Raw genomic sequence first — 70,612 nt, forward strand, 5'->3', positions numbered from 1 at the left:
CCATAGATGGAAAGTGAGGGAATCGCTGAACTGTGTCTGTGGTGTGGTGCAAACTATCGGACACATCACGCAGGGTTGCCCAATTTATGCTCATCCTGGAGGTGCATTCATATGGCTGCACCCTCTGCTCTGGACTGGATGAGAGACCTTAAGATCCAACTGTTGCCATATGAAAGAGAAGTGTCAGCATCCAGCCCACCTCAGTTTGTGAGCCAGATCTTTCAACTGCTATGACCCGGCCCTCTGTGAGCACTAGCACAACAAACAGAAGCGTTCGCCCTGGGCTCTGTGATGCTCACATGGTGCTCCCGCTGAAGTCAACAGGCATGCTACCCATGCTCCTGAGAGCAGTATTGAGCCACTGGCTGTTTATGGGCTGCCCAAAGGCCACCTGACCTGACAGCTGTTTGTCTTCAAAAACCTTGATGAGTGACCCTCAGAAACATTTTACAATAATAGCCTTCCTATGCCATTGGAAGAAGAGCAATAAAAGATTCATAGATTCTAGGACTGGAAGGGACCTCGAGAGGTCATCGAGTCCAGTCCCCTGCCCTCATGGCAGGACCAAATACTGTCTAGACCATCCCTGATAGACATTTATTGCTATATGGAGCAAACCCAGATGGTGGACAGCACTTTCTGCAACCTGGTGAGTTTTTAATAGGCTTTGATTATTTGTATTTTATTATGTAATTTTATAGAGGGAGGTCGGTTCAGTGGTTAGGGCGCTAGCTTAGGATCTAGGAGACCTGGGTTCAAATCCTTGCTCCACTGCTGACTTCCTGCGTGGCTTTGGGAAAGTCTTTGGGTGCCTCAGATCCCTGTCTGCACAATGTGGGTAATAGCAGTGCTATGCCTTCCTGTAGCATTGTGAGGGTAAATACATTAAAGATTTAGGAGATGTTATCCTTTATCACTTGGGCATGCTCAATCTACCAATATCATACTCCACTTGTCAATAACCCCACTAAGGCACTAGAAGGTGACATGCTGCTGAATGACCTTATGTTAACTAACCTAGATATTAAGTCTACGTCTGCATGTTACAGCTACAGACATGGTCATCCTTTCATCCCCACAAGACATAACCCACAGTGAACTGTGGGAAGAATTGTCCTCAAAATCTGGGCAAACCTGATTTACCACAATCTCAATCTGGCATTAGGGGACACAGTGCCTGTTTGGATAAGGGTATGAACTACAGATGAGTGAAGCATGGAAAAAACATCTGTGACTGTTTTATTTCAGCCATGTCTGTGACCTATTCTGGTCCACTCGCCAGCAACAAGCAAGTGATTGAGCTTTGTTAGCATGAATAATTGCACAAAATTGAAAGACTGAACAGGCACTGAAAGCAAACTTCAAATTGCATATTTCAGTGCAAATCCTTATTTTGTGCTGTTAGAGTGATCCAATCAGAGACCAGAAACAATACCACCAGATTGCTGTAACTAACCAGCACACAGCAAGTTTCTAAGTCGGAGCATTTGCAAGAACCGCTTTCAAACTGTTCATGGAGGAAAAAGGATTTTAAGGAAGAAATTGAAATACAATTTAGAATAATGAATACATTAAAAAATCTGACTGTGAACATTCTGTAAGGAGAAAAAGAGGGAACATTCAGGAAATAAATATGCTTTAAGACTTATCCACTCCACTCTGGGAAAAAAACAAGTTCCTGTATTTTGACAGATTCAGTGACCATATTCTATGGAAGTAGTGAAAATAGCCATCAAAGTTCAAGCACCCACTCTTTGCCACCCCACTCTCTGCTTATGTGGCTTTTACTTCAAATAAATTGATGGCAGGAAGCCTTTCAAATCAATGGGAAAGTTTCTGGACACCTAAAATATCCAGTTTTTCATTTCATTAGTCAAAACATTTGTTTTTTCAGCCTCCTCCTTCTCGGATGCCCGTATCGCCCCGCATGACTGTAGATATATGGGCGGCAGCCTGTTTATATTAAGAACCATCAGGACTGCAGGAGTGCAGTGGTTCCTTCATGCTGCCTGACAGCTCTTTGAAAATGGGGCTGCCTCATAAAAGCCAGATGAATTATGGGATGACAGGAGAGAAATCATGGGAATTAGTTTGACCCCGAGACTCAAAATTCCAGTGCCTTCCAGCAAGTATTGCACAGTGACAAAAATCCCACAACACAGAGCCTAGTGGTGGAGCATTGCACCATAGGATTTCTGCAAAGAATGCTGAATGCTTAATTCAAAACAACACAGTTCTGGGCACGATGATCCCAAAGGGAAGCATCAATGTTATCCACACCAGGATAACAAGGTGGTGCGGACACATTGTTGGTGCAACAGTTGCTCTGGATCATTTAACGTGGACGAAAATAATTCCAAACAACTTTCACATGTGGACAAGTTCTAACTACAAAGGGCCTGTCTACACTACAAAGTGAAGTCAACCTAACTTGTGGTGGCATACAGCCGCTGCAGTAATTACATAGCTTGTGCATGTCTACACTTTGCTCCTTGCGTCGGCGGTGCGCATCCTTGCCAGGAGTGCTTGTATTGGTTGTACTGTCAGTCTGGAAAGGCTCCTGAAAGCCGCTATCAGTTGGCATAAGCAACGCAGTGTCTACACTGAAAATGTTGACCTAACTACATTGACCCTGACTTTACGCCGCTCATGGGGGTGGACTTACTAAGTCAGCACAGCTGGACAGTTACATCAGCGAAAGCAAAATTTAAGTGCGGACACTTTCATAGTTAGGTCAACGTAAGCTGCCTTGTATTGACCTAACTTCGTAGTGTAGACCAGACCAAAGTGTTTGTTTGAGACAAGTGAATAGAAATTCCTCTATGTTGATCTGGAACAAACAGTTCAGTGGAAAGAGTGTTCAATGTGATGATCAGTGTCTGCAGTGAAAGGACAAATCAGAGGAGACATGATCAAAGCTTTGCTCAAAGTGAATGTTCATGCCACTTGTTCAATGTTTCAGGATAAATTCATTCAGGTCTTGTCTACACTATGAAGTTGTTACCTCTTTATCCATGCTACTGTGCAGTACAACAGCACCCAGTTATAGGGGTTTAAGGGTGCCTATACTGCTATATACCTTATTCCTGTATGAGAAGGGGAATAAGCTATGCTGATACAAGGCACCTTATAACTGCATCCACACTAGGTGCAGACCAGTTTCAGTTACCAGGAAAAAGCCTTTAGGCACAGAAATATGCCTGTGGTGCCCTGAGTCCAGACACCAGCACCAGAATGCCCTTTGATCTTCAGTGGGACCATTTCACAATCTTCAAACACTGTCACCACCAAAGTGACCATTCTTTTAAGTGTGAACAATACGGTCACTGGACCAGGATTCTCTTCCCATCCCTGCCCAGACGTCATTGTCTCGTGCCTCAGTTTCCTTAGCTGCAAAGTGGGGCTATACCTATCATATTTGCCTACTTCCTTCATCCAGGGACATCTGCCAGCGGGTGCCGGGCTGTCCTGGGTGGAAGGGGTCACGGCAATGCGGAGTGGCTCGATCCGATGTGGATCCGGATTCTCAGACACACAGCCGGGGGAAGTGGTGCTGGTCCTGTCCCCAAGCCCTGGCTGGAGGGAGCCCCTTCCCCCGCCCCCACCCCAAGGGAGCCGGGGTTGCGGAGGGGAGAGGCAGGGCAGGGATCCTGCTGCGCTGGGTTTGGCTTCCTTTGTCTGCGTCCCAAACCTCCCCGGGCCTGGGAGGAATGCGGGGCAGGGGCAGGCGCACGCGGGCTGCGGGTGGCTCAGGTCGGCTTGTGTCAACCAGGGCCCCGCGGAGCTGCGGGCGCCCAGCCACCAAACAGGTTGGAAAGTCATTAATTACCCAGCCATGCAGGGCTGCGCTCAGGCGACTGCGGCTGCCTCCGGGCTGCCGCCGCCGCTGCCTTGTTCCCATGGAGCAGGAGCGCAGGATGGCCGCCCTGCGCGGCTCTCCCGGCCGGCGGCTGGCCCCGCTGCTCCTGCTGCTGCTGCTCGCCTCCGCCCCGGGCGCTAAGGTAAGGGACGGGCGGGCTGGGTGCCAGGCACCAGGGCAGGGGGGGGGCTTTTACTCCGAGCCCTACCGGGATCCGATCTGCAGGCACTCTGCCCTGAGCCCCCGCGGAGCGCTGGAGCCCCAGCCGAGAAATAAAGGTATCCTGCCACTGGTGGGGCGTCTCGCCACCAGCCCTGCCCTAGGCGCTTGGAGCAGGCATCCCCTGCCTGGCTGCACACGGCTCGCCTAGATAGCCCTCCTTAACCTGCCCGGCTCCCAGGATTAACCGTCCCCCCCCCCCACCCCATAGTAACAGATCGGATCTTTTCCTGTCTTGTCTGTTTCCCCCACCTCCCTTCCCCCCTTTAAGCTCCACCAGCCAAGCTGCCCAGGAGGAGGCGATAAGATCCTGGTGGAGACATGTCCAGCGGCTCCAATGAAATCAGGAAGGGCAAGCTGCTTTCAGAGCCTCCTAGGAGGAGGTCTGCAAACTCACATGGGGTGCAAAAAGGCATCCTATGTCCCCCTTCTAACTCAGCAGTGTGTAACGTCCAGGTGTGGGGCAAGACTCAGCCCTGGTGGACATTGGGTGGCTCTTATTGCGTTGGGTGTGACAGCACTATCAGAACCAGTGCTAAATTCCTAGAAAAGCCTTTGGTGAAGTGAGGAGGGGTCAGGCAGAGGTACCCATGGGCTGCCCTAGGGTGACCAGACAGCAAGTGTGAAAAATCGAGACGGGGTGGGGGGTAATAGGAGCCTATATAAGAAAAAGACCCCAAAATCAGGACTGTCCCTAAAAAATCAGGACATCTGGTCACCCTAGGCTGCCTACATCAGTAAGGCGAGTGGAGTTTGACCATGGATCTGGAAGAAAGATTGCAGTTCCATGACTGTAAAACAGGCAGAACCCAGCCAACTCCATATGGTGCCTAGGTTTATAAAACCCATCAAGGCTTTCTTTGATTTTTGCTGATGCTCGGCTTCTGTTTTCACCCACATCCCAATGGAAAGGCTTGAAAATCCTCTGGGTGGTTCAACGGCACAAGTATGTTGTGCTTTTGATTTTCCCTAGCATTGTGCTTCAAGGCTGGTTGGGAAAGGGATTTTGTGCTGCTTGCCCTAGAGTTCCCTCCAAGGATTGGATCCCTCAGACTCTGCAGTGACTCTGGCACTCAGAAAGGAGTGGTGCAGGTGAAATGGCACCTTCTGGCAATGCAGGAACGCAGATCAGCACCATCAGAATTCTGTACGCACAGGGCTCTTCCCCTGACCCCTGAGAAGTGTGTAAAACTGGTCAAGAATTAGCCCACAATTGTCCAGGGGAATAACTACCCTCACCTACCAAATTATGGACCCCTTCCTTTAAAGCTGGGGTATTGTGAAAGAATATTGTTGTGTTATTCTTTTATAGGCAGCAGAGAAGCCATGCCCTTTATACCACAGCTAACCAGTGCTCACAAGCCTTGGATGGAGATGAAAACAGATCCATTCCCTCCTTCCCCCTCCCCCAGTATGTGTGAAGTAGGCTCCTGGCTTAGCCAGCCCCATTTCATCATTATCTGTAGCTGTGTGAGCACTGGAGCCCTCAAGCCATTCATTTTGTCCTTTATGGAAGGGCAAAGACACACCCTCTGACCCAGCAGCCAGGCTCTTATTAGAGCTCTGTCCCCTTTAATAACACTTGTCTCCTAGCAGCTGTAAAGCCCCTTCTGTAAAATCCCTTTATTATAGGGCACTCACTCAAAGGCCTGGCCTGTAAGAACCACCTCTGTTATTATGACTGGAGGAGGCAAAATCCTAACTTCAATCATTCCACTGAACAGTGCCACGACCTCCTCTCAGCTTTCATGGGTCGCTGAGCTCAATGTGGCTCTGTGCTTAATGTCTCTAAAGGAACCCCATATCGTTTCTTTATTGCAGATGGTTGATTCAGTGCTCCTTGCCCTGTTCAACTTCTATCTATGGCCTTATCTTCACTGCTAAAAAGAAGGTATATTTATTACCTCAGGGTAAATAATGTGCATGAGCTGTCCTGAGGTAAAAACACAGTGAAGACCAGCCCCTTTAGTTTTACTATGAGGTCAACAACCCGAGGTCAACCCCAGGTGGTGGTATAGTGCTGACCTCACCTTATTTCCCTTGTGATAGAATGAAAGTCCCCGCTGTATTTGTACCTTGGGATAACTCGTGTACCTTAGTTACCCTGAAATATACACCCTATATATGAGCCATCCCAAGGTAAAACACACGGAAGACAAGACACTTTAGTTTTATCATGTGGTAAATTGGGTGAGGTCACCACTAACCCGCCACCTGGGATTGACTTTGACTTGTTTACCTCACAGTAAAACTAAAGTGGTTGATCTTCACTGTTTTGAGCTCCCATTTGAACCTGTTGGGGGTTGCCTGGATGGTTTTATATACCAAGTTATACCTTGGACATCTCCTTGGTTGTCCATGGCCTCTCTCTCCATGCGCTCTTCCTTACAGAACAATTGTAGGCAGTTGATATGGAGTCATTCTGGCAACATGGCCAAGCCATGTTGGCACATTTTGAGGATTGTGGTCATACCGCACTTTTAATCTATGGATGTCATCCATTCTAGTCTATCTAACCTTGTCACACCTAGGATTTGGCAGAGACACCTTGTTTCAAATGTTTGCAGCTTTTGCTCTATATGTTTTGCCAGTACCCATAATTCGCAACCATAAAGCAATGTGGATACAATAAGCATTGTATATAAACTAGGGCTGTTGATTAATCGCAGTTAACTCATGAGATTAACAAAAAAAATTAATCGTGATTAATCACAGTTTTAATTGCACTATTAAACAATAGAATACCAACTGAAATTTATTAAATATTTTGGATGTTTTTCTACATTTTCATATATATTGTATTCTGCGTTATAATTGAAATCAAAGTGTATATTTTTTATTACAAATGTTTGCACTGTAAAAATGATAAAAGAAATAGTATATTTCAATTCACCTCCTACAAATACTGTAGTGCGACCTCGTTGTCGTGAAGGTGCAATTTTGTTACACAACTGCACTCAAAAAGAAAACAATGTAAAACTTCAGAGTCTACAAGTCCACTCAGTCCTATTTCTTGTTCAGCCAATCGCTAAGACAAACAAGTTTGTTTACATTTACAGGAGATAATGCTGCCCTCTTCTTATTTACATTATCACCAGAAAGTGAGAACAGGCATTTGCATGGCACTTTTGTAGCCAGCATTGCAAGGTATTTACGTGCCAGATATGCTAAACAGTCATATGCCCCTTCATGCTTCGGCCACCATTTCAGAGAACATGCTTCCAAGCTGATGACGCTCATTAAAAAATAATGCATTAATTAAATTTGTGATTGAATTCCTTGGGGGAGAATTGTATATCCCCTGCTCTGTTTTACCTGCATTCTGCCATATATTTCATGTTATAGCAGTCTCAGATGGTGACCCAGACATGTTGTTCATTTTAAGAACACTTTCACTGCAGATTTGACAAAACGCAAAGAAGGTACCAATGCGAGATTTCTAAAGATAGCTACAGCATTTGACTCAAGGTTTAAGAATCTGAAGTGCCTTCCAAAATCTGAGAGGTACGAGGTGTGGAGCATGCTTTCAGAAGTCTTAAAAGAGCAACACTCCAGTACGGAAACTACAGAACCCAAACCACCAAAAAAGAAAATCAACCTTCTGCTGGTGGTATCTGACTCAGATAATGAAAATGAACATGTGTCGCTCTGTGCTGCTTTGGATTGTTATCTTGCCGAACGCATCATCAGCATGGAAGCACGTTCCCTGGAAGGGTGGTTAAAGTATGAAGGGACATATGAATCTTTAGTGAATCTGGCAGGTAAATATCTTGCGACCCCGGCTACAATAGTGTCATGAGAATGCCTGTTCTCAATTTCAGGTGACACTGTAAACAAGAAGCAGGCAGCATTATCTCCTGCAAATGTAAATAAGCTTGTTTGACTGAGCGATTGGCTGAACAAGAAATAGGACTAATTGGACTTGTAGGCTCTAAAACAGGTGTGGGCAAACTTTTTGACCCAAGGGCCATATCTGGTAATAGAAATTGTATGACGGGCCAGGAATACTCAAAAAATTGGGGTTGGAGTGCAAGAGGGGGTGAGGGCTCTGGCTGGGGGTGCAGGCTCTGGAGTGGGGCCAAAAATGAGGAGCTCAGGGTGCAAGAGGGGGCTCTGGGCTGCAGCAGGGGTGTGGGTTGTGGGTGGGGTGAGGGCTCCGGCTGGGGGTGCGGGCTCTGGGGTGGGGCTGTGGATGAGGGGTTTGGGGTGCAGGAGGGTGCTCCAGTCTGGGATTGAGGAGTGCAGGAGGAAGATCAGGGATGGGGAAGAGGGTTGGGGTGTGCGGGGAGGCTCAGGGATGCAGGCTCCGGGCAGCGCTTACCTCAGGCAGCTCCCGGAAGCAGCGGCATGTCCCTTCTCTGGCTCCTACGTGGAGGTGTAGCCAGGTGGCTCTGCACGCTGCCCTGTCTGCAGAAACCGCCCCTGCAGCTCCCATGGGCAGCAATGCCAGGCCAATGGGAGCTGGGGGGCAGCTCTTGGGGTGGGGGCAGCGTGTAGAGTGTAAGTTCAACTTTCATGATAAAAAGATTGCACTACTGTACTTGTATTAGGTGAACTGAAAAATACTATTTCTTTTGGGGGGGGGTTTCAGTGCAAATACTTGTAATCAAAAATAAATATAAAGTGAGCACTGTGCACGTATTCTGTGTTGTAACTGAAATCATATTTGAAAATATAGAAAACATCCAACAATATTTAAATAAATGGTGTTCTATTATTTTTTAACTCTGCAATTAATCACAATTAATTTTTCATATAAACTGGATTTAGCTATCATGGACCCTGAGTGAAAGTTCCTCAAGGTAAAAAATATACCTTATTTGGCAGTGAAGGCAAAGCTGATGCTACAGCAGGGCAGCTAGAGTCTTTTATACATATACTTCATAGTGCATCCATCTTAATGCATTTGTGTGGAGCAAAGCTCTGTGGGGCAAGGACTGTCTTTTTGTTCTGTGTTTGTACAGTACCTAGCACAATGGGGTCCTGCTCCAGGGCTAGGGCTCTCAGGTGCTATGGGCAATACAAATAATAAATAATAACACCAGTGCTGCTCCTTCAGGGCCCCATTCTGCTACACTTAAGCCAAATAGTCCCTTACTCTGTAAGTAGCCCCAAAAGAACTAGTGTCTGAGTAGTGAATATTCAACGTGAATAAGGGTGGCAGAATCAGGCCCTTAAATAAACAACATCGTGGCATTAAATTGACCAGCAGTGCCTCTTTCTTACTGCGCACAAAATAGTCATTTAGGGGCTGATCCTGCATTTCTCATGTACCCCAAACTCCCAGTGACTTGGTTGCACAAGACATGCAGGTTAGGCCTGTTTTTAGAAGTGTTTTAACTTTCCCTGAGAAGTGCGTAAAACTGGTCAAGAATTAGCCCACAATTGTCCAGGGGAATAACTACCCTCACCCACCAAATTATGGACCCTTTCCTTTAAAGCTTGGGTATTGTGAAAGAATATTGTTGTGTTATTCTTTTAACTTTCCATGTCTGTATGATTAGAAATAAATGCAGCTTTGCAGTTCTCATTCTGGGCTGCTGCTAGCCTGCTTTCTAATGTACTTCTTATTTGTACCTTATTACAGATCAAAATTCCCTCTTTGTGCACACAAATCTGCTGAAATATTGCTCCTTAGAGAACCTGTCTGATAATTTTGTTCTTTACTACAGTTGCCCAAATAAGGTACTGAAGTTAGGCTTACTGGTCTATAATTGCCAGAATTGCCTCTGGAGCCCTTTTAAAAAATTGGTGTCACATTAGCTATACTCCAGTCATCTGGTACAGAAGCTGGTTTAAATGATAGGTTACAAACCACAGTTAGTAGTTCTGCAATTTCATATCTGAGTTCCTTCAGAACTCTTGGGTGAATACCTTCTAGTTCTGGTGACTTGTTACTGTTTAATTTACCAATTTGTTCCAAAACCTCCTCAACTGACCCATCAATCTGGGACAGTTCCCCAGATTTGTCATCTAAAAAGAATGACTCAGGTGTGGGAATCTCCCTCACATCCTCTGCAGTGAAGATCAATGCAAAGAATTAATTTAGCTTCTCTGCAACGGCCCTATCTTCCCTGAGTGCTCCTTGATCACCTCAATCAACCAGTGGCCCCACTGATTGTTTGGCAGGCTTCCTGCTATTAATGTATTTAAACTTTTTGCTGTTCACTTAAGTCTTTGGCTAGTTGATCTTCAAATTCTTTTTCGGCTTGTTGTCTCCTGTCTTAGGGCATGTCTACACTTACTCGGGATTGAAACTGTGGTGATCGATGCACCGGGGTCGATTTAGCGGGTCTAGTGAAGACCCACTAAATCAATTACAGATCACTCTCCCATCGACTCCGGTACTCCACCGGAACGAGAAGCTTAAGGTAAGTCGACAGGAGAGTGTCTCCTGTTGACCCAGTGCGATGTAGACACTGCAGTAAGTCGACCTAAGCTACGTCGACTCCTGCTATGTTATTCACATAGCTGGAGTTGCGTAATTTAGATTGACTTGTCCCCGTAGTGCAGACAAGGCCTTCAGTCTTTCTCTGGAACTCCTGACTTTAATGAGCCAGGAAGTCAGGATGTGGCAATAGAGCATGATATACACCATATAGAAGGCTATGCTCCTGCCACATTATCTTTTCCATAACTAGAAAAATTCATTCCAGTTACATCTGAGTTTCCAGAAGTTGGGGAAGAATGGCATAAATAGTGGCCTAAATTAATCCAGAGCGTGACAAAGAATCATTCTTGGGTATTTATATTGCTCGCAGTTCTCAGAAAGATTGCCCTGAACGTTTTATACCACATTGATTGGAAACTGTCTTGCTTTGCAAGGTTGGGAGAGTTTGTTTGGAGCTGTCTTTGCTGCTGGAGGAGCTACGGCTGCATTGTTAATTGGAATTAAGGACAGAGCAGGGAGGATGCTGGTGCTGTTGTAGGTGCTGGATTTTCCTTGGCTAATATTGACTAATCTGAAGACTGCCACCTGGCTTTTTATAACAGTCTGCAGAGCTTCTGGGACAAAGGCCCAGATACTTTTGCTGCATCAGCACAGCTGGGATGGAGCAGCTCCCTGCTCCTATGTTAGCCCTGATAAAGAGAGGAGCTAGAGCAAAGTTTCCACATGTGCCAGGTCCAGAATACACTCCTAGCAGGGCTACAAAAGGGTATTCGGAAGTGTTAAAGATTTAGCTGGCAAGTTTAGTTTATACTGATGCTGTAGGAAAATGAGGAAGAAGAACTCCTAGATTCTCTCACTGTCCTGGAAGCCTAGGACAGTGGTTCTCAACCTTTTCGGACTACTGTACCCCTTTCAGGAGGCTGATTTGTCTTGCATACCCCAAGTTTCACCTCACTTAACTACTTGCTCACAAAATCAAACATAAAAATACAGAAGGGTCACAGCACACTATTGGTGAAAAATTGCTTACTTTCTCATTTTTCTCATATAATTATAAAATAAATTGTGACCTCCAAAGGTTGAGAAACACTGATATAGTATCTCGAGCAGTATAAACAAGTAATCGTATGAAATTTTAGTTTGTGCTTTTCACATAGTCCGTTGTAAAACTAGGCAAATATCTAGATGAGTTGACGTACCCTCTGGAAGACCTCCATGTATCTCCAAGAGTATGTGTATCCCTGTTTGAGAACCACTGGCCCAGGATGACCCACCAGAAATCGTAGTAGAGAGCACCTGTGTGAGTTTGAGCATGGCCCATCTGTTTAATGATTTAATTCCTGCCCCTCTATTTCTTTTTCTAATAAGTCACTCAGAAATTGCGTCTGACCATCATATTTTCCCTTAGCCAGATCCATCAGCACAGATACATGCATCCTTAACAACAGCCCTGCACTACATCCCCATCTCCAGCATTCCCCCAGCATGTCCCTCTGCTTGTAGTCCCCAGCTGTGGAATGGCTCTTCAGGGGCCGTTGCAGCAGAGCATAATTTAGAGCAGCTTCAGCAGTTCCCCAGATTGGGGAAATGCAAAGGGTAGCTTAAAGCCCACCTGGACCCCTTTGTCAGGTCTCTGCTTAATGTGGTGTTCTTCTCCCACATCTTCTGGGCCTGGGCTGATGTCTGAGAATTCTGGAATGCCGAATTCACTCACCTGATAGGCAGATCTTGGAATCTGTCAGTTCAGCCAGGAAACATGGAGAAAACTAACCACAGAAGCAGATGTAATCGGGGATCTAGCCAACATCTCTCAATTTATTGCTTGGAAATTTGGAAGATGCCTAATGCTAGCACTGTAATTAAAATCAGGAAGTGCAATTATGTCACAATTATTTAATGAAGTCTTATTTCTGTCAAAGCAACAAATTCAACAGAAAATTGGAAGCAGCTGCCCAATCTCCCAGTACCTGTAGCGCCACCATCACACCAGAAAGTTGGACATAGTGGTGTAGTAAACCCATAGTGAGAGAGAAAAATGATACTTGAGGGTCATCGGCAGGTAGGTCTAATCACTCACAGGCACAAAATAACAATGTTTCTTTCTGATCTGACAATGAAAATATTTGGTTTCACTTGCAAAAAATATCTTTATAGTGTTCTTACTTACATGGGTAAATACTTATAGGCACAGAATCTCAGATCAGTATGGTTCTTAGATCTACCATGGGCCTAGAGGAAATTAACCATTTATCAGATAGCAAATCCCTATAGTACAGGAAAGGAAATTGTGGGGGAGGGCATGTGACCTCCTGAGTCTGCAGTGGGATAGTCCACATAGTCAAACTTTTTAACCCAATATTAGTATTGCTAATTATTTGTATTACAGTAGCACCTACAGGCTCCACAAAGAGGAAGTAAGAGGGAGTCTCTGCACCAGAGAACTTATCACCTAAATAGACAAAAGAGACAAAAGCTGGGAGGAGAAACTGAGGCACAGAGAGGGGCAGTAACTTGCCCTTGGTCACTCAGTAGGTTAGTGGCAGAGCCAGGAATGGGATTCAATTCTTCTGAGTCTTAGTCCAGTACCCTAAGCCCTAGATCACAAAATTACTCAACTGCTTCTCCTTTTTAAATCTGACTACTTCGGCCAGTATCTCTCAAATGAGGCTTCATTCTGACTTCTGTGGCCATCTGACATGTCTGAGTGTTGTAGCAGGGAGATGGAAGTGTGCTACTCTAAATGAGCAAGCAGGGGCACAAGGTAGCATGGAGATGGATGAGCGCCACTATTAGCTATTTAAGCCAAAGGACAATGTTGGCACAAGAACAAATGGGAATAAACTGGCCAGGAATAAATTGAGGCTGGAAATTTGAAGGTTTCTAATCCTCAGAGGAGAGAGCTCCTGGAAAAGCCTCCCAATAGGAACAGTGGGTGAAAACTATCTAACTAGTTTTAAGATGGAGACTGATACGTTTATAACAGGATTCTGATGACAGAGTTGTTTACGATGGCAGGGGACTGGAGATGGTGACCCAGGAGGTCCTGTGCCATTTCTTCAGAAATAAGAGAAGGAAAACTCAAGGAAAGCATTACAAGTTCTTACCTGCTGGATGGGAGTAAGGTGCAGCCAACAGCAGCCTGTTGCAAAATGACCACTCTAGGGCTGCAATTGCTTGGCTCTGCTCAATTTAAAGGGACAGCCCCAGAAACAACGATCCTGTAAGAGACCAACCCAGCACTGGGGAAAGTTACTAGAGGTCAAATTAATTCACAGAATAAAGGTAGAGTACAACAGTGACCTCCCCCTACAGAGCCCTCATTGTTAAGTTACAGCTGCAGGGAAATGTAAGTGGAATTCAATCTGACAGCAACATGCAGTTGAGCAGCAGTGAAGGATCTGATCCCACATTGAGCATCACGGGTGAACCCCTGCACCTGTGTGGGGCCCTATCAATGCCAGTGTGTGGGGATGGCCTGCACAGAGCTCACTGCAGGGGAAGGGCTTAAACCATTACAGATGATGGGCTTGATTCAGCCCTGCTGACGCAAGGGTGTGCTGCAGTGAGGGGGAATTTGCCCCCTAGAGGAAGACAGGGTGGGATGCAGCTGCTACGTACCCTCAGAAGATTTGGTGGTCCCGACAGGGTTCCATAAGAGCCCTGCTTGAGCAGGACCTAGCTCCCAATCCGGAGTCTGCCAACTAGAAAAGGAGGAAACTGAAGGAGATGAAACCTTTCCTCCAAGCTGCCGAGAGGAAAACTCTAAGGAAAATGTACTTGGCAGCTCGGAGTGTAAGAGGTTAGAAACACATGGCAGGGTCCAACATGCTGCCAGAGGGAGGCCCACAGAATCTCAGCACCTTCTCTGAAAGGCTTCTGGAGGCACCTGCTTTCTGGGTTGCTGGTCACTCAGCGTATCACAGGGATTTGGAGTTGGTCTCCAAGAGCCAGATTGTTCAGTGCTCACTGTCCCCAATTAGAGGCAGCTTTTCAAAAGTGCTCAGCACCCAGCAGATCCCATTGTGCCAATTAAGACCAGATTCTCATAAGAGCTCTGCACCCAACACGTCCCCACGGGGCTCTTTTGCAAATCTGGCCCCAAGGGACTCTCCTGGGACCCTGTCTGCCATTTACCACCATTTGAAGTAACAGTGACATGCAAGCCAAGGTGAGGGGGAGGGATAGCTCAGTGGTTTGAGCATTGGCCTGCTAAACCCAGGGTTGTGAGTTCAATCCTTAAGGGAGCTATTTGGGGATTGGTCCTGCTTTGGGCAGGGGGTTGGACTAGATGATCTCTTGAGGTCCCTAATAATCTATGATTCTGTGAAACACAACCCACTCCTTAAGGCCTCATTTTTGGAGGAGGCGGTAAGTACAAGAACTAAGTAATGGTAAGTCTTAGCAAATCACAGTTTGCTCTCCCTTCTCCCCATTAACAGACAAAAATATTAATGATTTCATATTGCTCAAAGGGTCCAAGGCTTTGGCTTCCATTGTATGTTTCCATCCTTATGAATTCTGCAGCTGGCATTGTAGAAAGACTCAATCCCAGTGGATGCAAAGAACTTGAGCAGGGAATGGTATTTTCAAGGAAGCTAGTGGTGGGAGAGTGAGGAATTCAGTTGAAGAAGTCAGGTGAAATAATGCAATAGCAACTTCAAGAGGGTCAGGTGAAACATCGCTTCTCAGTTAAAATGTTGGGGCTTTTGTGTGAAAGATCATGAATTTATCATTTGTGGAGAGACGTTAAAAATACATTTGTAACTCCAATGAGTTGATGTGTACCATCGGCTGTGCCTGCAGTGCAAACTCCATTGCGTTCCCTCTTCAGAGAGGATGCTGAACAGTACAGGAATGGGGTCCCTACTGGTGCCTTGCTGTGATGATAGGCACTCAGCTGGGGGACCACCCAGCCTCTGTTTTATGGGGAGTCCATTACTGGGTGCAGGGGCCCATTGAAAGCTGATTTGGAGCTCCGAAGCCAATGCCAAAATCCAAAGATCTGCATCCGATAAGGGGCTGCTAAGAAGTATTTGATCAGATAACTATGCCCCACTCTTGAAACTAGAGCTATGTGGATAAACCTCTGTGGGCTTGAGGTGTCTCTGTGCAGATCCAGCTGAAAGGCTGCAGCTGAGGTTATCAAGCAAGAATCACGCAAATCATCATACGCTGCAATATAAACACGACTGCGTAACCTTGAGCATACCGTTGTTGGCTGTGGCCCCTTCGTATTCAGCATCCTCCTGCAGCTCGCCTTCATTCCCTTGAAATATGGGAGGGAGGGGGCGTTGAAGCTCCGTCAGCCCTGTTCCTGTTGCAGGGGAACTTCTCCAGGGGCTGAAGTTGCAGGAGCTCAAGCATCTCCCTTGCGGTAACAGTGACTACTCAGTGGGCAGAGGACGGCCTTGCTGAAGACACTGGCTTGCTGATGGCCCAGTGTCAGCACACAGTCCATCCGATCTCGACATGGGGGGGAGAAGGGGATTTTGAAGATGCTGGGATGTTGGAGTTTAAACCTAAGAGTGAAAGTTGGATTCAGGGAATAGAAGCTGGGAGCCTGATTCACAGTCCCCTGTTTCTGTGCTTGGAGCCAGGATGCAGTAGGGTCCAAGGTAGCTTTAAGCCACCTCTGTGCACTCAGTGTCCTGGGACCATGCAGAGGCTGGCCTAGCACCCAGTGTAAGTTAGAGCCACCCTGTGCTCTGCTTTCCACGTCCCCCACTGGGCCACGGGAAGCAGAGAATAGCCGTGGTGTAGTGCACTCCTTATAAGCGATGGGATCAGCCTGAATGACGTGCTTGAGAAGGGGTAGATACTGGGGCTTGTACGATAGGAGCCATGTAGTTTAGACTCTACCATGGCTGGCCTACCCACCTTCTCCAAAGTAGAAGACTTAAGGTTTTCACTCTTGTGGCCCCCACTAAAGATCCATGTAGGAGAGGCCTGATCCCCTCCCAAGGGCAGCTGCAGAGCCGGGGTTCTCAAGCTAACTATCCTCTGTTTTTGTCAGGACAGTAGTGAAGCAGCAGAAGGAGCAGGCCCCTGGGATGAAGAGGTCACCAAGTGGTGGGGGGAATGGAGCTCCTGGGCCACATGCTCCCGTACCTGCGGGGGAGGAGTGATGTCCCGGGAGAGGCACTGCTTGCGGCAAAGGTAAGCAATAGAGCAGCACCAGCTAACGCCAGGCTCATGGACACTCATGAAACCTTTACCGATAAGGTGCCCAGATGCTGGATGCACCGGTGGGGGTGGGGGGAGGCAACACCCAGCTCAGAGTGTCTCTCCTTTCCTGTGGAGCCTTTCACGTGCCCTGAACGATTCCAAGCTCTAGAAAGCAGAATTGACATTTCTGTGTTTGCCAAAAGCCACCAGGTAGTCGACGTTGCAGGAAAAACTGGATATTTATGGATCTGGTACAGAGCTGCAGCCAGACGCTTAACAGGCTCCTCTGCCCCCTACAGCCTACCTGCAGCCAGACTCAGCCTTTCTTACTGGCTGCAGGGAGGGGTGACCCAAAGTGCATCCTTCTCCCTCCTCCTGCACCCCTCTCATGGTGATCCGCTGCCTTCCGAGTAGTGCAGCAGTATTAGCTCCGTATCTGAAACATTTCAAATTCTAGTGAGGTGGCCCCCATTTTGGTCGTGACTGGGGACTGAGCAGAGATTTCAGAGCTAAAAGCATGCGCTTCTACCGCTGGAGGTGAAAGATGCTTGGAACTGTAATAGACTCACATCCTCTATGACGCAGGCACAAAGGAGACCCCTGGGTTACACTAGGCAACTGTGCTCTGCAATGTACATATTTTGGAATAATGAAGCACGCTGGGCCGGGCAGCTGGGCCACTTTTCTTGTCTTCTTTGTCTCTTTGCACCTGGCCGCTGTAGAGGACGGGGTGTATTGCACATGTGGTGTATGTTGCTCAGAAAGCGGGTAGAAAAGTAAAGTGCCCTGCTTTGACAGTCAGCGGGCCTGTGAAATGTGCAGAATTTACACTGATTTGGTAATTCTGTAGGGACCATCTTCAGCCCTGGCATAAGCAGGTGCAACTCATATTGGCCTAGGGGGGAGTTGCACCCACTTACAGGTGCACTTACAGGTGAGGGCATTGGCGATGGTGGGACTTAGGCAGCTGCCTTTATCTCACATCTCCCTGTCAGTTGCTTTTATTGCTATGCCCCCCATCTCCCTGCCAAGTGCCTTCAGCAGGTAAGCGCCGCTTCTTGGCAAACTCACCACGGCAGTGCCAGTTACACTGTGCTAGAGCCACTTACACTGACCTACCCTCCATACTCAACTGACTCTGGTGCTTCTGACACTGCCCAGTTAGTCCCGGAGCATTGGTCCCAGTCACGTCTCTGGGACTTCCTCTCCTTTTCCATTGTGTGCCCTCTCTCGCTCATCTCTTTTGTTTTCCCAGATCCCCCCCCATTCCCTCACACCACAGCAGCTGATGGCCTGTGGCACCTGCCAGTGAACTCCTGCTGCTCTCTCTCAGCCCGGCTATATTGCTAGTGCCTGTCAAATCTGCCACCGAGGGCGGCGCAGGGGACTGGAGCGGAAGCCCCTACCTCCACTAAAGAGATGAATGAGACCCCTGGAGAGGCATCTCTTTAACCTGCTACTCCAGACTCCCTGGATGCTAATGAGAGCTGGCATCTGAGAGTGCAGAGCGCTCGCTGTGCCTGCCCCTCTCCTCTGCTCCTTTCCATTCTGCATGAACGCACTTCTAAGCAGAGGAAGCCCAGGCATGGCCCCCTCCCTCTTTCCTTCCTTCAAAACTAAAAAAAAAAAACCCTTCTTTTATGTGGGCTGGCTGGCTGGCTGCATAATTAGGATCCGGATGTGCAGAGGTGCCTTCCATCTGGAGATAGCCGTGATTCTCAAATAACCTCGCCACTAACAAGGCATGCCAGTGTCTGTGTCCCTCCTCTGCCCAGTGAGCACAGACACTGCCATCATGGGAGAAAGATGGGGAAAGGGGGCCTGAGTGCCCCCAAAGTGTTCCCTGTGCCCTCCTAGCTAGAGCTCTTGGTCCTCCAGGTCTGATCCAAAGCCCACTGAATCTTTCCACTGACGTCAATGGGCTTTGGAACCGGCCCCCTGTGATTCCACAGCCAGGGAATTTGCTGCAGAATCTACCCCTCACTGCAGGGTTTTGCTCCAGAATTCCAGCTTGCATTTAAAAACAAAAATATAGAAAGCTTTCTGTGGCTGCAAAGAAACCTTCCAAGCCTCAGCCAAGTGTACACAGTGCTGCGATATCTTCCTGAGTCTGCAGACCGCCTGAAATAATGCTGCCCTATTTCATCCCAAGGGGATGATACCTGTGAAGTCTTAGGCTGCAAACTTGTTTCCAGCAGCATTTAACACTTTCTCTGCTGATGCTCTGCAGAGTGAGACAATATGCTTATTCCATGGTCTCAAACTGCACCCCCAGCTACCAGAAGACTGTCCCCTTCTCAACTGTCAAGAACTCCAGCTCCCCTCGATGATGTCTGCTGCAGGCCAGGACGAAGGCACACTGGTGGTGCTGTGCTGGGAAATTTGCACAGTGTTTGGATTATTTTGACATCACAAGCACCAAATTCACGCAGCCATTTCTAGGTAACTGCCAGGCAGCAGATTGTGCCATCACTGCACAATGGCCCAGTGAATGCTGAAACTAACCAACTTGGTCACAGTGCTTCTGTTTCATTAGAGTCTGTCAGGAGCATAGGATTTGCTCAGGAAAGGAGCTGAGTGTTGCTCTTTCAAGTGGGGTATCTTATCTCTAGCAGTGGTTAAAACTGAAGGCAAAAAACCAAAACAACCCCCAGGGTGTACCACTGTACGGAGCTATCTCTGCGGGAAGATTTCCCTGCTATGCCCCAACAGGTGAGATTTATTAACCTTATCATTATTTTAGCAAATGCAGTTAGCAGTCATCAATCGACATAGCTAACCTGCTCCAGGCATTCTTACCCTGGGAGATGCAAGCAGGTCTCAGAAGATTGCAAAGGTGACACCCACTGTTTTAGTTGACTCAGAGAGGATTGAACCAGGAATAGCATAAGATGCCACGGCTTGAGCTAGGATCAGGCCTCTATAGTGAGGGCTCTAACAGCTCCATATCCTCTGTAGATCAGGCACGGAGGGGTACCTGTAGCACACTCACCAGTGGCTTATACAAACACCATCTCTTTCTTTATGACTACATGGGAGAAGAGCCTAGCATCTTTGTGCTCCAGTAACATGGCACAGCTGGCACTGTAGTAGCAACGTGCTATATAGAACAATGAGTTTCACATAGCTTCTGCCCAGACTCTTCCCAGGCCCCTCTAGTTCTTTGCCATCTGAGCAGACTCAATATATTGGTGGTTGGCTTCCAAAAGCATCCTGCCACTCAATCTGCCTGGCAGCGACTGGGTGGTGGTTGCACATAGAGACAAGCCTGTACCATGCCCTTACAAGGTATGTCTACACAGCAACAAAAAGCCCACTGCTGTCCGGCAGGGCTCAGGAGAAGGGGGTGTTTCATTCAGTGTAGGCTTCCAGGATCAGGCTGGAGCTGAGTTCTGGGACCATCCCACCTTGCAGGGTCCTAGAACCCAGGCTCCCGCCCGAGCCCAGATGTCTACACTGCAGTGAAACAGCCCTTCAGCCCAAGCCCTGCAAGCCCAAGTTGGCAGACACAGGCCAGCTGTGGGTGTCTAATTGTGTGGACATACCCAAAGTGACAAGTGTCTGAGTCATCCCAATCATGGGTGCTACGGAATTCCACTCTTTTTAAAATCCCAGTCACGGTGTTTGACTTGCTTGTTATTTGCCATGGGAATCAGGTTATCTGTTTTGCAGGAGATTCCGCTGCTGTGTATTTCTTTGCCGCTCTGACACGAACCTGAACCAAAAAATTGCAACAGTTCCCTCCAGCCAAAATAAAATAAAATTGTGTGGGGTTGATCGTAACGTTTGGATAAAATTCATACGTTTTGTTCTGCTTTAGACTTTATCATATAAAATATTAAAAAATGGAAGAAGTCATTTTGAAACAGAAAATTGAAACATTACACTCACAAAGCCATCCATTTGGACTTTATTGGAATGCTCCAGTCCCATAAAAACAAGATGTTGCTGAAGTCAACACATTTCCACAAAACATGGCGGCATTGACAAAATGGCATTATCCGTGTGTGGAATGTTTCAAACAGCTCTAATTAGTATTATTGCCAATAATCATTTTGGTGTACAGTAGTACCCAGAGACCACTAGAGTCAGGGCTCCACTCTACATACACTCAATAACAGACTGTTCCTGCCCCAAAGAGTCTGAACAGGCAGGAGAGGAAAGTGAGGGGAAGTGATTTGCCCAGCATCATACAGCAGGGCAGTAGCAGAGTCAGGAATAGTTCTAACACTAGTGCTATGCACTGGATCACACTGTCTGTCATGGCCCTGGTAAAGCTCCCTTGCCAAACACTCACCACTGCAGCCTGATTCTTTAATGGGGGAAGTAACTAACATCCCCCTGCCCTTGTAACTCAGATTGCCAAGGGATTAGAAGATGCAGCATCTCAAGCAGCTGGTGCATGTGAAGCAGTGATTTCTCAATTAAAACCAGGAGTATTGATTAACCAGGTTCAGTTTATGCATATGAAGTCAGCTCCCCCGCCGCCTGAAAGCGTGGGTCGCCGGGCCCGATGCTACTGCTGATTCAGCGTTAGATACCTTTAATATTACAACATCCAGCTGCTGTGTTTGGGTCCCATGCACTGACCCGTGTGCTTTTAAACTTCCCTTGGTCTGGGTAGGCTCCAGCCTCTCTCTTTCTTTGGCCTCTGGCACATTTCCTGAGCACAGACTCTGCCTGTTAGCCACTCAGGGAAGAGTGACCAGTAGGCCCCCCAGGACCAGTGCTGACCTCCCAAGATATCCAAGTTGCTTAAGCATATCCCTTCGCAGAGCGTCAACCTTGCGGCCACTCTGGTTTACTGTTTACCTCTTCAGAGACAAATGATAGCATGTAACTCACAGAATAAAACACCTACACATCCTTCCCTGCCTCAGTGTCCTCACTGCTCTTGAGCATTCTTCGGGCCTAGGTCAAACGCTATTAAGAAGTCTAGGATCCTTCCTCTCCTCTTTCCCTCCTGCACAAGGCTTCTCCTCTCACTCCTGCTTCTGGTCTCGTCTCCCTCTCCCCAAAATGGCTAGCGGCGACAGCACTTCTCTTTCATAACTTCCAGTCCCCTTTGTCAGGTGAGCAAAGTCCCGCATAGCTTAGTGACCAATCCACCTGGGCAGCCTAGTTCTTCTGTGTGGCAGCCAACTCTTTGTCCAAGGGGGCTGCCATGTGAATAGAGGACTATCAAGGTTTAATGACCTGCCATTGTTAACCCTGTGCCACTAGCCCTTGGGATTTCATCCTAAGATGGAGGTAATAAAAAAGAGGGCAGACAAGCCCCACATTCAACATGGAGTCCGAGGTCTGATAGAGGTACACACAGAGAGTCCCCACTATCAAACAGAATTCATAAGTTAACATCGATTCCTCAAACTGTCACACTGTCTCATCAGTCATTCTACCTGGACAGAGGGCGAGAAAACGGCATAGTCTGGAGGAAGGTAGCAGTTCTCTGATGCTGCCATTCTGTCCAATCTAATATCCCCGCTGCTATCACTAAGTGAGAGCATCCCACCCTAAACCTGGGGCCATTGGAAATACATCTTTTACGCACTGTTACATAGTCTGTGGGTGACAACCTGGATGCAAAACCGGCTGTTCTAATACACACTCCTGTCAAATTATTGCCTGACTTCTGCTTCTCTGTGCTAAGCTACAGGCCCCAACTGTCTTACAGCCTCTGTGTTTTAGCATCTCATAGTCCTCCAAACCACTGGTCACTCCTCCCACAGCGTAGTTCTTCTCTGCCTTGCAGGCTCCACCTATCCCAGGGCACAAACAGCACCATGTGTGGGGGCCAATCCAAGCGCTACCAGCTGTGCCAGCAACAGGTAAGAACCACTCACAGGGCTGTCCATTTACTCCGAGGGAAATGACGTGGCCTCAGCGGGTGCTCACAGGGCTGGCTGTGCCTGAGATTTGGCACGGCAATGGCAAGCAGACGAAGGGTCTGAGCGGGACACACAGTGACGTGGACACGGTCGCTCCAGAATTGAGACAGTCACAGGTGTGACTAAAGCTCTCTGTTTTATAGATAAGAACAAGGCTAACGCTGAGAACAGCAGCAATCTTGACTCAATGCTGCTAGCCCCGGTGAAACACTGATGGGCATTTTATTAATATTAATACAGCAATAAGAAGAATACTTAGCTCCTTCCATCCATAGATCTCAGAATGCTTTACAAAGGAGGTCAGTATCCCCATTTTACAGATAGGGAAACTGAGGCACAGAGAAGGCAGTGATTTGCCCAAGGTCAGCCAGCAAAGCGGTGACAGAGCCAGGAACTGAATCCAGGTCTCCTGAGGCCCAGTCCACTGCCCTATCCACTAGGGGTTGTCACAGCAACCTTCATCTGAGGATCTCAAAGTGCTTTACAATTATCTCCATTTTACAGAGGAGAAAAGTGACTTGCTGAATCTCCTAGAGCAAGCCAGTGGCAGAGGGGAATGGAACCGAGGAGTCCTGACTCTCAGCCTCTGCTCTGTCCACTAGATCCACTAGCCCCTTTTGTAACATGCCATCTAAGTGTCTGCCCACAGCTTTGAGAGGAGAAGGGCCTGCAGGCTGTACTAACATCACGTGGAGCTTTCTTGCGTTGCTCTACCAGTGGATCCTAGCCTTGACCTAAGGGGCCAGGCTGCTCTGGGAAAAGAGAGGAATTCCGATCCCTTGGAAGTTTTCCCTTTCCGTAGTGGGCTGGTTTTGATCTAGGAGGCTAACGTTAGCTTTGATTTCTCTGCAGCCTTGTCCAGCCAATACGGCCAGCTTCAAACAACAGCAGTGCGCTACCTTCAATGCCAAGGCCTTTGGGAAACACTATTATCACTGGACGCCTCTCTACCCAGGTCTGTCCATGGCTGACCAGCTCAGCATGAGAGACGGGGGAGGGGAAGTACCTGGGGAAACCTGGTCAATGGGGGTGGGAGAAGGAGAGTTTCCTTCAGGGGTGAGTGGGTGCATAAGCTTTCTGCATCTCTGGGGCAGCATCAGGGCATTGGGACGCCTGCCAGGTGAAGTGGTTGGCAACCTGGCTTGTGGTTGCGCAACTTCGCGCTTGACTGTTCAGACCTGCTGGGCGAGGATCCAGCAAGTTAGCAGGCAGTCTGTATCTCAGGCCTCCAAGGGGGAAGGCTGAGCACTTGAACCAGCTCCGGTTCCCACCTCCTGGCTAGAGCGAACAGTAATAGTCTATGGCTCAGGCCTTCTAAGATGAGGGCTGAGCACTTAAACAGTCTCGGGCTCCAGCCACTTGGTTGAGGGCCGAGCAAACAAACAGACCCTATTTCCGGCCTTCTGGCTTAAAGGTTAGTGCAGATCCAGCCCTGTGTATGGGGTCGTGTGTAGGGGTAGCCAGGCCTTCCCTACTCCACAGGGTCCCAGGGCCCTAGAAGTGACAGGCAGTCCTGCCCCGGGGCCAGCAGGGAAACGTGCGTCGCTGCCTTGCCTCCCAGCAGCACAACAGGACCAAAGTCGTGTCTCCCTGAGCTACTTCCTACCAGCTCCTGGAGGCACTGCTCCATCGCCGCTGAGACCAGGCTCTCCGTCTCGCGGCCCTTCCTCCACTCTCGTCTCGGGGTCCTCCGGCTCCTGGGGCCCTGGGTTGCCTTTTCTCCCTACTGCTGGTCGCGGGCTCGGCTGAGGGCTCAGCTCCCCCAGGGGGACATCTCCTTCCTTCCCAGGTCCGGGCCCAACTGAACTGCAGGGCCCTGCTTTTATACTTCCTGCCCTGCCCTTGCCCTTCCTGTGGAGGGGGTGGGGTTAGCTGCGCCCCACAGGATGAATTAACACCCTCTGCACTGGAGGGAGGCCACTCTGCTCACTACTGGGTGTCTCTGTTTAGTCCCTCTGAAGGAATTCTCCTGCTTGGCAGCTGCCTGTTCTCTGTGGTGCAGACATTTCTCTCTGCCCCTCTCAAGAGCCAGCCCTGCGTTCTCTTTGCCTTCCCTACCCCTGGTTCAGTGCAGTCTCCTGCTTTGGCTGCTGCCTAAATATGGATATAGAGCCCTAGTGATCTCAGGTGCCTCCGTTTTCAAGTGCCCAACTTGAGACACCATAAAGGGGCCTGGCTTTCCAAGGGTGGATGTTCAGCACCTCACTCCAGGTTCCCCCGAAATCACCCGTCAGTTTTGAACATCTTGGCCTAGGTGCTTAACTCCAGGCACCCGTGTTTGAAAATGCTGGTGGTAAGGGTGGTGAAAGCTACTGAATCACGAGCCCTGGAGGCCTCCATTTATCCAGCAGGGCCAGCAACAGTGTAAGCTCCCACGCAGGCTGTAAGTTGGGTGGGGGGGGGGATTCAGTGTCCAGGCCCATTCAGCAGCTGATTTTGCCTACAGCACTGCTGATTGTAGTGGTGGGTTTTATAAGCTGGACACCAGTCCACTTCCTAGGAGTGGAGAGAAACCACCAAATCGTGTAACCTAAGCCACCAAAGGAACTCTGAGGGTACGTCCATACTACCTGCCCGGGTCGGCGGGTAGCGATCGACTTCTCGGAGTTCGATATATCGCATCTCATCTAGACGCGATATATCAAACTCCGAACGCGCTCCCGTCGACTCCGGAACTCCACCACCGCGAACGGCGGTGGCGGAGTCGACGGGGGAGCCGCGGACTTCGATCCCGCGCCGTGAGGACAGGTAAGTACTTCGAACTAAGGTACTTCGAGTTCAGCTACGCTATTCGTGTAGCTGAATTTGCGTACCTTAGTTCAAACCCCGCCCCCTAGTGTAGACCAGGCCTAAGTGGTGATGACACTCCATTGATACTGACCTGGGTAGCTGTAAACCAGTGACCTAAAGGAGAAGACTGTCTCACTGTCAGTCCTGGAGCCATCCTGTGCCCCCGCTGCTCTGCCCATTGCCATCTCACCTCTCTCCCTTCAGATGATTACACCAGTATCTCCAACAAGCCTTGTGACCTCCAGTGCACCACCAGGAGTGGAGAGAGACAGTTGATGGCCCGAGCACAGGACGGCACATCCTGCAAAGACAGGACGTACCAGGGGGTCTGCATCAATGGCAAGTGTGAGGTGAGGCACTGGGAGGAAGGGCCGTGTATCGGGGTTTGAGGGCTTGGTTTTAAATCACTGTCCTCAAGCACCACGAGTATGGGCAGTAAAGTGAAACTGAACAGCTGCTATAGGGTTCTTGTAAATGTCACACTAATACCTGTGTAGAATGGAGCAGCCAGGTTTGGGCTGGGGAGATCATTATGTGCATCCATGTACTTGCATTAGATGGATACATTCTCCCTTGAGCCTGGAGAAAAGCAGCAGCCTTGGCTTGGTTTTGAAGGATCACCCAGCAGTGCAAGAAGTTTTACTCTGTTAGCGAAGGCCCCCTTTCGTTGCAATGGTACTTTTTATTTTTAAAACTTCAAGGCTCCATAGGACAGTGATTTGGCAGGTTGGCATTGCCACTGCTGGATGTGCTGACTCCTGGAGATGGTCATTCCCAAAATGACACTGCCCCACTAAAAAAGGCTGCCTGCTGGCTCAGCAAGGCCATTCTTGGATGAAGACCCTTCCGGGGGAAGGACATTCCAAACCAATGTCCCAGCAAGGTGGGTCGATTAAACGTAGGTGCATTATGAGCTAAAACAGCCCCTCACCCCTGCCTCAGAGTGCTTACTTCTGTGTGCCCTAGCCATGTAAACTCTCACTCCAGGGATTTCCCCGTTTAGAATCTCACCTACCCAGTAGGTCTGGGGTGGACACCCCTTGCTCCAGAGCAGGATTGAAGACCTTTTCTTTTGTATTCCTTGCAGCCGGTTGGGTGCGACGGGAGTCTCTACTCATCCCGGACGATGGACAGATGCAGGGTGTGCGGAGGGGACGGCAGCACTTGCTACCGGGTCTCAGGCAGCTTCCGAAAGGGGATCTCACAGTTAGGTACACCCTGTTAAGTGATGCCCATCAAACGATTTCACATGTTGCTTCTTGCTAACACGGAGTGCCAACTAGGGCAGAGTCTGAACGTCCCAGCTGAAGGAGCTGAATAACAGGGCCGCCCAGAGGATTCAGGGGCAAAGCAATTTTGGAGGCCCCTTCCATAAAAAAAAAAGTTGCAATACTATAGAATACTATATTCTCGTGGGGGGCCCTGCGGGGCCTGGGAAAAATTGCCCCACTTGCCCCCCGCCCCGAGGTGGCCCTGCTGAATAATACCTTGCCTTTCTTTCCCCATGCAAACCAAAATGATGGTATTTTGTCTGTTCAGCTTAATCAGCAGAGGAAACTGGTTTGGTTTGCTGTATGGTAAGTTAGTGAGGTTTTCCTCCATCTCTTTATGATGTGACACGGCTGGGGTCCTATATATGTCTATTGATCTCAGCATCTTGCTCAAGCCAGATGATGTTAGGAGTTCAATGCACTTTCTTTTATCTCTGCTCTGAGTTGATTTTGCATTTGGATGTTAATGTTGTACGAGGAGGGCAGGGCCGGCCCACAACATTTTGGCACCTGAGGCGGGGAGCTCAAATGATGCCCCCATGCCCCCTTGCTTGGGGCAAAACTTTGAAAGGTCTCAATTCTGCCTTCTTTCTGTTTTACTCCTCTCATGGTACTGCTCTGCTACCTACCCCAATAAAGGAGAACGAACAACTTAAAATGCCTTCTTCAAAAATTTTAAGTAACACTTAACTTTCAAACGCCTGAACAGCAAATGTAACTTTTCTTGTCTGCATAGTAAACACTGGCATTTTTATCTGTTTGAATAATCAAAGTGGTGCTTTCTGTGCCTTCTTGGTTGCAAAGATTTGAACTACTTCCTACTGAAGGTCCACAGTCTGGGCCAGCTCATGCTCTATTGAGATGGTTGCAAGGCCAACCAGCCTCTCCTGTGTCATTGTGGAGCATAGATGTGGTTTTATTAACTTCAGCTTGAAGAAGCTGCATTCTCCACTGGCAACTGTTACAGGAAGTGTTAGAAGTATGCGCAGAGCAACAAAAGCATTTGGAAAGAGGGTGGTCATCTTATTTGTGCACATATATTCCAGAACAGCCTTTGGAGTTGATCCTGCTGAAATGTATCTTGAAAGGGCTTTCAGTTCATCACCTAAATCACTCGCATCAATATTGTGCATGTCATCATGTGTCAGCACTGTCTCTAGTGCCCTGCACTGCTGGTGTAGGTCTTCTTCAGGTATAGTGAGGAGTTTTGGAATATCATACAACATCCCAAATATACTGCTGTGTTTCTTGAGCTGCATTAAATATCCTTCAACTGGCTGTATTGCACAATCTAGCACCTGGTTAAAGAATTCAACTTTGAATTGTTGTTTGGGGTCTCTTATGGGATTATCCCATGCCTCGTAATCAAAATGTCGTCTTCTTCGGTGACTCTTGTATTCTTGAATGGGTGGGAAAATAGCTTCAGTGTGAAGTTCCTCTGCCAACTTCTGTGCACTCTTTAGAACGTTTTGAAATCCGTCATCTGACCGGTAAGACTGTAGGTATGACTTTGCTTTGTCCAGTTGTTCCATTGCTCCAGATATATCAAGGTCAACACCTTGGAGTCTCTTGCTTACAACATTTATTTCAAACAGTATGCCATGCCACAACACTAAACCACACAGAAATTTGAAGTTATGTATGTTTCTGGTGATTCCATTTCCCTCTACCACTGTTCTCCCATGAACCGTTCCTGTCATAGCATTATCTTCCATAATGGCAACTATGGCATCATCTATCTTCCCAATTTGGTGTTTGATAGGCTTTATTGCCTCCACTCGACTTTCTCATCATGTGGCACTCAGTGGTTTCAGTGTCAGAGAGGATGTTCCCAGATGTTGAGTCAAAATTTGCCATCGATGAGTTGATGCAGAGAAAAATACATAGATGCTTTGAATTACATTAAAAAATCCAGCAGCCTCACTAGAAGCTGATGCTGCATCACTGACCACGAAGTTCAATGAATGAGAACTGTGTGGGACAAAAAAAACTCGAGGGTTTAACTCTCGGATCCATGTCTGCACTCCTCTGTTCTTTCCTCTCATGTTGGCACCATTATCGTAGCCCTGACCTCTCATGTCAGCTATCGCAATTCCCGTATCTTCCAGCTTTTTAAGAAGCACATTTGTCATACCAGCTCCTGTAGTATCATCAGGGTCAATAAATTCTAGAAAATGCTCTCTGACAGTCACCATTGCAGGGACATTTTCACTAGGTTTTGTTGTTGTTACAAAACGCACCATTAAAGTCATTTGTTCCATATGGCTGATGTCAGGTGTGCAGTCCAGAATAACAGAATAATATCTTGCTGACTTCAGATCTGCCACAATCTTCTGTTTGACTTTTGTTGCCAGTAACTGTATGATCTTTTGAATTGTTTTTCCAAGGTAGTGGTGTGTATACATTTCTTGGGTGGTGACTCTTCTTAGATGCTCCTGGAGTACAGCATCAAACTCAGCCATCAGCGTCACAATTTTAAGGAATTTTCCATTGTTTGGCACATACAGCTGACCTGAAGTGCCACGTGGTGCTAGGTTTTGGGTAGCAAGCATTCTCACAATGGAAATGAGCCTTTTCAGAACATTTTGCCAGTAAAGAAACTCTGATGCAATCTTCTCTTGATGCTGATCATCTGTGGTGGCCTTTAACCTTAATCTCATCTCAAGCTCTTTCCACCTATGGAAAGCTCTCTGGTGATTTGCTGACTTCTCATGGCATACCAGATTTCTAGCCAGATTTTTCCAGGTCTTTTTTCCTGTAGAACCCAAACATTAGACTGGAAGAGTTTGCATCAAAAACAGTATGCAGCATTCTGGGTTTTTGAGTACATAAGCCATGTCCTGTTCACTTTGTCACCGCTACTGTCATGCCAATAATGTGTTGGATGGAAAATCCTATTTTCATTGTCTTTGGGGAACATAAAGTTTTTCACTTGGTGTGGCCCATGCAGTACAAGGAAGTCCCTCAGGCTACTGCTCAAGTGGGTCCACAGTCCTGGATCATCTAGATTTAAGGAACTAAACTCAGCAGCAGCTGTTTCTTGCGCCTCCACCACACTCTTCTCTGATCTACACTTTTCTTCAGGAATGTGCATGGTTACATCCATTTGAGATGGAGATACGGATGCTGTAGTGGCTGCCAGGTCACCTGCACTCTGACTAACTGGAAGATCAGGCATCTCCTCACCACTCACATCCTCACTGGGGCCTGAAGGCTCACCGTGAACATTTGTGTCTGTGTATCTCAGGAGAGCTCCTTCTGGCTTAGAAAAGCTTCCTTTGCTTTCTTTCTTTTTCTGAATGCTGCCCCACTAGGGTGTTTTCTTCTTTCACTCATGACTGCTGTTCTGTGCCAGCTATAGTGGCTCTCAACACTCAATTGAAGGGGACAAATAAGCAGGCTGGTAGCAGGGCCTGACTGAGGGAAGATATCTGCATCTTAAGGGCCTAACTGGCTCCTACTGCTTCCCTGAACCTCCTCAAGTGAAGCAGCAGGAAATAGGAAGCTCCCTGAGAAGCTGGTGTTAATCAGTCCAGGTTCTTGGGGGTGCTAGAGAGGTACATAAGAGGCTCCTCCTTCTCTCTCTCTCCCTGCAGCTCCTGCTGCTTTATGTTATTCCCTCTCACCTTTTCTCCTTCCTGCCTGTTATGTCTCTTGTGCCCTCCTTCCTCCAGCACAGCACTCCACCATCTCTGTGCATCTAGAGCAGAGAGAATACATATGCACCACCAGCAGACACAATTTTCTACACTCTGGGTCCTAATGCCCCTCCCCCCAGTCTGGCACCTGAGGTGGCCACCTCAGTTTGCCTCATGGTAAGGGCAGCCCTGGAGGAGGGTCACTACATTTGTAAATGTGTGCTGCTGTTCTTGATGGCAGCAATCGTTCTCTTGTACTCTCCAGGCCAATGGGCTGCAGAGGGGGTAAGTGTTCTCTGAAACGTGGTCCTCCCTCAGGCCCTATAACTCCCTTCACTTCTACCCCTCTCCATATTCCCAGTCTTCCCCCCCCCACAGAATGATGGGATTGTTGAGTGCTAGAGCAACACTGTGACGCACTGATAACATGAGAATACTGATTGTAGGACATTCTGGAACACCTACTCACTCTACTTGATGGTAATTCCACTAGACTGCATCACCCCCTACTGGATACAGCCCTGTTGTAACTGCACCCAGTACTCTTCACAGCTCTGGCAGTTCGTTCTCCTTTTCTGTGGGAAGAGGAAAACATTGAACAAGGAGTATTTTTTGGTTTGGTGGTTTTCCTTTCCCAGGAAAAACTACCAGCTCTGAATAAATCCAACTCCAAAATCCACTTCATTGCTTTTAAATGTGACCTCCAGAGGATTGGGTTTATGTCCATTTGTGCTGCTTTAGGATGGTTAAAGAAAGCCTGAAACAGTTTTCAAAAATAAGTATTACTTTCTGTTTGTTTTTTTTTAAATATCAGGATTGTCACATGTGGTCCTCTGCACGTTCTTAGGGGACTCTGAGATTTGTATGGTGAACTCTCACATGTTAACTGAAGGGGCAAGGTAGAACAAGGTGAGGGAGGTAATATCTTTTATTGGACCAACTTCTGTTGGTGAGAGAGACAAGCTTTTGACCTTACACAGAGCTCTTCTTCAGGTCTTGGAAACTTAATTAGGCCATGTCTACACTAGCAAACTTATAGCAGCACAGCTGCACTGCTGTAAGATCTCTCATGTAGCCGCTCTGTGCCGACGGGCGAGAGCTCTCCACTTGACATAATTAAACCACCCCCAATGAGCGGCGGGAGCGATCTTGGCTGTAGAAGCTCTCCCGCCGACAGAGCGCTGTGCACATAAGTACTTATACTGGCGAAACTTATGTCACTCAGGGAGGTGTTTTTTTCAAACCCCTGAGCGACATAAGCCAACTTAAGTGGTAGTGTGGACATAGCTTTAGAGTGTGTCAGCTAAATATGAGTGGAACAGATTGTTTAGCATGAGTAGTTAACACATATTTCAAGGGGGCCTTCAGGATGAAGTGGCCTGGTAACATCTCTCCAGTCATAGGGAGTAAAGGAAGGGGGTGGGGAGCAACTGTGGGGGTTGTTCGTGGATTATAGTGTGTTGTAATAAGCCATAGAGCCATTGTCTCTGTGGGGTGAGGTGGAAGCCGGCAGTTCATTTTTAACAAAAGTGTGTCTTAGACATCTGAGTTCAAAAAGTGTTAACAACAACAAAAAAAGAGGCCATAAATGTGACTAAAACTCTTCCCCACACAATTGCTCATCTTGCATTTGTTGTTATTTTTACTTTTTAGACTGCAGTAGCAAAGATGCTGCTGCTGCCCATAGAGTGAGACATACAATCTTTTGTCTTTTGTGATACCATCATTTCACTAGGTCTCCAGTCACCATAGAGTTTTGCATGGTAGAGAAGACTCACATTTCTAATGTCAAATACAATCTGATAAAACCCTTCTTTACCCAGCATTAAAAAATTGGCTTGTGCGTTTGCTTGAAGTTGTCTCCTCCCTTTGCAGGTTACCTTTCACTCTCCTTCAAGGGGAAACTATCAGGTTGAGCAGATAGTTGCAGCCCTTGATCTCTAGGTTGCTAGTTCAGATCCGACCTTGGGCAGTAGTTAGGCCTTTATCTTTTTGGGTTTGTGGATCTATTGGGTGGCATGACTCCCTCAGGCACCCAAAGCCGATACCTTCTTCCTACCCCCAAATTTGACTCGGGACTCAGATGAACTCCTGAGGTCTGCAGCAGCTCAACCTTAACAAACTAGGCTGGAATTTAAAAAAAAAAATCCTTGACTGCAAACAAACACACCCAAAGGGGGAGTTGCGACAAGACCCCTTCTCCTGGAGCTAAAAGAGTAATTCTGCAGTGTGCCCGGTGTTGCAGGGCACCAACCCCTTCCTGCATGGACACAGAGCCAACTTGCTGCCGCTGGCTACTCCCATTGGAACATAATAAAAGCCCATCAACCACTCCCAGGCCTACCAACCCCTAATGTTAAAAAAATAATGAGTCAGGCTCACCAAAAATCATGAGATTGGCTTTAAAATCCTGGGATTATGTAAAAATCATAGCTGTGGCGTTCTTTTTATTTGCCTTCTGCTTTTTGAGCTTTTAGGATGCACCAGGGTCACATGTTGAAGCTTTCTCCACAGCCACAAGGGCTGGAAACTTACTTTTTCTTTAAGAATGAAGGCAGAGCTCATCCCATCTCCACTTGACTCCAGGAGCTGGGGCTTTAAGGACAACAACAACATCATGAGACTCATGACAAAACCATTGGCAGCGCTGCAATGCCCTCACTGAGCCACCTGTGAGGCTGGAGCAGCCTGAGTCTCTCTCCCGCATTGGGTTTCCCAACCCTTTGTTCTGTTCCCACTCCCCAGGCTACGTGTTCATCACAAACATCCCTGCCGGCGCCACGGACATTCTCATCATCGAGCGCCGGAAGACTGAGAACATCCTGGGTAAGCCGCAGAAAAGCACGGTGTGGATAGCACGTCACCACCACCAGAAGTTGGGGCATGGGCTGTGCTCCTGGGAATGGTGCACAGAGGACAGGCCCTGACAGCAAAGGAAGACAGGAGCAAAAGCTCAAGGGGAGCCTGCAGGAGGCCCTGTGCATGACCACAGCCAGGCTGGAGCGGGTAAAGTCACATCAGAGCAGGGAAGGTGCTGGGGAGCAGCTTTAAGTGGGTGTGAGCCCCACAGAAATGGGCAGATCTGGAAACAGGAATTCCCAGCACCTTGCTGCATTGACTCCTGCCCTGCCATTTCTGACCCTCTCGGAGAGGAGGGTGCAGGCAACTGTGGGGGGGGGGGGAGCCAATGGCAGCATGGCTCTGGAGTGAGTGGGAAGCAGCAGGGCGGGGCCAGCACACTGGGCAGCTGAACCAGGATTCTCAGGGAGTCCACCTGACTTCCCTGCACCCTTTCTAGCTGCACTGAGGGATTCCTGTAGAACCCCTGCCCAGTCCCTTACGTGATAACTGTACCCCTCTGGCAGGTGTTTCCGTAGGAGGGATAGATACAGGCTTTAGGAAATAAACGATGGATAAGACCATCTGTGATCCTCTCTCACCTGGAACGATCCATTCAGCTTAGGGGGTCACACGCTCCTTTGTGTTGGATCTTTGCTTTCTGGATGGGTCGCAGCTGGTGTGTTATTTTTGGTGCTTTCAGAAAGCAAAGGGCTGAGAGAGCTGGCTGGAATGAGGCTGTTAGGGGACCACAGATAACATGACCAGCCCTGCCTCCATTGCAATTCACTTGACTATAGCCAGGCTCACACTGCAACACTGGATCCAAACAGCCCTGAATTTGTGGGGGTGAGGGTTAGAAAGCTAGATCTCGGTCAGAATCGTGGGTTTCACCCAACTTTTGAGCTAAACAAATCCAGCTCTCTGGAGGTGAAATTTCTATATATTTAGCCGCTGTGCCATTGAACCGCCATTTTTTCTTTAATGTTGCACGTTCACCCTGCCTCACACACTGCTGTGGGTTCAAGCGTTCTGGAATAGAAACGTGACATACTGTAGTGTGAGCTCAGGCCATCCCCAACTTGGTATCCTGTCCCTCAGGGCAGCGACACACGGAGCACAAGACAGTGTCTCCCCCTAGGTGATGTTCCTTGGCCAAGGAGTACTTCCCCATACAAGTCATCATGGGCTGCTCTTGGCCTCTTTTCCTTGAAGTATGCTTGGAGTTAAGTCTCCTGTCCCTCTCCTCTGTTTGCAGCACTGGCGGATGAATCTGGGCGCTTCTTCTTCAATGGGAACTCGGCCATTGACAATCCCCAGAACTTCCGGGTGGCTGGCACGGTGTTCAAGTACCGCCGCCCTTCCAACCTGCACGCGGATGGTCTGGAGTACATCATTGCCCAGGGCCCCACCAATCAGTCTCTGAATGCCATGGTACGTAAGGAGCTAAAGATCGGGGTGCTTCCCTGGCGGTCTCCTTTCCGAGCCCCAAGACCACAGGTGCCCTGCAGGCAAGGGAATTTTGAGCTTTCCCATGGCTGGGGCTCCTGTCTCACTCCCTGTAGCAATGCCTTCTGGGAGAGACTGAGTTGTGCCATTCCTGGGGGGTCTTGTCTGGGCATCATGGGTACATTGTCTTTTCTGTGTTCATCACAAAGCACTTACTGTCGAGGTCAGGTTTCAGGGTGTGGGTCATGTGTTTCTGATCTATTAGACATGATCCATGCAAATGAGCTAACAGGGTTTTTGTTTTCTCTCCAGTACTATAACTTCAATGGGAAAATGCCCCATATAACATATGACTACACTGTGCCACACGTGCCCTTGGCAGCTCTCCGAACAGCTGCCCCTGCTCTCGAGGCACCTCTCTACCTTCATCTACCAGACTCCAGCGCCAAACATCCAGTCCCAGTCCCAGCAGACTCTGGGACTGTGCATGATTTCAATGCCACTTGGCTGTCTCTCTCCCCGGACGATGTCAGTGACCGGTTCCCACCTGGAGAAGAGCATGGAGACCTGAGCTTCAACAGCCAGGACTTCTTCCAGAGTAACTCCACCACTCAGGCTGGGCCCTGGGGCTGGGAACAGAGGGAAGAGGAAGAAGAGAAGTTTGGCTTCCAGATCAGACAAGTCTACCATGCAAATGGAGCGGGCAAGGAGGCAGAGGAGGAGGAGGCAGCGGCAGTAGGTGGAGAAACAGATTTGGGTTTGTTTGTTTTCTTGGCTACCTCGTGGTTGGGTAACTGAGGTGCTTGTTAAGGGTGGGACTTACAGAAGCACTCAGCATTGGCCCACCTCTGCTCTCATCGAAGCCAGTGGGCACTGTACCAACTGGGTGGATGGGGGAGGTGGCGATCCAGAGGGGGAGGTTACTTTAGCCTCTATGGGCTCATTAATGCCCCTGCATTTTCCTTTAGCCCCCAGCTTAAATCAGATTTCCATCAGCACAGCCATGCCCTACAGCGTGATGAGGCCCGAGCTGCCGGAGAGCAGTGGGATTGGGGCAGCCAGGCTCCGGCTCTTCAGGAGATTGTGTCATCGGGACCCACAAAACGCTGCCTTTTGCAGGGAACTGCAGTACCTGGCTGCCAAGATGGGCTGGAAGAACTCAACCGCGAGGCTGTGGAACGAGCTGGTGGCCGGATGGCCAGAAGGGCTGCGCAAAGGGCCTGCCAATACGAACTTGCTGGAGAGCACGAAGGCCGAGGCTTATGCAGAGAGCCAGGAGGAGGCAGCTAACTACAGTATGATTACAACTGTGCAGAACCCCCTGCTGGGTTCCAACTCAAGCCTCCACACTGCCCTCGGGAATAGCCACCCGGCAGAACCCCTTCAAGCCCCTGGCCCTGAAAGGTGAGACACCGCCGGGTTCCTGAGGGAAGACAGGATGCCGTTTATCCTGGGAGGATTGATCATCCCATTCCCATGGTAGCTTCAGGGTTCTTCATGTGGGTTTCCCCTCTCTGACTCCTCTGTTGTTATGGTGATGGGGACAGTAGAAACAAAGCCAGCAGCCTGTGTTGGTCCATCTCAGACTCCCAGAACATGTTCCATAGTGCCTCTGCTCCTCCAAAGGGGCTTGGTCACCTCCTACGTGATCACTCACTCACCAAAGTGATCCACCAGCCACAGGAGATCTTCCCATGCAACCTGATACATGCAAGCCTGCGGGGGAGCAGTAAGAAAAAGAAGCAGAGCCACTGGGTTCCCTCTCCATCCCCTGGAGTACCTGAGGAAGGCTTTCACTATCCGTTACTCGTCGCATCCCAAACTAATCTCATTTCTGCTCCTCTCCTCTGCAGCAACGAGTTTGATGTGAGCCCCTTGGGCCATGATGACATCAGCCTGGCCGACATGTACCGGTGGAAGGTCTCTGCCTATGCTCCCTGCAGCTCCACATGCACTTCAGGTAGGTTTGGTCTGGGAGACTGGATGGCTTCGCAGGACTGGGAATGAAATGTAGAGCACTTCACCTGAAGGTCCCCAGGTATAGTCCAGCCCAGCAACCAGAAGCTGTTATTATTTGAAAGTGGTTTGGTGGCCTCTGTGAAATAACTTGGTGTCTTCAAGCCAGTTCCTAGTGGAGAAGCGTCCACATCCCTAAAGCCCCCACACCCATTGGCACTAGTTCACACACCTGTGGGCAATCTTAGCCACTGGGAATGGCAAGTGAGCTCTCCTTCCCCTGTCTGGGCCAGGACTGAGGCACATGGCTAGGGCAGGATGGTGAAAGCTTGCACTGCTGCTGCCTGTGCTGTCCTTTGTGCATGAGTCAATAGAGGCATCCATTCTCCAGGGCCGGCAAGTGCCTTTCACCAGCACTAAATCCTCTTCAAATGTAAATGAAGGATCCAGCTACACCACAAACAAGGGTTAACGTATACACACAGGCACAGCTCCTGTACCCCAGCTGAAGGTGCATGGGAGAGAGCTGCAGGGGAAGAACCTGGGCATGTAGTATGTGATCTTATGGGTCACGGGGGCTCCTGTTTCATTGAGGAACTATATAATTACCCTCACTGGAAGGTGGGTGAATGTTTCTGTGCTTGGGGCGGCATTTTAACTGGAGGGCGGCAGGCGGGTCCAGTGGACCTTCCGCAGTCATGCCTGCGGGAGGTCCAACGGAGCCACGGGATGACCGGACCTCCCGCAGGCATAACTGCGGTGGGTGCGCTGGTCCCGCGGCTCGTGTGGACCTCCCGCAGGCATGACTGCAGACGCTCCACCATAGGCGTGGGACCAGCGGCACGTCTGCGGGAGGTCCCGCGGAGGCGCGGGACCGGCGCTGCGCCGCCCTGCTTGGGGCAGCGGAATTCATAGAGCCGCCCCTGATAGTAGGTTCACACTTGGAAATAGTGACATCCCTTGATGTGAATAACTCAAAGCTGGGCTCCAACTCTTGCCAGTTGGTTTCATGCTGGTGGGGTGACTGGAGAGGCTGAAGTATATTTGGTGGGGGAAGGGAGCTGGTACATTCAAGACCTGCTAGTCTGCGGAGGACTTCTTGACACGGCTGAAGCTCCTGGAGAGTGGTGTCAGAGTAAGCGTTGATACTTCAGAGGATGGGAGCTTTATTTAAGTTTCAGCATCCTTTTGCCTTAATGAAGTGAGGCTAGAAGTAAAGGATCTGGGAAGAGGTGGGTGGAAAGCAACCCATTAGTAGCATTGGGCTGTCTTTGGCACCGGTAAGCTGCTGTGGAGTGTCTAGTTCTGATCTTGGCTGGTGTCCTGCCGGCCTCGTCATGTGGGGCTTGATCTTTGCAGTTCTCTTCTGGATAATGATCCAGTCGAATATTTGTATTTTTATCATGGCACTAAAGGCTCAGATACATAGGTACCATGTAATAGATGGAGCGAGTAGTGGTTTGTTGGATAGCAGGCACTAAGAGAGATTCCCGGTGCCCAGCAGGCATCAGCACCTCCTATGCCATGTGTGTCCGGTACGATGGAGTGGAAGTAGAGGAAGCGTACTGTGATGCCCTGACCCGCCCAGAACCCACTCATGAGTTCTGCACAGGGAGAGAATGCCAGCCCAGGTAAGTGACGATATTCAAGCCTTGACTTCTCTCTCAGAAAGACACCCAATCAGCCAAGGATACAGCCATAGATGGGCATGCACAGCAGGAAGCCGAGCTAAGTGGGAACTGGCAAAGAATGCACAGTCAGAATAACGCATGGGAAGCCAATAACCAACAGAGAAGGAGGCGCCCAGTGCACAACCACGGTTTCAGGTGGGTTTGTACCCAGCACGGCTCGGCCACGCTTCCGCTGCTGCTAGTTAGACTCGTGCTAGCTCCATGAGCACCAGTGTGAGTCTGTGCACATGAGCAGGGGTATCACCCCAGCTTGCAGTGCAGACGGAACCTAAATCAGGGGAAAAGAGATGGAGAAAGCATGTGAGAGAAGAGGGGGTGGACATAGGTGGGATTTCTGTGTCCTGTAGCTGATCCCACTCAATAGCTCTGACACTGAGTGTCACTTAGTACCCACAATGCAGAGAATTAGAAAGAGGTGGCTGGGCTCTGTCATTTTTTGGTGGCAGTATTGATACAGCAGAGCAAGGAATGACCCTGGAGATGCTTAGGCCATGGGTTTGCGTCAGCTCAGGTTGTTGGGCCGGGTTCTTAGGTGTATTTTACAAGCTCGGGGCTAGAGAGAGCAACTCAACAACCTGCCCTGAGGACGGGGTGGCCCACAGCTGCACTGCCCCAGGAACACCAGAGACTGAGTGGTATCTCTGTCGCATTGTCTCCCTGTCCCTCTCCCACCTTACTCTGATGGGGGAATAAGTTAATGCACCCCCTTTTCCTGGAGCAACTCACGCCTCTCCGGGCACTGGTGCACCTACTCTGACTGGTGGATGCAGAGTCAGGGCTCCCCCCACTCCCCAGCTTTCTCCCCCTGCTCCCACCCAGTGCTCACAGTGGGTGAGTAGTCCCTGCGCGCCCCACTAAAGTCAGTCACAGTCTGAGCAAGGCCCTTATTCTCCTGCTGACTCAGACAAACACTGTGACCGCCCAGCCCTCTGTGTACGGGGATCATGCTGCTCCCGGAAATATGCGGCCACCTCTGTGCTAGAAGGGGGCAGCCTTGAAACAGCACACAGCAGCCCTGTGCAACAGAGTAAGGCATAGCGCAAAGGACAGCGTACCCAGCTGAAAGGCCTCAGTAATGCTAGGCAGCAGGGCAGTTGGACACTGGGGACACAGGTGTTAACCCCTTACGCTTGTGAAAGGACCATGGAGTGTAGTTTTTAAGGCCCATATGCAATCAGGCCTCTGTGCTGCATGTGGGAGACCAATGAGCAACTGCTAGTTAATTACAGGGTGGTAATTGTCCTATAGAATCGTCACTTTAATGGGAGACACATGGGCACTGGGAATTCCCATGTACTCAGGAAGATGAAAGGAGCCCACCAGTGATCTGTATCAGATACCCCCTGTCTCTGATGTCTGTGGTCCTCAGGGTGCCTTGTTCTGACCTGTGCTTTGTCTTCTCTCCCCTTGCGAACCCACCTGGAGGTGGGAGACCAGCCGCTGGAGCGAGTGCTCCAGGACCTGTGGGGAGGGCTACCAGTACCGGACCGTGCGCTGTTGGAAGATGCTGGCTCCAGGCTTCGACAGCTCTGTTTATGACGAGCTGTGTGAGTCTGCCGGGCTGGCCAGGCCTATGGAGAGGAAAGCGTGCAAGAACAAGGCGTGTGGGCCCCAGTGGGAGCTCTCTGAGTGGTCGGAGGTATGGAGTGCAGTGGCCTACCCCATGGGTCAGGTTATACTGGGGAGTGGCCCATGACCAGAGGAAAACGGCCTTCAGCAAGTAGATTCGTTCCTACCTGTAGTGCTGAGGAGGTCTCTGCGTAGTTTGAGGCACAGTAATTAGGCATCACGGGGAAGCTAGCATTGTTCTTGTCCATCTTTTTCCTGTTCTAACACAATCCAGGGGAGTGGAGTCTGCTACCCCCTTCTGCTGTCTTGTATAACAATTTGCATTTTTATAGGATCATCTCAGTGAATTTAGCAACAGGGCACCCCTGCAAGACTACCCCCCCCCCATTTTACAGCTCAGGAAACTGAGGCACCGAGAAGCTAAGCCCCACGCTTTCAGAACAGGTCACTGATTTTTGGTGATCAACTCAACACGCCTTGGGCCTGGTTTTCAGACGCGCCAGGCCCCTGCATTTCCGGTTTGCTGGTGGGAGCTGAATGCACTCAGAGGCTCTGAAAATCAAGCCCAAGGTGACTCACGTTGGGCACTCAAAACTTGGGGGCATTTGGGTGAAGTGACTTGCCGGCAGCCACCCAGCAGCAGAGCTGGGACTAGAACCCCAGTATTGCGATTTCCCCCACCACGGCTTTAGCCACAGGACCAGCCTTCCCCTCTCACCAGCACTCACTTCAGTCTAGGGAAGAAAAATGCATCTTTTCCCTCTCCCCCACCCAAGCTCGTCCCCTCACCGACGCAGTCTGGTCTCTTGTGCTGCAGTGCTCTGCTCGATGCAGCAGTCAGGGGATGATGAAGAGGGAGGTACGCTGCTCAGTAGAGCCAGGCCTCTGCGATGAGGCCCTGAAGCCTGTCAGTGAGAAGGAGTGCACAGGCCCACCCTGTGACCGGCGCTGGATTGCCTCTGACTGGGGACCGGTGAGTCCAGGCCGGCTGCTTTTTCTCTTTCCCTGGCCTGAATGGACATGGAGATGGAATCCACCTTGCCCTCTGTTAGAGTGGATTGTGGGACCAGAATCCCCCTCACACCCAGAGCAGATTATGGGTCCGGAATTCCTCCCCCTGGAGCGGATTATGGGATTATCGCCCATGCAGACAGTTTACACTGTACACCAGTGGCTGAGTTGTTTTTGCTCAGACTTTTAACAAACATTCCCCTCCAGGCACAGATGGAGCCTGGAAAAGGTCAGCTCAAAAGTTTGGGACCGTTATGAGTGCCTGTAAACAAGGGATTAGAAAGGAAGCTACTGCATCTCCTGAGCTAAGGCCCTCAGCCCTTAACCACAGCGTGTCAGCATCAGAGCTCGGACCAGAACTCCGATCTCCTGCCTCCCACTACCATACTCTGGCCACTCAACCATGCTCCCTCCACTCCTGCCAATGCTGTTCAGTGACTGGCACGTTGACATGCCCTTTATTTCTCCAAGTGCTCAGGTTCGTGCGGCAAGGGGCGGATGAGCCGCTTTGTCGTGTGTCGCAACCTGGAGGGGAAGGTGATCTCGGACTCTCAGTGTGACCCAGCTGTCAAGCCTCTGGCTATCTACCCCTGTGGGGACAAGAACTGCCCTGCACATTGGGTGGAGCAGGAATGGGACCAGGTAAGCCTGGAGTGGCCTCACTTCAACCTGCCTGCCATTTGGAGTGGGGAGGAAAGGAGTCCGTGGGCCTTGGGTAGCCAACATGGCTGTTCTACAAGCACAGCGGGCCTGTGTGTCAGCACTGAGGGGCTGGGAGAAGGCAGTGAGGCAGGGATGAGCCTCCGGGAGAGAGAGCATTCGGGGCCCAGGGCAGGATCAAAGCACAAGCCCTGGGGAAGCTGCGAAGCCAGGGGAATGATCCCTGGGGAGGGGAGGGAGTGCTGTCCCCTGGCGGGGAGATGGCTGGGGGCAGGAGCAGCACACAGGAGCGGGAGACATAATGAAGCAATGCCTGGTGGGGGACACCCTCTGCCGCAGGACCACAGAGATGCCCTGGGGCCCAGCAGAACCAGCCAGGTGCTGAGCACAGGGCCGTCTCTACTGTTTATGCCCCCAAGCAGCGCGCCGAATTGCCACTGTGGATGGCGGGGGCAGTCTGTGTGCCGTTAGGGTGGCACACACATTTCCACAGCGGCGGCAATTCGGTGGCAGCTTCTGTCTTCAGCTGGAAGACAGAAGCTGCGCTGCCGCGGACAGCTGAACATAGATACTGCCGCGGAATTGCCGCCGCCGCGGAAACATGCGAGCCGCCCTAACGGCACACGGACTGCCCCCGCCGTCCGCAGCGGCAATTCGGCGTGCTGCTTGGGGGCAAAAACACAGGGACTGCCGCCCCTTGCAGATTGCCGCCCCAAGCACCTGCTTGGGATGCTGGTGCCTGGAGCCGGCCCTGGCTGAGCACCTTTAAGGTGGGGCCAGGGATATGAAGCAGGGAAGCCAACTGATAATTCTACATTTCAAGCTCTAGGTGCCCAGGGTCCCGCCGTCCCTGGCTAAAGCTTGTTCTCCCTTTGTCTGAGCGGCCTGGTTAAACCCACCTCCTGGCTAGCGCTGAGGGCGTGATGGGTGTAATAAGCTGGGGCTGTTTTATTTCCCTAGGCCAGGGCAGTCCATTAACCCCTTCCTCCCTTTGCCTGCTGTGCAATTCGCACACCCCAGTGCAGCTGGGTTTACAAGCTCTGTTTCTCCAAGTGCCAGTGCCTGTGAACTCTGTCTGAGCTCCACGAGGCGAGCTGAGCGCTTTTCTTCTCACATGTCCCCTGCTGGGGTTGAGCAGGCCTTGGTGATCCAGTCTAGCTGGAGGGTGATTAAGCTGGAATACAATCCAGCTCCCTGCCCCCCCGGCTGTGGCGAGGGGGAGTGAAAAGCGGTGCAAGCACAGAGGTGGCAGTCATGCTGGCAGAGACAGCTGGGAACACGCAGAGGGCGCAGAACAGACCTGGACTCTTGCTACTGCCTGACTACGTAAGAGCTGTCTTACAAGCTAAAGCATGTCGATAGAGCTCCGCGTCATGCTGCACTGGCATGGCGCCCGTTCCAACTAAGCCTACCTTGTGTTCCTTCAGTCCCGATCCAGGAGTGTGAAATGCGTCACTCAGCAAGACTGATGTATTAATGCACTGTAATATCCATCTCTTACATGGCATCCGGGTACAACTATGTACCTAAAGGCTAAATCTACATCCTGATCTAGGGGGCGTGACTCCCAGCCCATGTACATACTCGCAGTAGCTCACATTGGATAGCAGTGCTGCTCTGGTAGCATGGGCTTGCTGCCCCGAGTGCAGATCTGCCTGAAGCCCGTGGGTATGTACTTGGGGCAGCCTGCCTGCACCACCACTGCCCGTACTACTGTGGCTACACTGCTACTTTTAGCCTGGTAGCTCAGATACTCTTCTGTGGCTAAGGACCTCAAAGCCAGTTACAGACACTAACATCCAGCGTCTCAAAGGTATTGAGGCTGCTAACTTTCATCGGCAACAGCGGCTGGGTCAGTAGCAGCACAAATGGTAAGTGACTTGTTCAAGACTGTACTGTGAATTGCTCTGAGCAAGAATTGCCCTTGATGGAAGGCCAGCGCATCTACCAGCCTGAGCCCTATGCCTGGGGTGTAGCAGTCCTTAGCAGCCGTGAATGAGCTGGCTTGCTTTCCGCTTTTCCAGTGTGACGCCAGCTGTGGCCGGGGGGTGAAGACCAGGAGCGTGCTGTGTGCCGGCCTGGAGAACGGGGTGTACAGGGAATATCCGGAAAAGCGCTGCAATGCCTCCCAGAAACCTGAGGTGCAGGTGGCCTGTTTCAAGAGGCCTTGCTCTACGTGGTTCACGACCTCCTGGTCTCAGGTAGGCAGTGAGAGAGAGAGGAGTTGGGTATCGAAGGAGCTGGCAGGAAAATGGAAATGACAAATGCCAAGGGGGGAAGGGGCAACAGGCCTACACCCCCGGGTGCTGCAGAGGAAGACAGATGCCAAGGGAGCCTGGAGAATTTCTACTTTCGCATTGTGCCTGTGGCATAGCTAGGTCTGAATGGAACCACCAAACCGGCTCCTTTCAGGTGCTAGCAGGAGAGGGCTGGACATGCTCACACCCCTGGGGCTCTGAGTACAGACCTAGCAGGAGTAGGGACACCAATTACCAGTGTGCTGGGTAAAGGTGACTGTCTTGGTGCGGGTCTCCCTTGGGTGTCATGCCCCATAGACTAGAATGCAAATCCTTACCCTCCAGGAGTCAATTTCCTTCCTGCCTTTCAATTACATTTAATCAGTGTGTTTAATGCTAGTGAACGGGGCCAGACTGACAGCCCCAGGGACGGGAATCCTTTTTGGCCACACAAGGGGCAGCAACAGAGCAAGCTTCCTCCATAGCCCACCCATGTGCCCCAGCCCTGCCTTGCAAGGCCCCTTCTCCAGGGATGAGAAGGGAGCTCAGTTTCTGAAACTATTTTGTGCCTGGCATCTCTGGTGAATCTCCCACCAGGGGGCTGATGAGCAAGCACCTGGGTGTGGTAGGAGGTATTTTGCAATGCATGCGCCTAAGCAGTGGGTGGTAGCTGGAAACCACCACACTTGTTACCTGTAGGCCACCAAAGGGTCGTTGGCTGGTAGCCAGTTTCAGTCCCCACCTGCCCTGGGGTGGATTTGAACAAGTTGCATATAGTGCAGGGAAAGGGTCCATTCCTCCATCACCAGTGCCCCCTGCCATTCATTTGTTACTCCTCTGCAGCCCTTTGAGCACCTGGTGGTCTGAAGGTCTTAGACCAGGGGTGGCCAACATGTGGCTCTGGAGCCACATGTGGCTCTTCAGAAGTTAATATGTGGCTCCTTGTACAGGCGCCAACTTTCCAATGTGCCAGGGGGTGCTCACTGCTCAACCCCCTGGCTCTGCCACAGGCCCTGCCCCCACTCCACCCCTTCCTGCCCCCTCCTCTGAGCCTGCCGTGCCATCGCTCCTCCCCCACCCACTCAGAGCCTCCTGCATGCCATGAAACAGCTGATCAGGAGGTGCGGGGAGGGAGGAGGAGGCACTGATTGGCGGGGCAGCCGGTGGGCAGGAGGCACTGGGAGCGGGGGCATGGAGCTGATGTGGGGCTGCTGACGTATTACTGTGGCTCTTTGGCAATGTACATTGGTAAATTCTGGCTCCTTCTCAGGCTCAGATTGGCCATGCCTGCCTTAGACTGTCTGCCCCAGAGCATGGGCCAGGTCTCCAGGCACTGTGCAACATGCATAGCACTGGGAATGCAGGATATGCTAGTTAATGAGGCCATCCCTTTTATTCAGCTTGTACAACTCTCAGCACGGCCTGGGGGATATTTCTGAGCTGCTAGCTCTTATGCTGACAGCCAGCCAGAAGAGGAAGAGCAAGTGTCTTGGGACCAGTCAGTAATAGGCATAGGGAAATGCAGGAAGAGAACAGTAGTTTTCCCCCAAGCCCCATTACGTGAGAGGCTGGCTGGGGACTCGCTGTGGGGTGAAGTGGGAAGTCCCTCTGTGAATAGCCCCTGCCTTGGGAGGCCAAGAGGAGTGATTGTGGTGGGGGGTGATAGAAAGGTGCCATGCTTACAGCCTGCTTCTCCTCCCTCTTGCTTCTGACAGTGCAGTAAGACATGTGGTGCCGGCCTGCGGCTCCGAGAGGTGAAGTGCTACCAGGGAGATGCCCTGGGACACGGCTGTGACCCAGCTTTCAAACCCGACGCCAAGCAGACATGCCAGCTCCAGGTGTGCCCCACGGAGGCGCCAGGTAAAGGGAGGGATTTTGGGGTGGGAGCTCAGGCCTGGGGGCAAGCCCTTGCTTTAACCGCTGCTGTGGATGCTTTCACTCCCCAGAAGAAGACTGTGAAGACAAAACGACAGCCAACTGCGTGCTGGTGCTGAAGGTGAAGCTGTGCTCCCATTGGTACTACAGGAAGGCCTGCTGCCGGTCGTGTAGGAGTAAGGCGTCCTGATGGCTGCTACACCACACTTCCCTTCCAAGATCAAGGGGCAAGATCCCCTTAGAAATAGACTCCACCATAAACCCCTTTTCTATGACAGAAGCCATTCCACCTGGGGTGCTCCATCACGGAGCCAGTCCCTGTAGAACATCCTGCTCAGCTAGGAAGGATTCCTTGGGCACACATAGCAATAACAGTCCTCTCTTCACCTATAGGATTTTATAGAGAGACCAGAACTTCCTACAAAGCAACCAGAGCCTGGGCAGTGTGGGAGGTTGGTCCCTGCCCTCCATCACCACCAAGGAGCTGCTCCTTTTCCCCACCACACTGCTAATTTGTGGCCCTACTCCTGCTGGGTCTGCACCCAGACCTTCAGGGATGTGACAAGGAGTCCCAGCAAGAGATGGCCGAGTGTGTACCACAACTGGCAGCAGCTAGGCCAGCTGCTGTACCCTCCAGCCACAAGGTCAATTTTCAAACAAAGTCATTTGACAGTAAAACAATAACCCATCCTTTTGTATTTCCTGCGCATGTGTGTTCAGGCATGGAGGGGGGGCAGAGCTGGAATGGATGGGAGAGCGTATGTGCCCCAAGATGGCTTCCAGCGCAGCACCGTGTAAAACCTGCCTGGCCCCGATCAAAGAAGAGAGACTGCCCGCTTTATAGTTCAAAGTCCTCATTTATTTCTGACATTCACTCTGTATTCACAGCCGAGCAACAAAGATGTAGAGCAACAAGTAGAAAAGTCTGACTTCCCTGTTCCTTCCCTCACCCCTTAGCAGGTCTGAAGCTACATTTTGGGCTCCCACTTGAGTTGTGTATCTCTCACTTTTATACTTATCCACATATTCCAGCACACGTGCAAAATGTGTTTAGTATTTCATGTGTGATGGGGGTCTTCAGCTGTGGTATACTACCAACCTCAGATCACTTTGCCTCACTCAGGGCCACATCAGCCTGCTAGAAGCCTACGGGTCACATTTAACGTGTGTATAATGGAGCAAACTACAGCTATCTTCCCTTTTAACAGAGGTGTGACCCACAGAGCCTACAGCCTGTCATATAATGCACCACCTTGATCCCAGCAACCGTCACTGGGAAGAGGTAGCATTGCATGCTGGGGCCTTTAGTCTCCTTGGGCCATCCCTTCATATTAAAGAGGCAGAGCTTTGTGCTTTGTCTAGCCCATGGGCTGCACTTTGATCACCACAGGTCTTGTGGGGGTTAAGTTCAGGCTAGAGGGCTAGCTAAAGCAGGTACTAGCATATGAAAGGATAGGACTTGTTGAGTTAGACCAAGGAAAACCCTATCAGACACTATCACCAGGGGAGTTTGCTGGTTGGGATAGGAGCAATGGGCTATTGAACACTTGGGGTCAGAGGCCTTTGTTGCTACTACCGCCCTCCCAACATTAGCTGGCTTTTTCTCCCAGGGTTGTTAAGAAGACACTTAAGAGGCAACTGCCATATGAGGGAGAACTGGAGGATATTCTATTTAGGGGTCGCAGTGAGGACAGGATGGCTTAAGGGCCAGGATGCAAAGTCTTTCAGTTTTAAGGTCTTGGTTCAAATACAGACCAGCAGGCGACCAGTGGCCGTTCAATGGTCTACACCAAACAGGTTGGTTCCTGATGGAGAGACACTCATGTCACATGCACCACCATCACGTTTGGCACTAATCTGCTCCCTCACTGGCAGTCTCAGCAGGGATGCCAAAGTGAATGGGCCTGAAGACTGAACTCTCCTCTCACCTGCTAATGTGGATCCTGCAGCTCTGGGCAGTGCTGTGTCTCAGCACCACGTCATGCCTCAGCTGTGGATAAACAGAGAATATAAAGGCTGTCAGTCAGTCCAGCACCTTTCATAGATTTAGACTATTTCCTCTATCACAACTTATAGTTCTAAATAATTCTGCCTAAATATCATGGCTGTGTGTTAAACATACTCTAGCTATCATCACTAAGAAAATTTGTGTGGCAGCAGGAACTTAGCTTTATAGGTTCATCTGCAACCAATTTGTACTCTCCACCTGCACTCACGGGACCATGTGTTGGGGACCCTGCAGCTGGCTGCTATGGAAATGGATCAGAATGACAGATGCGCCTTTTTAGTAATTTTTACCTAGTTTGGTATTGGAGTAAAAAATAATCTCCATGTCCATTTTGCAGAGAGGTGGACTGGATGGTCTAGCTCAGTCATTGTCAACATTTTTCATGCGGTGACCCCATGTTACCCCAGAAAGTAGGTTTGGGCTTCCAATCTAGCCCCAAAGAAAGGAAAGGCAATCATGAGCCCCCTAAAGACCTGTCTGTGTGAATCCCCCCACTGGTGGTCATGACCAGTGATGAGCTGCCAAAATCTTAACAACCGGTTCCCTATAAAAAGTTCTGATTTAAGGTCGGGAGTGGAGGAGGGGCCAGGGCAGGGGGAGACATACCCGTTGGGTCGGGGGCCCCTGCAGGGCCTGGGGCAAATTGCCCCACTTGCCCCCCTGGCAACCCTAAAGCTTGCAGCCCCCCTCCACCCTTCCCTTGCTGGCAGCTCAAAGCAGCAGGACGACTCAGGAGCTCAGCTGAGCTGCCCAGCTGCTGGCCATGCTGTGGCTCTTCGGGGTGGGGGAAGCGGAGGTGGGCTCGGGGGAGACATCCTTGTGGGGCCAGGGGCCCCTGCAGGGCTCAGGCCAATTGCCCCACTTGCCCCCTCCCTTCCAGCCAGCCCTGGAGCTTGCAGCAGGACCCCCCCACAGACACACCTTGCCGGGCCGCTCAAAAAGCGGCAGCAGGACGACTCCCAAGCTCAGCTGAGCTGCCCAGCTGGTGCCAGCGGCTGGCCACGCTGCAGCTGGGGGGAAGCAGGGGAAGGGCTGGGGGAGCCTCAGCCTCCCCAGCTGGGACTCCTGGGAGCAACAGGATGGTCCGGCCCGCAGACCAGAGTTCTTTGCCCACCCCCTGGCCCTTTAACAACCGGTTCTCCACAGAGGTCTAATTTTAGCAACCAGTTCTTGGGAACCTGTGGGAACTGGCTCCAGCTCACCACTGGCTCATGACCCCAAGGTCATGGTCTAGTAGGTCTTTTCCATCCCTATTGCTATTGTAAGCAGAATTAGTCCTAAACAGACTATTCCTCGGTTTCCCAGAAGATGGCAGTGGGCCTTTCAGGGCTTTGCACACTGCAGAAGATCAAAGCTTTCATTCTTTAATAGTGCAATTTTTCCTTTCAATAAAACCTTGCGCTTTTTATGCCTCTAAATTAAACCATTCCTAAAAAAGCCTGTGAAGATTAAAGTGTTGTTTTTTTTTGGCAGCAGCAGGATCATCATCTGCATTGTTAGCATATGTCAGTAATTTCACTAGTCCCCTTTTCTCCCCCTCAATTATCTAAAGTAGCCAGGGAGAGGTTATCCTATTTTACATTCTAACACAGACACTAGCATTCAATTGCAACTAATGTGATACGAAGGGAACAAAATGATCAAACTATTTGTTTATTTGCTTCTCCATTAGCTTTCATCAAGCAAGAGTGTTAGAACTCCTGGAACACTGGCTGGAGCTTCACCCTCTGTCTCTTCCTCCTTTCTAATGCCGCAGCCATTGCTGGAGCCGACAGCTCCCAGAATGACGTCTTGCTCTTGCTGAATGTGCTCAGTTCATCCATACTGGAGGCCAGTGATATTGCCTTGGAAAGTGACAAGTAGGATTTGTTTAGTGTAGACACCAAAGACCTCATTAAGGACTCAAGGGAATAAGGAGAGTCACAAGTGTCTTGATAACTAAGTTAGTCTGTACTGTACATAGCCCTCGTTAGACAAGTCCCTTCTGTAGATACAGTGGAATAATAATTACACTTGTGATAGGTTCAGAAATCACCACGTTCAAGCTCTTCATTCAAATGTCCCATGAAAGCTTACAGTGATCTGGACAGATCAACATCAGGACCACGCTGGGTCTCTGACTTAGCTGTTGATGTTCGTTCAAGGGTTCCTCTCCTTTGCAAGAAACCCCACTGAAATAAAATGGAGCCCCCCACCCCTCGATGGCCATCTCATTGGCGCACTCTGTGAGATAGTGACACTGCTGATTACACATCTGTACTAATAGCCCTCGGGTTTGGAAAGGTCTCGTGGACGATGCCATGGTGGGTCATCGGGTAACTCTGGAGGGTTGCCATTTTGATGGGTGGCCCCATTTCCTTGTAGCATGCGGGTGTGTAGGTGATCCTCTCACCGCCATTCCGCACCATGTCAGCGGTCTGTATGTAAAAGGGCGAGCCATAGGGGGAACAGGTAGGGCAGTAGTTCCGAGCACCCTGCTGGTTAAATTCGTGGGGTGGTGGTGGTGCTGGGCTGCCCTGCCCGTCCACGATGCGAGAGTTGCAGGCATTGCAAGTCGTAAGGTATGAGCGAGTGGGAAGGTCAGGCTCCTCCTCCTCCTCCTCCTCTTCCTCAGCAGATTCATCTTTCTTGCAGCAATAATACTATGCACAAGGGAAAGGTTTTGGTTAGCAAGAGGATTGCGTACTATGCAGCTATGCTTATGCACAAAGGCCCCTAGAGGGTCACACACACGGTCTTGGACACAGACTACGTTTGAAGACATTTTTAGGATTCATGGTCAGTCTCCCTCCCCTCCCCCCCATTTCTTCATCAGTGAAAGTCCTTCAGAAGGGGCTGAAGGATAATGGTCAACTACCAGGAATTCCACACAGAACCATTTGAGAGGAGACACAAAGAGCTTAAGAACATAAAAACGGCCACACTGAGTCAGACCAAAGGTCCATCTAGCCCAGTATCTGTCTTCTGACAGTGACCAATACTAGGTGCCCCAGAGGGAATGAACAGAACAGGTAATCATCAAGTGATCCATCCCCTGTCGCACATTCCCAGCTTCTGGCAAACAGGCTAGGGACACCATCCCTGCTCATCCTGGCTAATAGTCATTGATGGACCTATCCTCCATGAATTTATCTAGTTCTTTTTTTAACCCTGTTATAGTCTTGGCCTTCACAACAACCTCTGGAAAAGAGTTCCACAGGTTGACTGCACTGTGTGAAGAAATATTTCCTTTTTTAAAAAAACCTGCTGCCTATTAATTTCAGTTGGTGATCCCTAGTGCTTGTGTTATGAGGAGGAGTAAATAACACTTCCTTATTTACTTTCTCCACACCAGTCACGATTTTATAGACCTCTTTCATATCCCCCTTAGTCATCTCTTTTGAAAGCAGAAAAGTCCCAGTCTTATTAATCTCTCCTCATATGGAAGCCTCTCTAGGCAGGCCTGGAGGAGCCACCTTCACTGCTTCTTCCCTGGGGTAGGGTGTGGTAGGACCACGATGCCTCCAGCAGGGGCCTCAAAGGGCCTGATACACTGTCACAGGAACCTTATGTTAGTGGCAATCAGAGTAGCATAGCGGAGCTCCGCCTCGCCTGAACACATATCCCCCTTTCTCCTCAGCACACCCTCTGCTTTGGGAAGAGATGGCTGGCATAGGAGCCAGCTTCAGAGGTTTTACAACAGTGCAGAGATACCCTTTGCCAAAGGAGGTCTCTGCTGGCCACTTACAGTGAATATTCAGCCACTATGTGAAACCAGCCAACCCCTCCAATTAATTTGTGAGCTCTACAAACCCTCAACCCCAAGGATTTGCATCTAGCACCAGGAAAAAGGAAAAGAAATTAAGCCTTCACTCTATGGAGCTCCCTGGGAAAGGGGGAACATAGCAAAGATCTAACAAGCACAACACCCGGTGTCCTGCTGCAGTGGGGTATAAAGCAATGCACAGCAGCATTCCTGAAACTCACCTGCATTGTCCAGGTAAGTGCAAAGCACAGGTACCGCACCCCAGAAGTGTAGTTACATACCTGTAGCCTACAATAACAGAGCACCGCAATAATACACAGTAGGATCACGGTTGCTAGTATTCCGCCGGTGATAACAACAGTTCCTGCTGTCATCCGACCGATTCTCCATCAAACTCTGCAAGGCAGTGCAAGGAAAGGAGTGGGTTAAATTCAAGGGAGCTCAGAGCAGTGGTCAGCTACTGTGGTTCCAGTTAGGGGATTTGATTCTGCTACTGCTGCATCTGTGCAACCACTGCTGACTTTACATGGGGGTAGCTCAGTGGCTGCAGAATCAATCCCAGGGAGTTCTCTGTGCATGTGGGAGAATGAATGGCATTAGTCAAAGAAACCACTGAAAAACAGAAGGGTGGAGAGCACTGTGACCAATTAAATGCAACTTTCCAGGACTAGGCGAGGAGGGTAGCAGAAGGCCCTTCTCTTGTACCTTGCATACATATCCCTTTTCACAAAGGTGTCTCCAAGTGCTTAAGGAACACTAATTAACCCTTGCAGCCCACTGCCCCATGTTCTAGCTCAGGAAACTGAGCTGGAAGGATTTGCCCAAGGGCACTCAGCAAGTCAAGGCTCCATGCTCCCAACATAGCCACTAGGTGGCACTAATTCAATAGCACACAAGCTGGGAGACTGTAATTAAGCTTGGAAGGAGTAGATTTTGGCTGATGCTCTGACAGCTACATAGGCAGCTCTTCCATATACCCAGGGGAAGGCAGGCTCAAGCTACTGCCTGCTGCCTCTAGTTGGTCAGCAAGTTTCCAGCTGAAAAATACAGGGCTGACCCTCAAGAAGTAGGTCCCTGTGCAGTGTGACCAGTCTCGTCCAACTGCAGGTGGCTCTGGACCAGAGGCTACTTCTGAAGCTCAACTGCATGAAGAATTTCTGATAAGGACTAAGGACAAAGATCCCTCCAAACTGAGCTTGAATTGTGATCTGAGGAGCATGAAGCCAGATTCAAACCCAGAGCTCCAGCAGGGAAAGTCTAAAGGTACAGCCTGACTTGGTCACAGAGCCATTGCAAACCCAAACTCCAGAGCACAGCAGGCTCCAAGGCATCAGCAGGTCTGGGGGAAGCCCTTAGCCTCTCTGCAACAGCCCAGCACCATCCAGCATTAAAAGTGCCGTAGAGAAGGGAAGTCAGTGCAAAGAGGGCATGAAGTGGGTGACAGGGCTGAAAGAGTTAACAGAGGGTACTTACGTTCACTCAAGGGTGCGTTGGACCTGCAAGGGATGGGGGGGAAGAGAGATTAGACCATGTTTGTTCATTATGCAATATTTCTGACCAGCCACCAGGGGGCAGTGATTCAAACCTCGATAGGCAAGTGTTGGGCATTCCGGGCCTGATTTCTAGAGGTGCTGAGCACCAACAACTCCAGTTGATGTCAGTGGTAACTGAAGGTGCTAAGCGCCTCTGCGAATCAGGGCCCTCATTGGCTTAATCCCACTGCTGGGTCTAAGAATGAATGGTCAGTGATTGTGCTATGCTGCAGAGTCCAGGGACCCAGGATCTACACAAGTTGAGCTGTGCACATTGCATAACATTTACTCTGCAGTAATTCGTAAGGGCAAAAAACCCCATGGCTGTTTCCTGCAATTCCATTGCCCATCAGATCACTCTGCGATGGCTGTGGCGACAGCACACCACACAGCCACTTGCTCTGGTTCTCCACATAGGCTCCCCCCTACACCTCAGTGCAGGCAAGACTGGGCAGCTGCCGGGGCTGCTGAAAGCCTGATGGCTTGCAGAGAGGATTCCCCTTCCTTCTGCTCCATGGGAACTCCCCCCTCCTCCTTTGGCCTATCTGGGCTTCACGCAAGGGCCAGGATCTGGCTCAGCACACATGAGCAGTGCACTTTTCAGTACATTGCTGGGCACACGATGCAAGTGTGGGCAGCCCTGCCCCAGTTGGTCTGGCAGTGCCCGCCCCCCTCCCTCAGTCCAGCCATGCAGCCTGGTGCACAAAGCTCCCAAGGCACTAGTGAACGGCATTGCTGCTCAGTCTGTCTCACTGCCACTCCCTCACGATGGCTGCCCTGGTGCAACTGACAGCGCTGCAGCCCCTGGCTCTCTAAGAGCCTCAGCAGGTCAGATGAATTCAGCCAAGCAGCACCTCTAGGACGCAGGTATTAATACCCCCATTGTACCGAAGGGGGACAGGCTCAGAGTCACACATAGCGAGTCAGCAGCAGAGCCAGTTCCCCTGCCCACTAGCTGCTTTGCCACGTTTGTCATATTTTAATGAGAAGCACAGAGAAGTGGATGTTTTTCAAAGCCCAACCACCCCAAGGAAATCAGCAAGTGAGGTATGAACTGCTGAGTGGTGTCTCGGAGCCAAACGCACCCCTACACTGCATGTGAATGGCTCTACTGAAGTCAGCAGGAGCCCTGGGCACAGAATGGGGCTTTCAGCATTGTTGTTAGGGGCATTTGGCCTCCAGGATTATAAAAAACGTTACCTTCTCCCCTCCCAGCCCCCCGAGAGAGCAACCTTTGAAGGACATGGTGGCTATCACGAGATTGCAAATAATTCAGTGTTGCTTCTGGGGGGAAAAGCACAGCTTTGTTAAGTATTATTTAGTCTTACAATCTTTACAACTGATTGCACTGCATGCTATTGGATAGCCTCAAAGCTGGCCCACACAAACCGTTTATGTATTATTGTTACAGCAGCACTTAGGGATCAGTGCACGAGGAGCAAGTCTTCTCTTCACCACAGGGCTCAGATGGGCCTTTTCTCAGCAACTACCCAGATGTCTAACCTTGAACAAGTGGGCTGTCATGGGTAGCTTAGCAGGACACTTACACTGAAAATGGCTGAAATGGTGCCACAGTCACACGGGCCTGAGAGGAGACGACTGGAGCAGGAAGTTCCACATGGCCACACGTGGGTTGTCCCTGAGGGGGAGAAATCAGAGAGGAAAATAACACAGGAAGCAGTACACAGTTGTTTACTTATATTACAGTAGCACCTGTCAACCACACATGCGATCAGGACTCCACTGTGCTAGGCCCTGTACATATGTATGTACACACAGAAAGAGATAGTGCCTGCCCCACAGAGCTCACCATCTGACTAAACAAGATGGACACAGGGTGTGAGAGGAGACAGCGAGGTGAAGTGACTTGCTCAGGATCACACATCAGTCATGTGTCAGAGCTAGGAACAGAGTCCAGGCCCCCAGAGTCCTAGTCCTTAGACCCCATCTCGCTGAGGAACTTTGAGTAGTTCCCATTATAATGCTGTTCCCAGCCTTTCCTGGAACACAGGATTTGCCTTACCGGTCTCCTACAGTGACCCGGTCCTTGCTGTTTCAAAGGGAAGATGGAAAACCCACTCACTGTAAGGCCCTTTGCCAATGGACGCAGTTTCCAGGCAGCCTGTCCACCTGAGACATCCTTGCTCGGTGTCTGTCAGTTTCACTTTTCCCCAGGGCAGCACTGATTCCCTAACTTGGGAAAACACTAGCTGCAGCTGGCATGATCACACTTAATTAACGATCCCCATCTCCCTTTGAGTCACAGCCCCCTCAGGCGCATGCTCGTTGGGAGAGACCTGTGCCCCAGCCCATTTCGAGCCAATCCAGTCTAATCAAGCCCTCAAGAGATATTAATTAACTCATGAAATTGATCAAGTGAGGTGGCAGCCCGGATAAGAAAAGTGTCTAATTGGCCCCTTAACTCACTCATTGCTAAGCAGCGCATGGATATGGACCAGAACCAACCAGGCCCTTCCAGGTTCTCCACAGTGCCAGGAGAGTGCAGTGCAAAACAAAGGCCTATTTTCCCTTTTAACGCCTCACTCACCATGTCTCTGCATGTCCCACCCCAAGGTAACATGCACACAGGCAATGTACTCTGCATCTCAGCAACAGAACTGCAGGGCACGGCCGTATGATGATGGTGCCACGCAGGTGCCTGTTAGCCTGCTACATGCCTGACGGGGTCACATGGACGGTCCCCGATAAGGCAGATGTTTCACAGCCATAACAATATACACAATGCACAAGGAACTGGCCCATACACTGTTTGAACTGAATTGGGGTGGGAGAGAGAGAGAGAGAGAGAGAGAGTGTGTGTGAGTGAGAGAGAGAGAGTGTGAGAGAGAGAGAAAGTACTGTGCCACTCTGGATACTGCTACATTATCTCTGCCAGGAATGACTTTTCTAAGGAGCCTTTGGTCTTTCCCATTGGATCACACCAAATGGCAGGCATTTCCCAGGGGAGGAGATCGCCAGACACTCCTCTGCAAGGAGTTCCCCTGCTCCTCATCCCACCAATGCCTCAGTTCAGACACTAGCCATATAACTTGGGACATGCAGCAATTCAATAAACTGACTGATGGGGGCAAACTGGAAATTCAGAGAGAGGGACATGAAAAATTAGGGCAGGGTTGGGAGGATGTGTAGGAATTGATTGGAAGAACCCAGCGTGCATAGCCTGGCTTCACAATGATGGAGAGGAACATACAGTATGATACACCAAACCCTTATAAAATATTCGAGGGCTACAAACAACAAGAATGGTAGGAAGATAGGTTAATCCAAGGGGTTTCAGTAACATGGAATCAAGTATCGGGGGTAGCCGTGTTAGTCTGTATCCACAAAAACAACAAGGAGTCCGGTGGCACCTTAAAGACTAACAGATTTATTTGGGCTTGAAATAGGGACTGGGAGTAGCTGGCTCATTACAAAAGCAACTTTCCCTCTCCTGGAATTGACACCTCCTCATCTGTTATTGGGAGTGGACTACATCCACCCTGATCGAATTGGCCCTGTCAACACTAGTTCTCCACTTGTAAGGTAACTCCCTTCTCTTCATGTGTCAGTATAATAATGCCTGCATCTGTAATTTTCCCTCCATGCATCTGAAGAAGTGAGTTTTTTTACCCACGAAAGCTTATGCCCAAATAAATCTGTTAGTCTTTAAGGTGCCACCGGACTCCTTGTTGTTTTAGTAACATGGAATGAAGTTAAACAAAAAGAGCTTTGGGCTCAACTTCAAGAAAATATTCTAACAGGCAGAAATAGCAGACTGTGGAATGGTCTCCAAGGAGCACTGGCGGAATCCCCATTGTTATTTAAAAGTGGACTGGTCAAAGCATTGGGAAATATAGTGCAGGGAGCAGTCCTGCACTGGCCACAGCATGGAAGACAACTGGACATGAATTTTCCAACTAATTGTTTTTCCATCAGAAAATGTTGATTTGTCTAAACCGAAACTTTTGGCAGGAAAGGGTGTCGAGGGATGAGGACTGGGCTGGCTGAGGTGCACTGGCACTGCCGTGCACATGGGTGGAAGCTCATGTGTTGCTGGCACTGTGCCTGGCTCTAGTCGAGGACGGGCAGTTTCACAAGCACAAAAACTCCCACCAAGGTGGAACCAGATTCTTAAGACAAAATTAAAGCTGATGTTCACTAGAGAGGTGCCAGGCTGTGTACACGGAGCTTTCAGAAAGCCCTCCCCTCGGCAAATGGGCTATGGAAGCTGCTCAACAAAATCAAGACCAACAGCTCACTCCCCCACACCCTCTCCTTTGGTTGGGTAGTTCAGCTCTGCCAACAGGGCACACTGTCGTGTGCCAGCAGAGCTGGATGATGGAGCTGTGTTTTGTACATCGCCTGAACCTGACACCCGCACCCCAAATGCTTCGCTTGGACAGCCACACCTGAACTGCCTCGGCCAGGAGAGACAAGCGATTCTTCTGGTTGGTGTGGGACGTAGGCACAGCCCAGACCCACCTCCTATTACAGAGCACAGAGACCTTGGGTGCAGGAAGCATGACAACATTCCCCTGCAGGTGCCCACAGGAAATCTCATGTTCTAGAGCATATGGTGAGCCTCTGCGCCCCTCAGACTCTGGGGTAGGGACTGGGGCCCTTCTGCTGGCCAAAGTTTGACACCTACTCCAGTGTCCAAACTGCTCTGGGACTCCCACATCAGCAGCACATTATGGTTAGTGGCATGTTGCTGGCACGCCCTTGCACCAGCCGTGGGGGGTTGGGTGACACCTCCTCCTGTCCTCCCGTTTTACCCATCCCAGCTTCATCACCATCATCAGCTCTGGTGTGCACCCCCTCAGTTACCTCGGCAACCTTGCACCCATGCTTCCCAAGAGCAAAAGAAGTCCCCAGATGAGCTCTTGGTGCACCAGGGGCTGCTCCTGCTGGGAAACCGGACCCCACATATCACACAACGGAGTTCTATTCTTATCCCCCTGCTCTGGGGCGGAGGTGACCTGTGCGTGAGTCATGCTGCTGGAGCAGAGTGATGCCCTTATTAATGGCTTATGTGTGGAATGGGGGGGCAGGCAGTGGTGGCCCTGGAGATAGGGACCCTGGCCCCCTGTGACTAAGCCTCCCTGGTCAGTGATTTGAAGGGAGGAGGAAGACTTTCTGTCTGGTATTAAAAAAAATTAAAAAAAAAAAAGTCAGCCCTTACCAGAGTTTACTGCTATGGGGGAGAGAAGCATAGAGAGCAGGAAAGGGGAAAACAGCTACAGCACAGGCCAAATGCAAAGGTGATGGAGGCAGAAGGGAAAAGAGGTGATTCTGGGGGGGCTGAAGGAAGGACAGGAAGATTTATCTGTGCTGAGCTTAATCATGCTCAGTTTGGTAGTTTAAACAGAGGAAAATTACGGCAGGAAAAGCAAAGCCGCAGCTAAGTTGCGTAGGCAGCAGGGAGCCAAGTCACGCTATTGTGAATTGGGCCGCGCGGACTTTCCCGCTAATAGATCCCCCTCCTTGCCAAGCCCCAGCAAAGCTCTGGGCACGTGGCGCGTGCTGCAGATGGAGCGGCAGTCCCAGCTGGGCACGTTCACACTCCATGCTGGCCTTGTTCATAGTTTACTTTTTGGCTGTGCAGAGATGACACGGCTGGCTGGCATCAAGCATACTCCTGGCTTGGGCTGCAGCCAGCGTTTTCATTTCTCCTGCACTCACAGAGTGGTTATCCAAATGGCTCTACCCTTCTCCCCAACCTGCGGGGAGCAGGCTATTTTGGCTGGAATGAGACAAGGGGAGACTTAGGGGCCATAATGCTCCATGTTCAAACACCTGCTACATGTTCAGCTCTCAGCCATTCACAGGAGTAAGTAGGCCCTGGGAAGTCAGGAAGCCCTGGTTTAACCCTGCCTTGATCAGTTACTTGCTGAGGGGCCTGGAGCATGTCACGAACTCTCTGCTTCGCCAACACTTTGATGGCCACCTGGTACTTGACAGTTGACTGCATACTGCATGCCACAGCCACAGGGAACCCCGACTCAGCTGTGAAGCTAGAACACAGATCCTCCTGCTCCAAAAGCACAGGACTCTCACTGGAGCAAGAGGGGAATCTCCTTCTGCCAGCAATATAAGGCGTACGACACACAGCTGAGTCTATTCAGCAAGGACAGTGTGTGAATGTATATATAGGCTGGACAATGTACTAGAAGACTTCTTTCCCCACCTCACAGGAGCATGGATGAGTCATCATTTGTACCATGCTTCAAGCAAACGAAGCCCCACACAAACACTAGGTATTTTTAGGAAGACAAAGGATCATCAAGCCCTTCATCATCTGGTTAAAAATGTGTTGCCATATGTAATTGTGGCTCCTTTCTGGAATTCCACAGATGTCAGGGACTTGTCCTGCAAAGTTTCTATTACAGCAGGCAGGAAGGTTTTGACATTTCAAAGTTTTAGCTTCTTTTCACAAAACAATAATTGACGTTTTTTCACCAGCTCTAGTTTTTTTATATTAAAAAGGTTCAGGCAATAGCAGTCAGCCAAACAGCTAAGCAAGAACCATCGGTCCTAGAAGCATTGGCAACTTCTCACTGTCCTAGAGAATACTAGTCCCTGGATCGTCACAGATTCACTTTTGGCTGGAATCCTATGGTAAGGCACAGGGCCAGCATGCTCTGCACTGGGATGGATTCTACACAGGCAGGGGCGAAGCGTTACATCTGTAAGAACAAAGGTGAAAAGCAATGAATAGGCCAGGGAAAGGGAAGGAATGAGCTCCTGCATTAAGGAGAGCATGGCTGTACAGATCCAAGTATCTCCTGCCTAACAGCAGGATGAAGCAGTCCCTGTACTAATGATCCAACCCACGTCTAAGATACAACCGTTCTCCATTCATGTCCCAGCCCCTCCAACTCAGTGTTCTTGTAAGGAAGACAGCAGATGCATATGGAGGTTGACACTTGCTACCACTTACGGCAGAGTACGTGCGTCTGTGCCTGATCTCTGGTCACTCTTGCTTTGGAGGGCAGCAAACAGGTGTGCTCTGAAATGCATGCCACATGGACTGGTAGGATCAATGCCTCTGCATTAGTACTTAACGTTACCTCCGGTTAGATTCAAACCACCCAGCCTCCATCTTTTCCTTGTGCTTCATGTGTCAGGGGAAATCACTTTAGAGTCAGAGAGATGAGTTCTTGGCTTAGTCACTCTGGTCCAGCTCCACTGGACTCTGAGGTTCCACCAGCACAGCTGAGGAGAAGAATCTGACTGAATGTATTTTTCCAAATATAAATAAGGAGCCAGATTCTGTCCTCCACCATACCCGCTCACTGGGCCTCGTTCAGAGCTGGCGTGAGTGGGGACAAGTCCACTGACGCAGGTGGCGCTGCATCTGCTTACAGTCAGTCTGAATTTGGTCCATTGACAGGAGCGTGACTCACAGCAGAATCTGGCCCATTAAGTCTATGGTCAATTATCTGCTACCTCCGCTTGAATTCACACTCAATTATTTTTCCTTTAGAGCCCTTAGTCTGCATTTGACAAATTAACAAGAATCGATTCACCTACTAACAGTGCTACGGAATTCATTGTTTTCTGCAAGCTAGGATTCCCTTAGAGTCTCCACTGAGGCCAGCCGCTTATGGCATAGACTGAACTTCACCGAGCTACAGCATGCAGAACAAAAATCATTGCCACGGCTGGCTTGCTCTCTACCTCTGTTCTGATGCAACCCCCCCGCTTGGTATTGGCAGGCCCATTAATTATTTGTATGACAGCAGTTTGTAAAGGCCCCAACCAAGATCACTGCCTCATTGTGCTAAGCACTGCAAACTGAGTAGGAGACCATTCCTGGCCTGAAGGCCTTACAATGTACTAGAGCAGACAGAGGGGGAGAAAAGTAGTACTATGCCCATCTTACGGATAGGACATTGAGGCACAGAAAGATTAAATGACTTGCCCAATGTCACACAGGGAGTCTAGGGCAGAGGTGGGAGTTGAAGCCAGATCTCTTGAGTCCCTGCCCCAGTGCTGTAACCACTAGACCATCCTTCCCTCGTCATGAAGAACAGCTCAATGCTTGTATAATGCAACTGGCCAGCGCAAGTAGCTCGAGGTTCCTCAGAGTCTATGGTAGGATTCAGCTAGGACAATGCACCATCCCCTAGGAGAGCCTCTAGATGCAGACCAAGTTCCACAAGCAAAGCATCCCTTTCAATTCCCGTGTTAGCCAACTCTGCAGAAGGCCACCACACAATCTGCACCACTTAGGTCCCAGCCCTAGTCTTGCAGTAGGACTCGGGGCCTGCTGCAAGCGGTGACGTGCAACAAGAACTGAAAAATTGCTGCATTCGTGCTATGCAGAGCACACACATGAGAGAGAGAGTACGGACAAGCACACACAGACGGCAATATTCTCTCCTTGGCAGGAGCCCAGTATGCCCTCCCCCACCCCGAGTCCTACTGCAAGACCAGGGCTGGGACCTAAGTGGTGCAGATTGTGTGGTGGCCTTCTGCACAGGGCTGGATTCCCCAGAGCGCGCCACGCATCCCAGCACTGATTACTTAAACTCTCTGTTGGACGCTCCCTGTTCCGTGCACGCAGCTGTTAAAAGCTCCAGAAGCACAGTGACAAACCAAGCATTGCTAAGTAGCTAGAATGAGCCAGGCTGTAAACAGCACTTAAAACAATGCTGCAGGCCAACTCTTCCCGACTGCCAGCGAGCCCAGAGAGCTCTGCTGTTGAGACAGCACACCGAGCGTGGATTCACTTAGGGCAATTTGCCTAGTACGCACCCCTCAGAAGCACTAGAAATCTACAGTTCTGATTCATCAGACTGGCACAGTGCTACCTTGCTTGGGTGTTCCACTGTGGGGCAAGAGCACGAGCTTGTGCCCAGGACTCCATGGGGCTGGGCCAGTGGAGGTTACTCACTAACATTCTCAAGATGCCCTGGCCACTTTCCCCTCCCCCTCACTCCCACCTAGTGCCGCCTTCTTACAGGGTTGCATTGACCGGCTCTGAGCCGCTCACAGTAGGGTGTGACAGCCTGCGCTGCCCCCCCCCCCCAGCAGACTTTCCTCTGCCGGGGACCCTGTGCCCTAGGACACACTGGCACAAGCTGGCACTTCCCAGAGCTGAATAAACTGCTGCTTATTCATCATAAGTGGTTCTCACCTGGCAAAGACACTCTCCATTGCTGGTGAGGTAGGGGCAGCAACAACCCAAACCTCTTCACCACTTTATTCAGTGTCGTGGGTCACTTTGATGGGAGCATTTCATGCCACAGCAGAGGAGACTGGATGCGTCAGCCAAATTCTGCTCTGCATTCCACTGGTACATGGCTGGAATAAGTCCATTGGCTTCGCAGATGGATTCTGGACTTACACTAGTGTAAAAATCTATCCCAGGTACTTATCTGGCCCCCCATCACCACAGCCCCTGAGCACCTCCCAGTCTGTAATGTGGTGATCCTCATAACACCCCTGGGAGGCAGGGCGGTGCTGTTATCCCATTGTACAGAGGTGCAACTGAGATTAAGTGACTTGCCCAAGGTCACACAGGAAGCTTGTGGTGGAGCAGACTCTCCCGAGTCAGAGACTTGCCCACTAACCACTGACCTTAGAGAGAACTGCCCCAATTATGTCCCTTTTCAATTGGGATTTTTTCCCAGAATGCCCTGGAATGCTAGCCTATGTTTTGGTCACACATGGAACGTCCATATTATTTTAAAGGGATTCGGTCAAGCATCTTAGATCCAAGTGAAGCCTGAAATGATGGAGCCCTGAATTGGACTCTAGTCCTTTAAAAGTCAGTGTTAATACACTAAAGATGGTGTTAGTAGCACAGGTTAAGACTTTTAGGATAGCTAATTCTTGGCAGTGTCTCCTTACAGGTTTTTTTTTAAATAAATAAGAATACCAGAGTGCCCAAGACAAGTAATTTTTTTTCCTTTTGACTCAGTTAGAAAATGGAGGTGACTCCCATGCTACAATTTAAAATAGACAAATGGATTTCCTGCCAATTCACTGTTCGCCTGAGACATCATGTACTAACAGGCATCCCCAAGTGAATTGATTTATTTGTTTATTAAGAGATACTCTCGGAGCTTCTGAACCAAGGAGTTTGTAATGGAAATGCGGTCAGGCCAGAGCACCATAAACAGGGCTGTTCTCAGAAAACAAAAGAAGCCTTGGCAGGGATAAAGAGTGCTCTGGTTTTATTTTCGCTCTGCTCACAGAGACACTCTCCTCGCTCCTTGAGCTGGCCACTGGGATGGAAATGTAAAGGGACAGATCCCCAGCTACAGGATAATTCCATTGACTTCTAGAGTTACACCAATTTGAGCTAGGATCCAGCCCTTGAAAACCTCCAAGAAAAATAAAAGCATTTACTAGTGAGTTTGGGGGCTCGGTTCACATCCCTCCCTCTCTGTGATGTTCAAGCCACGGAGGAGACACTTAAAGTGCCCTTTTGGGTGGGGGTTTCATCCTCTGGCCCTTCTTAGCTGCTTTTCTAACTCGGACGCCTCCACCGAAGGTTGTAATTTTCACCAGGAAGGATTTCAGAGTGCTTTGCACACTTACAACATATCTACAAACTCCAGGGCCAAATCCTAACCTTACCCTGCACTGAAGCCAGTGAGTTACACCAGGTGCAAACCAGCATAGAATCTTGGCTAATGACCGATTGAATTACTTCACCCACCACGTGTTACACCACCATCTTTGCTAATGGGCATGTTGCCACACTTGTGCATGGGCTATTGCATTTAAGCTGAACGCACTGCGCATCCAGGCTCAGATTTTCAAATCCACCTAGCGAGAATAGAGCATCTGTATTCCTTAAAGTTAATAAGAACTGGGTGTCCAAATCCCCTAGGCAGGTTTGAAAATCTCAGCCCTATTTTCTGATATCAGATTTTCTTTTCACCATTTATACAGTTTGTTGACATTTTGCACTTTAGTCAGCTCGGCTGGTTGGTTTTAAAATCCATTTAACTTTCTAGGCACAGTTGGTAGCATTTTCTGGTTCCTATTTTTAATGTAAGGCTGTTACTTTAGCAGTTCCAGCATTACAGGGGGGTCATCTTCTGTGTCCTGCACTGGCTAAGTGAAAAGATCCAGCATTTAGGTCACTTTTTGTGCAGGTTCAGAACAGTTTTCACACCATGAAGATGATTGTCCCTTGGCGGTTTGCCATTGAATCAGTATGCAACAATTACATCATGGGAGGAAGGAAGGAAGGAAGGAGGAGGAAACAACTGGGAGGTGGACTGAGCGGCTTTGCATGGGACTAGAGATGACAGGAACAAATCTTTGATTTGAACATTACCTGACCGATACTGAAGAAATATTCAAATGGCTGAATAGTTCTCAATGTTCAAAATTAATATTCAGCTTGACTATCCCTGGTAACCTGGCAGGGTTCTAGTATAGTCAAATCCAAACGTTCAAAAATCATGAATCAAGCTTCCCAAAATCATGAGATTTAATAAATAAATAAATAAATAAATAAATGTTGGATTTTTTTCCCCCTTTGCCTTGTGGATAGACTTGGAGCGGTTTTTTGTGCTTTTTCTCTGCAAGAAAATTTACCTTTTTCATCATGAAAGCCAAGAGTCTCCTTTAGTCACATGACTCCAGGAGCCAGTGCTTGAAGAAAAAACAAATATTGCAAGACTTGCAATAAAATTAGGAGAGATGGCAACACTAGGATTCTAAAATCCAGGGCAGGATCTGGGGAGCTGATGATTTCCAGTTTAGTAGGAGCTAACAGAGCTAGGCAACTGAGCAACAGTAGCAGATGAAATTCAGTCGAGACAAGTGCAAGGTAATGCATGCTGGAATGAACTATTTGAATTACTCATACTCATAATTAACTGTAACCACTCAGGAAAGATCTAGGTGTCACTTCAACAGGTCAAAGAAAACATCTGCTCAGTGGACAGCAGCATCAAACAAGCAAGCTTGGGCTGTATAGGGAGAGGAAGAAAACAATACTGAATACAGACTTGAAGGTGGCAATTTTGCAACAAAAAAACTTCAAAAACAGACTCCAAAGAGAGACTGCTGAACTTAAATTAATATGCAAATTAGATACAATTAACTAAGGGCTTGGCTACACTTGCAGATGTGCAGCGCTGGGAGTTACAGCTGTGTTCATACAGCTGTGTAGGGAAAGCGCTGGTGTGTGGCCACACTCACAGCTACCAGCGCTGCAGTGTGGCCACATTTGCAGCGCTGTTGGGAGTGGTGCATTATGGGCAGCTATCCCAGCGTTCAAGTGGCAGCAACGTGCTTTTCAAAAGAGGGGGGTGGGGTGGAGTGTGACAGGGAGCAGGGGAGAGAGCGAGAGAGTGGATTTTTGGAGCCGACACTGTGTGTCAGCTCCCTGCCTTGCAAATTTTGTGTCAGCTCCCTGCCTTGCAAAATCTGAAAATTTCCTCGACCCCTCATTTACTCTTAACTGCAAATAGCCTGCAGACCAGATAAGCAGCTGCTCCAAGGGACTCCCTTTCTCCCCCTCCGCCCCCGCTGTTTCTCTCCTCAAGCAAACACTCATCCCCCTGCCTGCCTCATTCACAGCAAGGTAGTGGGTTATCTCAATTGATTGTTCACAGTCAGTTACAGATTGATCACAGCAAACAAGAGCTGTGTTTGTTTTTTAGATAAGCAGCTCCCGGAGCCCCAAGTTCACAACAAAACAAAGAGAGGCATCATAACAAAACAAAGAGAGTAATTTAGTTAAAAGCATTCTGGGATATCTCCTAACACCCTGGAGGCCAATAACAGCGCTGGTGTGTGGCCACACTTGATGAGCAGCGCTGCATCACCAGCGCTGCACTCGTTATACCCCAAGCAGACCAGGTGTACAGCCAGCACTGCAGCCAGGGAGTTGCAGCGCTGGATGTGCCTTGCAGGTGTGGACAGTTACTAAGTTGCAGCGCTGTAAAGCCTCCACCAGCGCTGCAACTCTCCAGTGTAGCCAAGCCCTTAGGTTTAAACTTAGGGTATGGCTACACTGGCGATTTGCAGCGCTGGAAAGCCTCCACCAGCGCTGCAATTAGTAAGTGGCCACACCTGCAGGGCACTTCCAGCGCTGCAACTCCCTGGCTGCAGCGCTGGCCGTACACCTCACTCAGTATGGGGAATAAGGATTCCAGCGCTGGTGCTGCAGCGCTGGTCATCAAGTGTGGCCACACACCAGCGCTGTGATTGGCCTCCAGGGTATAAGGTGTATCCCAGAATGCTTTTATAAATTACTCTCTTTGTTTTGTTATGCAGCCTCTCTTTGTTTTGTTGTGAACGAGCTCCGATCGGAGCTCCGTTGCCAAACAAACAGAGCTCCTGTTTGCTGTGATCATCTGTACCTGGCTGTAAACAATCAAATGAGATTGCAGGGAGGGAGGGAATGAAACAGCGGGGAGTCGTGTTGGCTGCAGGCTGTTTGCAATTAAGAGTTAAGACTAAGGGGTTGGAAACATGTTCTGATTTTTCAATGCAGGAAGCTAAACACACACAGTGTTGGCTCCAAAAATCCACTCTCTCTCTCTCCCCCCGCTCCCTGTCACACTAGACCCCACTCCACCCCCCTCTTTTGAAAAGCACGTTGCGGCCACTTGAATGCTGGGATAGCTGCCCATAATGCATCACTCCCAGTAGCGCTGCTAATGCTGCAAATGTGGCCACACACCAGTGCTGGTAGCTGTGAGTGTGGCCACACACCAGCGCTGGCCCTGCACAGCTGGATGACCAGCGCTGCTAACTACCAGCGCTGCAAACCGTAAGTGTAGTCATACCCAGAGACTGGGAATGGTTGGGTCATTACACTAATTGAATCTATTTCCCTATGTTAAGTTCTCCTCACACCTTCTATGGGTCATCTCAATTATCACTTCAAAAGTTTTTTTTCCTCTTGCTGATGATAGCTCAGCTCAATTGATTAGACTCTTCCTGTTGGTATGCATACTTCCACCTTTTCATGTTCTCTGTATGTATAAATATCTCCTGTCTGTGTGTTCCATTCTATGCATCCAAAGAAGTGAGCTGTAGCCCACGAAAGCTTATGCTGAAATAAATGTGTTAGTCTCTAAGGTGCCACAAGTACTCCTGTTCTTAATACTGAAAATGTCATTATTGAAATCAGTGGCACGTCTTTCCCCCAAATACTGTGCTGAACCTCAGTCATTCCATCTTTAAAAAAGGGTAAAGCAGAAATGGAAAATGTTGGTCCAGAACAGCCAACAAGACTTGATTAGTGGCCCAGGAAGATTTCCTTATGGACTATTGGCCTAATCCGACATGAAAATTCCTATGATCTTCCAAACTCTTTGGAGCTCAGCGAGTTATACATTACTGTTGGGGGGCTCTCAAAAAGCTCAGAGCTCAATTTTGGATAAACACCTGAGAGTTCAGCTGCTGATCAGAACCTTAGCTGAACTATCCACATGCTTTTAAACTGAAAACTCATATGGAAATGCTACAAGCACAATCTATTAGTCCTTTGCCATATCCACTGCCTGCCCCTGGCTGGAAATGATAGTAGCTGAATAAGTGAACCTAATAGGCACGGGGGGGGGGGGGGTAAACGATCTGAACTTCGTCAAGCGGACAGAAGAGGTTCTATTGAATTTGGGGATGGGTTTTGTTCTCCTCCGCCCCTAGTTAGGATCCTTCAGTCCGTGTCTCTTTCTTTGCGGGTTGATTGGAAAGGGTTGATTCTGGAGAGATGGGCAGGACTTCAGCTCAGCATTCATGTTCTGTAGAAGCAGGACACGGGGTGCAAGACAAAAGTCGAATTCCCACTCTGCTCTAGCAGCCACCCTGCTGTGTTTAACCACACTGGAAAGCCACGTTATGTTAGCAAATCTGTTCTCCAACCACTCATTCAGACGCCAAATACAAGAAACCCTGAAGGCACCTCCCTAGCTGGCGGAAATTCAGGAGGGAGAGATGTAAGCAAGCCAAGGAGATTAATACAAATTACAGTAGCACATTCATTTCCCCAAGGAACTCACAGCTGCTACAGAGGAAAGGAGTTTGCCATCAAACCAGCAGGAACATGTCCCGCTGAACAGTGCGCCAGAGGAGGCCTGGAATATGCTGCGCTGATCTGTCTAGACAACCACACATCACTCTCAGGGAATACAGATCTCGTTAATTAACTGTCTTTTTAGAGATGATTTTTGAGAGAACAAAACAGACTCTGAAGGATCCGGCCGTTCACACAAGTGATTGGAAAGTTATGGTGAGATGCCAAAACGGAATGGCTGGATGTTAAGTATTGGATTTCTTCCTACAAACAAAAAAATACTCCACCAAAATCAAACCACTACCTTCCTAGCCCAACGGACCAATATTTCCATCATCCAGTCAACACACCCAACCCAGAGAAGGGCTAAGAACTCAGACTGACACGAGGCTCCTGTGTTTTTATACCCGAGCTGTGCCTTCCACGTATAAATGGGGGCAGAACAACTTTCTATTAAGTTATCAAAGCCCACTGGGCTTTGTTAATATGGGAGGGCTACTGACAGTGGCTGGAAGAAGGCAGACTTTGACCTTTGGTGACCTCCTTTGAGTGAGCCATGAATTATGAGGCAGGGAACTGTTTGCATCCAGAAAACTTCATTTCCTGGGCACAGTGATTTGATTTAGAGCTATAAGAGCAGTCTGCAATTATCCCAAGGGTTAGACCAAGAAGGCGGGCTGCGAGAATTACATGGGGGGGCAGAGGGGGAACAGCTTTCCAGGCCATCCCTAATATCCTGGAAAGAGAGACAATGTTCTCGCACCACAAACAAGGTGTGGAGGGCACAGAAGCCAGGGGGTGCTCTGGTATCTTGGCACTGCATTGAACCAGGGGAGGGGAGATGACTGGGCCCAAATCAAAGCAGTTGGGACTTGATCCAACTCAACGGGAATCCTTGAGCAAGTGTTACACTCTGTATCTCGGGAGATTACCCTGCACTGCCATGTTATTGTACAATATCCAGTGCAAAGTTTGTCATGTCGTGTGTCTTCAGAAGGCTCATGATGCCCTGAACATTGTTGTTATAGTAATGTTATAGGTTGTAATTTCATGTATATAGTTACAAGGCTGAAAATGTGTCCTCATGGCTTAAAACAAGCCCAGGCAAAACTCTCCAAGAGCAGAAGGTCAGTTGACACCTCATCAGGCCATGTATGGGACAAACTCAGCCCAGCCTCACAGGAACAAAGGGACACTGGCCTAGGCAACAACAAAGAATCTATTGGACTCTCAAGTGAGTCACCTCCCTTCCCTTGGTCAGTTTGGGACTACGATGAGGTAATGCTCACCTGACTCTGAAAGGGGCAGGGGGGGGAGGGGTGGCAAAGCCAAGAGGGAAGAAATGACATGATAAAAGGGGGAGACATTTGCAATGCTCTCTCTCTCTTCCACCTCCATCTACAGACACCACCACCAAGCGACTGAAAGGCTGATCAAAGGGGACAACCTGGCCGAAGAGCAACCAGTCAGCCTGTGGTGAGAAGCATCTAAGTTTGTAAGGACACTGAAAGTGTTAAGATCTGCTTAGAATGCGTTTTGCTTTTATTTCATTTGACGAAATCTGATTTCTTGTGCTTTGACTTATAATCACTTAAAAAAATCTATATTTTGTAATTAATAAAATGTGTTTATTCTACCTGAAGCAGTGCGTTTGGTTTGAAGCATGTCAGAGACTCCCCTTGGGATAACAAGCCTGGTACATATTCATTTCTTTGTTAAATTGACAAACTCATATAAGCTTGAAGCATCCAGCGGGCATAACTGGACACTGCAAGACAGAGGTTCCTAGGGTTGTGTCTGGGACCGGAGATATTGGCTAGTGTCATTTGGTTGCACAATCCAAGTGGGGGCTGGCCAAAAGTGCACACTTACATAACTGGGAGCAGCTTACATGCTAGAGGCTGTGCATGAACAGCCCAGGAAGGGGGGGCTTCTCCCAGCAGAGCAGGGTAAGGCTCGTTCCCAGAGTCGAGGACTGGAGTGACCTAGCAGATCACTGGTTCAGATAACACCAGGGGGAACGTCACAGCAAGACTTTGGTTCAATGAGCTACTGACCCGAGAGTTTTGGATTGGAAGAATTCCAACTACTCTTACCCTCTTGAGCCCTGTTATGTTAGCAAAATCTCAGTGGCCTCAGCACCCTGACTTGGTGAGCTCAGCCCACCTCCTGGAGGACAGGTGTCCAGGACCCCAAACTCACAGCTCCCAAAAATCAGCTCCCTTGTCGGCAGCCACTGAAGAGAGGCCGAGGCCAGAGCAGGCCATAGAAACGGCAAGCCCCTCAGACTCCCAGAGGCCGCCCTCTGCCCTCAAGCCAAAGCGGAGGCACGCTGGCAAGGCGGTGTGGAAGACTCACTCTTGCTCAGCTGCTTCCCAAGCTGCATCTCTTCTGTGGATTGTGGGCTCAGCCATGAGGCCATCGGCTGGGGTTTTGCAACTGATGTTAACGGGTGTCAGATTTGGCCCCAAGAGTAGCCCCATGGGTCCAGGGCTGACACAGGCTAGCACTTTTCACCAGCTTTTCACAAAGGCTCTGACCCAGAAAAGCATCTAATTACAGGCATGAAGTTAAATATGTGCTTTGCTGAGTTAGGGCATCAATTCATAAGAACATAAGAACGGCCATCTAGCCCAGTATTCTGTCTTCCGACAGTGGCCAATGCCAGGCGCCCCAGAGGGAACGAACAGAACAGGTAATCATCAAGTGATCCATCCCCTGTCGCCCATTCCCAGCTTCTGGCAAACAGAGACTAGGGACCTCATCCCTGCCCATCCTGGCTAATGGCCATTGATGGACCTTTTTCCTATTTTCCTTTTTGA

The 70,612-nt window shown here is 49.6% G+C and overlaps 2 protein-coding genes across 6 annotated transcripts in view; one reads left to right on the forward strand and one right to left on the reverse strand.

Annotated features, from left to right (window-relative positions):
• The first annotated feature begins 16,526 nt into the window (after positions 1-16,526).
• Positions 16,527-47,196, forward strand: LOC123375345 (ADAMTS-like protein 2). 2 transcript variants are annotated; one of them, XM_045026123.1, is made up of 16 exons: positions 16,527-16,625; positions 22,387-22,462; positions 23,375-23,477; positions 25,517-25,662; positions 26,400-26,523; positions 32,967-33,047; positions 34,318-34,493; positions 34,821-35,265; positions 35,477-35,912; positions 36,362-36,468; positions 37,966-38,095; positions 39,581-39,794; positions 40,542-40,697; positions 41,207-41,377; positions 43,420-43,596; positions 45,353-45,479. In XM_045026123.1, the coding sequence occupies exons 1-16, from the start codon at positions 16,594-16,596 to the stop codon at positions 45,353-45,355; spliced, it is 2,577 nt and encodes an 858-aa protein (XP_044882058.1). In that variant the 5' UTR covers positions 16,527-16,593; the 3' UTR covers positions 45,356-45,479. The 2 variants fall into 2 exon arrangements, with proteins under 2 accessions (XP_044882058.1, XP_044882059.1); XM_045026124.1 differs by lacking the exons at positions 16,527-16,625; positions 22,387-22,462; positions 23,375-23,477; positions 25,517-25,662; positions 26,400-26,523 and adding exons at positions 30,416-30,506; positions 45,579-47,196 and having other exon boundaries at positions 45,348-45,492.
• Positions 47,197-48,659: 1,463 nt separating this feature from the next.
• The window catches only part of FAM163A (family with sequence similarity 163 member A), a 72,819-nt gene continuing 50,866 nt past the window's right edge, over positions 48,660-70,612 (reverse strand). For all 4 annotated transcript variants that reach the window (XM_045026155.1, XM_045026158.1, XM_045026157.1 and 1 more), the window contains exons 2-5: positions 54,340-54,431; positions 52,734-52,756; positions 51,542-51,656; positions 48,660-50,157 (exon numbers count right to left, since the gene is read on the reverse strand). In XM_045026155.1, the coding sequence (XP_044882090.1) occupies positions 49,762-50,157; positions 51,542-51,634 (489 nt within the window). In that variant the 5' untranslated portion in view covers positions 51,635-51,656; positions 52,734-52,756; positions 54,340-54,431 and the 3' untranslated portion in view covers positions 48,660-49,761. The remainder of the gene's footprint in view (positions 50,158-51,541; positions 51,657-52,733; positions 52,757-54,339; positions 54,432-70,612) is intronic.

This window comes from Mauremys mutica, chromosome 8 (assembly GCF_020497125.1).
Source record: "Mauremys mutica isolate MM-2020 ecotype Southern chromosome 8, ASM2049712v1, whole genome shotgun sequence".
NCBI lineage: Eukaryota > Metazoa > Chordata > Testudines > Geoemydidae > Mauremys > Mauremys mutica.

Excerpts from the sequence above, each read along its gene's own strand:
- LOC123375345 (XM_045026123.1), top strand. The coding sequence starts at position 16,594 with ATGTCCCGGGAGAGGCACTGCTTGCGGCAAAG. Across the intron at positions 36,469-37,965 it reads CAGCTCCACATGCACTTCAG|CAGGCATCAGCACCTCCTAT; the intron begins GTAGGTTTGGTC and ends CCCGGTGCCCAG. Across the intron at positions 39,795-40,541 it reads AGCTCTCTGAGTGGTCGGAG|TGCTCTGCTCGATGCAGCAG; the intron begins GTATGGAGTGCA and ends CTTGTGCTGCAG.